Raw genomic sequence first — 72,089 nt, forward strand, 5'->3', positions numbered from 1 at the left:
GAACATGGAACATTTTTCCATTTCTTTGTGTCTTCCTAAATTTCTTCCATGAATGTTCAGTAGTTTTCTGAGTACAGATCTTTTGCTTTTTTTTTTTTTTTTTTTTTTAAGATTTTATTTATTTGACACAGAGAAAGATGGTGAAAGCAGGAACATAAGCAGGGGGTGTGGGAGAAGGAGAAGCAGGCTTCCCATGAACCAGGGAGCCCAATGTAGAGCTCAATCCCAGAAACCTGGGATCATCACCTGAGCCGAAGGGAGATGCTTAATGATTGAGCCACCCAGGTGACCCAGATCCTTTGCTTCTTTGGTTAGGTTTATACCTGGGTATCTTATGCTTTTGTGTGCAGTTGTAAATGAGATCAATTCCTTAATTTCTCTTTTTTCTGTCTCGTTGTTAGTGTATAGAAATGCAACTGATTTCTGTGCATTGATTTTATATCCTGCAACTTTGCCAAATTCCTGTATGAGTTCTAGCAGTTTTGGAGTGCAGTCTTTTGGGTTTTCCACATACAGTATCATGTCATCTCTAAAGAGTAAGAGTTTGACTTCTTTACCAAAACAGATGAATTTTATCTCTTTTTATTGTCTGATTGCTAAGGCTTTGAGTTCTAACACTATGTTGAACAACAGTGGTAATAGTGGACACCCCTGCCATATTCCTGACCTTAGGGTAAAATATCTCAGTTTTTCCCCACTGAAAATGATATTCACTGTGGGCTTTTAGTAGATGGCTTTTATGATATTGAGGTATGTACCCTCTATCCCTACACTTTAAAGAGTTTTAATCAAGAATGGACACTGTACTTTGTCAAATGCTTCTTCTGCATCTATTGAGAGGATCATATGGTTCTTGTCCTTTCTTTTATTAATTTATTGTATCACATTGATTGATTTGTAGATGTTGAATCACCACTGCACCCCAGGAATAAATCCCACTTGGTCATGGTGAATAATCCTTTTAATGTACTTTTGGGTCCTATTCACTAGCGCTTGGTGATTATTTTGGCAACCACGTTCATCAGGGTTTTTGGTCCATAATTTTCCGTTTGATGGGGACTTTGTCTGGTTTGGGGGTTAGGGTAATGCTGGTGTCATACAAAGAGTTTGGAAGTTTTTCTTCCATTTCTATTTTTGAAACAACTTCAGAAGAATAGGAATTGATTCTTTAAATATTTGGTAGAATTCCTCTGGGAAGCCATCTGGCCCTGGGCTCTTGTTTGTTGGGAGAGTTTTGATGACTCCTTCAATTTCCTTGTGGGTTATGGGTCTGTTCAGCTTTTCTATTTCTTCCTGTTTCAGTTTTGGTAGCTCATACATCTCTAGGAATGCATCCCATTTCTTCCAAATTGCCTAATTTGTTGGCATATAATTGTTTATAATGTGTTCTTATAATTGTTTGTAGTTCTTCAGTGTTGGGTGTAATCTCTCCTCTTTCATTCATGATTTTATTTATTTGTGTCCTGTCCCTTTTATTTTTGATAAGTTTAGCTAGAAGATTATAAATCTTATTAATTCTTTCAAAGAATGAGCTCCTAGTTTTGTTGATCTGTTATACTGTTCTTTTGGTTCCTATTTCATTGATTTCTACTCTAATCTTTATTATTTCTCTCCTCCTGGCTGGGTCTAGGCTTTATTTGCTGTTCTTTCTCCAGCTCCTTTAGGTGTAAGTTTAGGTTGTGTATTTGAGAACTTTCTTGTTTCTTGAGGAAAAACTTGTATTGCTATATACTTTCCTCTTAGGACCACCTTTGCTGCATCCCAAAGATTTTGAAAGTTGTTTCACTTTCATTTGTTTCAATGATTTTTAAAAAATTCTTCTTAAATTTCCCTGTTGACCCTATCATTCTTTAGTAAGATATTCTTTAGCCTACATATTTGGGTTTTTTCCAAATATGGAAATTTCTTACCAAATTTTTTCTTGTGACTGAGTTCTAGTTTCAAAGCATTGTGGTCTGAAAATATGCAAAGAATGATCCCAATCTTTTGGTATTGGTTGAGATCTGATTTGTGACCCAGTATGTAATCTATTCTGGAGAATGTTTCATGTGTACTTAAGAAGAATTTGCATTCTGTTGCTTTAGGATGGAAGATTCTGAATATATTTGTGAGGTTTATCTGGTCCATCTGTTCTTCTGCTTAAATGATCAGTCCATTGCAGTGAGTGGGGTGTTAAAGTCCCCTATATTATTATATTATTAACAATGTGTGTCTTTAATGTTGCTATTAATTGTCTTGTATAATTGGCTTATTCCATGTTAGGGGCATAAATATTTACAATTGTTATATCTTCTTGTTGGATAGACCCTTTAATTGAGATATAGTGCCCTTTCTCATCTCTTATTGTAGACTTTTGTTTAAAATCTATTTTGTATGATATAAAGATTGGCATCCCATCTTTCCTTTGATGTCCATTAGCATGATAAATGGTTTTCTGCACCCTCAGTTTAAATCTCAAAGTATCTTTGAGCCTAAAGTGAGTCTCTTGCAGACAGCATATTGTTGGGCTTTGCTCTTTTATCCAATCTGATACCCTGTGTTTTTTGACTGGGACACTTAGCCCATTTATATTCAGAGTGATTATTGAAAGATATGAAATTAGTGCCATTGTATTACCTATAAATTCACTGTGCCTATTGAATGTCTCTTCTCCTTTCTGATCTGTGTTACTTCGGGGCTCTCTCTTTGCTTACAGAATCCCCTTTAATATTTCTTGCAGGGATGATATAGTAATCACAAATTCTTTTAGTGATTTTGTCTTGGAAACTCTTTTTCTCTCCTTCTATTTTGAATTGCATCCTTGCTGGATAAAGTATTCTTGGCTGCATATTTTTTTCTCATTTAGCAGCTTGAATATATCATGCCAGTCCTTTCTGGCCTGCCAGGTCTCTGTGGATAAGTCTGTTGCCAGTCTAGTGTTTCTACCCTTGTAGTCTATGGACCTCTTGTCCCAAGCTACTTGCAAGGTTTTCTCTTTGCCTCTGATATTTATAGGTTTCACTATTATATGTTGAGGTGGTGACATTTTTTTTTTTTTTTGAAGGAGGTTGTCTGTGTCTCCTGGACTTGAATGTAAGTTTCCTTCCCCAGCTTAGGGAAGTTTTTCACTATAATTTGCTTCAATATACCTTCTGCCCTCCTCTTTCCACTTCTTCTGAGATGCCTATTATTCTAATATTGTTTTGCTTTATGGTATGACTTATCTCTCAATGTCTCCCCTCATGATCCAGTAGATGTTTATTTCTCTTGTTCTCAGCTTCTTTATTCTCTATCATTTCATCTTCTATAGCACTAATTTTCTCTTCTGCCTCATTTATCCAAACAGTTAGACCCTCCATTTTTTATTATATTTCATTAATAGTCTTTTTTATTTTAACTTGACTGGATTTTAGTTCCTTTATTTCTAATAGTTCATTAGAGAAGACATTCTCTAATGTCTTCTATGGCTTTTTCCAAGCCCTACTAGTATCTTTATGTATATTTTTAAAATTATTTTATTAATTTAAAAAAAATTTTTTATAAACATATAATGTATTTTTATCCCCAGGGGTACAGGTCTATGAATCGCCATGTTTGCACACTTCACAGCACTTACCATAGCACATACCCTCCCCAATGTCCATAACCCCACCTCCCTCTCCCAACTCCCCTTCCCCCAGCAACCTTCAGTTTGTTTTGTGAGATAAAGAGTCACTTATGGTTTGTCTCCCTTCCAATCCCAACTTGTTTCATTTATTCTTTTCCTACCACCCAAACACCCCATGTTGCATCTCCACTTCCTCATATCAGGGAGATCATATGATAATTGTCTTTCTCCGATTGACTTATTTCACTAAGCATAATACCCTCTAGTTCCATCCACATCGTCGGAAATGGCAAGATTTCATTTCTTTGATGGCTGTATAGTATTCCACTGTGTATATATACCACTTCTTCTTTATCCATTCATCTGTTGATGGATATCTAGGTCGTTTCCATAGTTTAGCTATTGTGGACATTGCTACTATAAACATTTGGGTGCACATGCCCCTTCGGATCAGTACAATTGTATCTTTAGGGTAAATACCCAGTAGTGCAATTGCTGGGTCATAGGGCAGCTCTATTTTCAGTTTTTTGAAGAACCTCTACACTATTTTCCAGAGTGGTTGCACCAGTTTCATTCAGTGTAGGTGGGTTCCCCTTTCTCTACATCCACACCAGTATCTGTCACTTCCTAACTTTTGTTAATCTTAGCCATTCTGACTGGTGTGAGGTGGTATCTCATTGAGGTTTTGATTTGTATTTTTCTGATGTTGAGTGATGTTGGAGCACTTTTTCATGTGTCTGTTGGCCATCTGGAAGTCTTCTTTGCAGAAATGTCTGTTTATGTCCTCTGCCCATTTCTTGATTGGATTATTTGTTCTTTGGGTGTTGAGTTTGATAAGCTCTTTATAGATTTTGGATATTAGCCCTTTATCTGATATGTCATTTGCAAATACCTTCTCCCATTCTCTCAGTAGTAGTCTTTTGGTTTTGTTAACTGTTTCCTTTGCTGTGCAAAAGCTTTTGATCTTGATGAAATCCCAATAGTTCATTTTTGCCTTTGCTTCCCTTGCCTTTGGCAATGTTCCCAGGAAGAAGTTGCTATGGCTAAGGTCAAAAAAGTTGCTGCCTCTGTTCTCCTCAAGGATTTGGATAGATTCCTTTCTCACATTGATGTCCTTCATTCATTTTGAGTCTATTTTCATGTGTGGTGTAAGGAAATGGTCCAGTTTCATTTTTCTACAAGTGACTGTCCAATTTTCCCAACACCATTTGTTGAAGAGGCTGTCTTTTTTCATTGGACATTCTTTCCTGCTTTGTCAAAGACTAGTTGACCATAGAGTTGAGGGTCTATTTCTGGGCTCTCCTCTGTTCCATTGATCTATGTGTCTGTTTTTGTGCCAGTACCATACTGTATTGATGATGACAGCTTTGTAATAGAGCTTGAAGTCCAGAACGGTGATGCCACCAATTTTGGCTTTCTTTTTCAATATTCCTTTGGCTATTTGAGGTCTTTTCTGGTTCCATATGAATTTTAAGATTATTTGTACCATTTCTTTGAAAAAAAAATGGATGGGATTTTGATAGGGATTTCATTAAATGTGTAGATTGCTTTAGGCAGCATAGACATTTTTATAATATTTGTTCTGCCAATCCAGGAGCATGGAACATTTTTCCATTTCTTTGTGTCTTCCTCAATTTCTTTCATGAGTACTTTATAGTTTTCTGAGTATAGATTATTAACCTCATTGGTTAGGTTTATTCCTAGGTATCTTATGGTTTTGGGTGCAACTGTAAATGGGATTGACTCCTTAATTTCTCTTTCTTCTGTCTTGTTGTTGGTGTAGAAAAATGCAACTTATTTCTGTGCATTGATTTTATATCCTGACACTTTACTGAATTCCTGTACAAGTTCTAGCAGTTTTGGAGTGGAGCCTTTTGGGTTTTCCACATATAGTATCATATCATCTGTGAAGAGTGATAGTTTGACTTCTTTGTTGATTTGGAAGCCTTTAACTTCCTTTTGTTGTCTTATTGCTGAGGCTAGGACTTCTAGTACTATGTTGAATAGCTGTGGTGATAATGGACAACCCTGACGTGTTCCTGACCTTAGCAGAAAAGCTTTCAGTTTTTCTCCATTGTGAATGATATTCATTGTCGGACTCCGGTAGGTTTTGTGGGCCAACAGGCACGAGGAGAGCGTCCGGGCCAGCCGGTAGCTCCCCTTGGGGCTGAGCGGGATGGCGAGTGTCCCGAGTCCAGGCACATTAACGAACCACACCAGACTCGGGGGATCTGTCGAAGCAGGATCTCACTTTATTGTGCGGGGGCACACCTTATATAGAGCAGCAGAAGGGAAGTGAGGACAGAGGGGGAAGAGCCAATAAGATTATGCCAAGTAGCAGTTGCTGGGTAAGGCGTGTCGGGCGAGAGGAGGAAGTGCCATCGGTTTCAGGAACCGAAACTGTGAAATTGGCGCCTTGTTGGCTGGAAGAGACAGCAAGCCGGCGCGATCTTTATTCTGGGCCGCACCCTGTGGCCTTACAATTCATGGTTGGTTTTTCATATGGCTTTGATGATATTGAGGTATGTGCCCTCTATCCTTGCACTTTGAAGAGTTTTGATCAGGAAAGGATGCTGTACTTTGTCAAATGTTTTTTTCAGCATCTATTGAGAGTATCATATGGTTCTTATTCTTTCTTTTATTAATGTATTGTATCAAATTGATTGTTTTGCAAGTGTTGAACCAACCTTGCAGCCCTGGAATAAATCCCACTTGGTCATGTGAATAATCCTTTTAATGTACTGTTGGATAACTAAAATTGGTTAGTATTTTGGTGAGAATTTTCGCATCTGTGTTCATCAAGGATATTGGTCTGTAGTTCTCTTTTTGGATGGGATCCTTGTCTGGTTTTGGGATCAAGGTGATGCTGGCCTCATAAAATGAGTTGGGAAGTTTTCCTTCTATTTCTATATTTTAGACCATTTTCAGGAGAGTAGGTATTAATTCATCTTTAAATGTTTTATAGAATTCCCCTGGGAAGCTGTCTGGCACTGGGCTCTTGTTTCTTGGGAGATTTTTGATGACTGCTTCAATCTCCTTACTGGTTATAGGTCTGTTCAGGTTTTCTATTTCTTCATAGTTCAGTTGTAGTAGTTTATGTCTCTAGGAATGCATCCATTTCTTCCAGATTGTCAAATTTGTTGGATATAGAGTTGTTCATAATATGTTCTTAAAATTGTTTGTATTTCTTTGGTGTTGGTTGTGATCTCTCCTCTTTCATTCATGATTTTATTTATTTTGGTTCTTTCTCTTTTCTTTATGATAAGTCTGGCCAGGGGTTTATCAATCTTATTAATTCTTTCGAAGAACCAGCTCCTAGTTTCGTTGATTTGTTCTAGTGTTTGTTTTTTTGTTTTGTTATTTTGTTTCTATTTCATTGATTTCTGCTCTGATCTTTATTATTTCTTGTCTCCTGCTGGGTTTAGGCTTTCTTTGTTGTTCTTTCTCTATCTCCTTTAGGTGTAGTGTTAGGTTGTGTACCTGAGACCTTTCTTGTTTCTTGAGAAAGGCTTGTACCACTATATATTTTCCTCTCAGGACTGCCTTTGTTGTGTTCCAAAGATTTTGAATCCTTGTGTTTTCATTATCATTTGTTTCCATGAATTTTTTCATTTCTTCTTTAATTTCCTGGTTGATCCATTCATTCTTTAGAAGGATGCTGTTTAGTCTCCATGTATTTGGGTTCTTTCCAAATTTCCTTTTGTGATTGAGTTCTAGCTTGAGAACATTGTGGTCTGAAAACATGCAGGGAATGATCCCAGGCTTTTGATACTAGTTGATACCTGATTTATGACGCAGGATGTGATCTACTCTGGAGAATGTTCCATGTGCACTAGAGAAGAATGTGTACTGTGTTGCTTTGGGATGAAATGTTCTGAATATATCTGTCATGTCCATCTGGTCCAGTGTGTCATTTAAGGCCTTTATTTCCTTGTTGATCTTTTGCTTGGATGATCTGTCCATTTCAGTGAGGGGAGTGTTAAAGTCCCCTACTATTATTGTATTATTGTTGATGTGTTTCTTTGATTTTGTTACTAATTGGTTTATATAGTTGGCTGCTCCTATGTTAGTGGCATAGATATTTTAAATTGTTAGATCTTCTTGCTGTACAGACCCTTTGAGTATGATATAATGTCCTTCCTCACTTCTTGTTTTAGTCTTTGGCTTCAAGTCTCATTGATATGATATAAGGATTGCCACCCCAGCCTTCTTCTAATGTCCGTTAGCATGGAACATTGTTTTCCACCCCCTCACTTTAACTCTGGAGGAGTCTTCGGGTCTAAAATGAGTTTCTTGTAGGCAGTAAATTCATGGGTTTTGGTTTTTTATCCATTCTGATACCCTGTGTCTTTTGATTGGGGCATTTACCCCATTAATAGTCAGGGTAACTATGGAGAGATATGAATTTAGTACCATTGTATTGCCTATAAGGTGATTGTTACTGTATTTTGTCTCTGTTCCTTTCTGATCTACTACTTTTAGGCTCTCTCTTTGCTTAGAGGATCCCTTTCAATATTTCCTGTAGAGCTGGTTTGGTGCTTGCAAATTCTTTCAATTTTTGTTTGTCCTGGAAGCTTTTTATCTCTCCTTCTATTTTCAATGATAGCCTAGCTGGATATAGTATTCTTGGCTGCATATTTGTCTCATTTAGTGCTCTGAATATATCATGGGGATAAAAATAAGTTCCAAAAAAAAATTAAAAAAAGAGTAAACAAATAAAGAAAAAATATAAAAAAAGAAAAAAAAATATATATGTATTAGACTGGTGACTAGAACAGGGTCACCCACTTAATTTTGGGAGTATTTTGTTATCTTAGAAGAAACTACATCCCAAAATTTTAAAGAATGAAAAACACAATGAAGGGATGGAATATGCCTATAAAGATGAAAAAAAATTTTAATTTCTATAAAAGGAGTTAATAAAGTAAGTTGGTTGGGAGAATAAAGAAAAAGAAAGTGGAGGGATTTTGCTCAGGCTAGAGACTAGAACAAGCCTGGAGCTAGATTTATGGTATATTTTGATCTATTAGAAGAAGTTGTACCCCCAATTTTTTAGAAGAATAAACCCTATGTGTATACAAAAAATAAAGTTAGATACAATGAAGAATAAAATATGACTATAATAATGACGGTTCAAAAAAGATTTTTTTTAATGAAAGGTATTTTTAAGATAAACTAGTTAAAAAATGTTAAAAGAGGAAAGGGTAAAAGTTTAAAAAATTAAAAGAAGAAAAAAATGAAGTTAAAAAAAATTAAATTAACTGCAAGACTTAAGAATCATGGGGAAAAGCCAGGAATTCTATGCTTTGCTTTCTCCTTCTCTGGAATTCCACTGTTCTCCTTGGTAAGTGAACTTGGTCTTGGCTCGATTTCTTGTTGATCTTGGGGGAGGGGCCTGTTGTAGTGATTCTCAAGTGTCTTTACCCCAGGCATCATTGCACCACCCTTACTAGGGGCTGGTCTAAGTAATCTGCTCGGGTTCATTTTGGGAGCTTTTGTTCCCTGAACACTTTCCGTAGAGTTCCAGAGGATGGGAATGATAATGGTGGCCTCCCATCTCTGGCCTGGAGGAGCCAAGAGTTTGGGGCCCCACTCCTCAGTGCACCCTCAGAGAAAAGTGCTCAATCACTCCCATCTCCCTGGCTTCTGGCTGTGCTCCCAGTTCACCCAGCCTGTGACAGGTTCAAGGTAATCCCAAGCTGAGAGCTCACTCCTTGGCTGTGTCTCTGTAGCTGGTTTCTTCCCTCTAATACCTGCGAGCTCTGCGACACTCAGACACCCCTGAACCATCTGTGACCCTGTGGGACCTGGGGCCATGCTGACCCCACGTGGGCTTCACCCCAGTTTAGTCTCTGGAGCGATGTCCCTCAGTGGAGCAGACTTTTAAAAGTCCTGATATTGTGTTCCGTTGCTCCGCCGCTTGCCAGGTGACGGCACCTCCCCCCGCAGTGTATCTTCCCGTCACTTTGGATTCACTTCTCTGCCATCCTACCTTTCAGAATGTGGTCAATTTTCTGTTTCTAGAATTGTTGCTCTTCTTCTCTTCAGTCTCCTTGGATTTGTCGGTGTTCACAATGGATTGATAAGCTATCTAGCTGATCTCCTGTCCCAGCCTGCTACTGATTGGATTCCTAGCAGTCAGTATTGCATCTTGTTCTCTTTTTTGAGGTGAGTTCTTCTGTCTTGCCATTCTGTCCAGGAAGAATAGGTGAAAAAGAGTCAAAATACTAAGATGTCAACAGCAACACAAGCAAATCAGAAGAGACCCAAAACTGAAAAAAAATTTTTTTGAAAAAAAAGAAAGGGAATACAATCAGACAGATGAATAGGATATAACAATACACAAGATCTTATGTGTATTTTGGTCTGTTTGTTAGAAAACTAGATCATAAAATTGTAAAGAAAAACTTATACATATATGAAAATTAAACTAAACACCTTGAAAGGATAGAATGTAAGTGTAAAAATAAAAATTAAAAGACAAAGAGGGAAAAAAAATAAAGAAGGAGTATAAACACACAGGAAGAGAACAGAGCAATACACTATGTCCTGAGTCTATTTTGGTCTGCTTTTTAGAAGACACTATATCCCAAAATTGTAATGAAAGAAAAACTTATGTATATATGCAAAAATAAAATTAATTACATTGAAGGATAGAATGAAACTGTAAAGATGCAAATTTAAAAATACTTTAACACACACACAAAAAAAGAGAGAGAGAATATGGCCAGACAGGTGAAAAGAACAGAGCAATACACTCAATTCTGGGAGTATTTTGGTTGGTTTGTTTGAATAAACTGCATCCTAAAATTGTAAAGAAAGAAAAACTATATGAAAGGGTAGAATGTAAGTATAAAAAGAAAATTTAAAAAACATTTAAAAAAAGATTTGATAAAATAAGAAATTGATTTAAAAAGGAAAGATAAAAAATTTAAAATTGAAATACTAAGGAATCGTGGGGAGAAAAACACAAACACACACACACATACACACCATGAATTCTATATACTATTTTCCCCCAGAGGAGTTTTGCAGTTCTTTGTGATTTGTAAATTTGGTCTTTGGTCAGATGTTTTCACTGATCTATAGGAGAGGCCTGTTTTGCTGATTCTCAGGTGTCTTTGCCTTGGGCAGAATTGTTACACCCTTGCCATGGGGCCAGGTTAAATAATCTGCTCCAGTTTTCTCTACTAGGCTTTTGTTCTTTGAAGGCTTTCCATGCATCATTAGAGGATAAGAATGAAGATGATGGCCTCTGAATTCCCAGTCCTGGAGCCAAAAGCTTAGGGTCCCAGTCCTTGATGAGCCTCAGAGAAAAACAGTCAATCATTCCCATCTCCTTGGTATCTGGCCACACTCCATGCTCAACCAGGCTCTGACTGAGCATTTCTATCTCAGGCACATGACCCCATTCTAAGTCTTCAAATCCTGAAGACTTCTGGGGCTCACACCCACACTGCTTCTTGGTGTAGGAGGTGGTTCTTGTGGTTCTGCCACTTGCTGGACCCTTGCTTGGAGAGTGGTCATTGGACCATGGCACAGTTCACAGTTTATGGCAACACCACACTGATAGCCAACTCCTAGGCTTGCTGATTGCAACTGGCCTCCTTGGTCAGATGCCTGGAACTCTGCTGCATTCAAGCACCCCTGGTATTCTGTGACCCTGGGCATCCTGAAACCACAGTGTCTTACTTAGGATTCCATCCTGCTTTGTCACCTGAACATCTTTTTGGCAAGGATGTCCCTCAGCAGAGCAGACTTAAAAGTTCCAGTTTTGTAATCCACTGCTGTATCACTTTCCAGTACTGACTAATGAAGGATCCCCCCCACCAATAGTCTATCTTCCCATATATCTCCTTAGATTCACTTATACACATGTCCTACTTTGCAGAAAGTGGTTACCTTTTTTTTTTTTTTTTTTTTGTAGAGTTGCAGCTATTCTTTTTTAGATCTCCAGTTGAGTTCATAGATGTTCAGAATGATTTAATAGCTATCTAGCTGAATTCCTGGGACCAGATGAAACAAAGGTTCTTACTCCTCTGCCATCTTGGACTCAGATAATTTATTTTTAATGTCTTTATGAAAGTCCCCATAGCTCTAGGTTCTTAGCCTTGCTTCTTTACCTTCAAATCTGTCTCACTTCATAAAATATTTTCTACCATTTTAATTTTCTCCACTTTTTGAGACATCTTTCATCCTTACATGGATGGAAATCTCTGGAGGATCTCTACTTTTCTCAGTAACACATTTTACCAATCTTGGGTAGTTCAGTCCAGAATAACAGTAACTGCAGCCTGTACAATCCCCAACCTCTCACACCAAATATCTCCTTCCTTTCACACCAAGTGTTTCCTGCATAAATTTTATTTTATGCTGTGTAGGTTTTGTCTGCACAGCATAAAAGGAAGCAAACAAGAATACGCAAATAAAATTTTATTTTAAAACATTGTAAAAGTAATTGAGAGCAGAGATTCTTAATATGAATTTTATGGGATTTTATAAGAGTATATTAGAAACAGTATAATCTAAATGTTTGGAGGACTAACATTGTCATTTGTCTTAATTTCTGCAATTTTAGTTGTGATGACACATCAAAAGGTTTGTGGCTATTATAGAACCATTTTATTTAGAATTTCCTCATCTTGACTGTGAGAAAATAGTGTTTGCCTTTACCCAAGACCAAGTGAAATTTTTAGAAAAATGTTATTCTTTCACTAAAATATGGTAGTGGAAGTTAGGTTTATGATTCTTGGCTTAAGCAGTCTTTAGGGTTGAGGAGGAAGATGTTCTTTTTTAGTAAAAGTTAAAATGAAATTTCTCTCTAGAACAATACCTTGACCCTTCAGAATACTCCTTGTTCAGAAGTATCTTATTTTATTTTCCTCAACCTTCCAAAAGAATTTGAAAGAAAAGAAAAGGAAAAAAAATTGATTCAGAGTTTTTGATTCATTGGGAGGCACAACATTTTTCATTAACTCTCTTTTCCACTCACTGATGAGCATTGCAATCCCTGGAAAATATTGTATCAAATTATCTTTGAAACAGTTATGAAGTATTCACTTTTCTAATAAATGGGGGATGCAGAAGGTGGGGAAAGAGAGACTTTCTTTGTGGGCTTCTCCACAAAGGACAACATAATGTCATCCTTATACCAGCATTGGCCAAACATGTGGTTCTTGACATTTGCTCAGGGATTTGCCTATATGGTACAAAATGAATTAGACAGGAATAAACAACTAAAATTTTATTTTAAAAATTATAAAGATGAGTTAGTACAGAAATTTTCAATCTGATGTTTATGGAATTCAGACTATGTGTGGGACTTCCTGATAAACCCCTTACATTTTTCTTTGTAGAGGGTCTATGTATTTTATTAGATATTCGAGTGCAGTTCAAGAGTCTCAAAGTGTTAATATGTATTGATGATATGTATCACAATTTATTCATACAAAATTAAGTGGGTTATTAGGAAATATACATTTTACCTGCTCTGTGTAGTGTATTCTCTCTTTGGTAACTGTCTTCATTTGGGATTCACAAATGGAGAGCCTACGAAGATGACTTGAGTAAATGTGTATTGTTTTGAAAGGTGATCACAGAAGTAGGTGAGGGAATTGGGGGAGTGAGATAGGAAGGACGAAAAGTCAAATGAAAGGTTTATTGTCAAGGTCACTTTATGGGTAACACATAAGTGCTTGACTCTGTAAGAACTTATAGAGAAATTAAAAAAAAAAATCTTTTTCTGCATTGTTCATCCTAAGAATAGAGACTACAACATTTGACTATTGATTTCCATCATCCCTAAAAATTGAAAATTGTCCTCAGAGGTGTTAAATTCATCTACCATACTGCCTTTCCAGGTTGTAGCCACTGGAAGGATGAAGGCTTATCTTCAGAGAAAGCCTCAATGCAGAAAAGCAGTGAGCCACAGAGTATGCTGTGATGAGGTATTGTTCACATGTTCAGAATTGTCTGCTACCCCTGTAGTTGAAGTACAAGGTGGACCAAAGAGCATGTGACATGGGGAACAAAAAATATCACCTCAATAATCAAATGGATATATCTGATTATTAAGATATTAATAAAATGTGTAATAAAACATAGAAATACTGGAGATTACATATTAGAAACATCTATGGTGTGGATATGTGCACTTCAAATTAACTTTCTCCATTCCCTGGAGACAACTTATGTGAGATGACCATGTGCTTTTATCTCTAGTTAGTCCTACAACCAACAAGTTTTTTTATGAAGATTGTGGACGATAGTGCTGAAAGGTATAGGTAGGTATGTTCAACAATAGAATGAAAAATTAGAATAAAATATTTCAGTTTGCCATATTCCCAGATTTATAATATATGTTATTTATTTAATCTATCTGTATCAATATCTAACTATCTATCTATCTATTGAGAGAGAGAGAGAGAGAGAGAGAGAAAGAATACAGATATCCTACAAAGACAGGTGGAATTTTTTCCTGTCCAATTCAATTTGCTTATTCTTTCATCCCAAATGGAGTGATGTTAAGAAAACATAAACCAGTCTTGATTGTAAGCAGAATCTTGGTTTAATACTGGTGAATTAAAACAATATAACTTTGGTGACTGTTTCTATGATGAATGAGAGAGAATATAATCCTATAGAAATATGTGGCAGTTGTCCACATAACACACAGAGGCATAAGCACATTGTTCTTTAGGCCTTTCTTCTGGCAGATGAAATATGCTATGTACAGCATAGGAAACATGTTTTTCAGTATCTGTGCCTACTCTAACAGGAAGAAAGTCAGATTTTGTTTACCATCTTGTCTGTATGTAACGCCAGTGCAGCTGCATGTCTTAAATTTGTTTATTCTGAAGTTTGGGAGGAAAAGAGTGTCTAGACAAAGGAATGGTGTGTTAGCTTCTTGCCATTGTCAGTCAAAAGCAGCATGTGCTTTGTGCCATGTGCTGCTGTTAGCTACATCCCCCTCAGATTATAGTGTCATTGTTAAAGTTGTAGATACACTTAGTTCACTCAATGAGAAAAAATAGACATTCTGCCCTGTAACAAGAAAGCAAAAAACAAGAACAGTTATAGCTTTAAACATATAAGAATGCGGATCAAATTATTTTTTTCCCCTTTCTCTTACTGGCAGGGACACAAATGTGTAGATAAGTCCAAGAAAAATACAAAATATCCAAATATTATGAACATAAGTCATGTTAGTCTCAAAATCCCTATAAGATACATCATACATAACAGTTGGCTCACGTGTCCTTGAGATGAAAACTAAAATGTTGAACAGCTATTCATATTCTATGAAAAAGATTATCCAAAGGTGTTGAGTAGTATTTAAAAATAATAATTTGGGTGTTTTGTTCTGTTAGAATTCAACTGGAAGTTTTCCTGTACCTCCCTTCCCAGCTTTTTGAGGGCTCAGGTTTTTGTTTTTATTTTTTAAATAGATTTCAGATTATAGTTTTATATTCAGATACTCTTTTTAAGAATAACACGTGAAAACAAAACTGCTTTATAAATTCTGGGCAACAACGTTCTTCAAAAATAAGTTTGTTCCATGTAACATGTGCCATAGCAAATGATGATGATTACCTGTTTTTACATTTTATCCATTTGTAAGTTTCTCCATATGATAGTGAATGTAGGCAATGTATATATAGGAGAGATATAATTTTTAATTCCACTGTTTATTGTTGTATCTATGAACTTACTTCCTTAAATGTTAGGAAAATGTTTCTCAAAATAATCTAAAGGTTAACTTACCTATTATTGTTTGAATGTATGGTAAGAAATTCATATCCAAGAATCACTTTGGGAAAGGGGTGTAACCAAAGTATTAGGATTCACAGGAATTAATATATGATAAATAGAATGGTGAATAGGCAATTCCTCTTTATGTTAATATGACTGAAAAAATATGAAAAACAGGATGGATGGTTAGAATGTCTCCCTAAGGGAAATTGCGCCACAGATGGTGAGACAGACTGCTACAAAGTCTCCGTACCTAGAGATCTTTTGGGAGCCACCTCAGAAATATACACTGAATTTATTTACTTCCTTCCATCTTGGCCTGCCTTCTTTAAAGTTCAAACTACTCTGGTTACCACTTTGAACTACTTGAAATTGTCTCACAGCTTTTACTGATGCAACCCTACAGTCCAAGCAGTCAACATGTGCTTTTAAAAATTACATTACTTATGTGTTGAAAGAGCAGAAGTCCATAGGGTGCTTGTGAATAAAACACATAAACAGTTTTTTTTCCCTGTTCTAAACATATGTGTACATAAGACATCTCCCAACACACACAGTACACCCCAAGATACCTGGTTCTTTAAATTCTTCTTCAACTTAGATCTGTCCTATATCTTGAATCAAGTTTAGATTAGGTTTCATATTTTTTGGTCACAATTAGATGAAAGAATGTCAATTTTAATTATAAGAATTATTAAGTGTGGTTATCAAAATAGCCAAAACTGTATTTTTAAAAAGACTCCTTTCTCTCTCATCCTTGGTTTGCTTCATGCAACAAGCAGCAGCATGGGGCATGGAAGGGATCTTCTCTGTCTTGCCTTCTGTGGCTCTACTTCCTCTCCTCTCCCCATCCCAAGCTAGACTATCTTTTGATCCTCTAGCTTTATAACGAGGTAAGGAAGAGAAGCAGTAAGTAGGAGAGACCTGACTTCACTGACAACATTGTAACTTAATATAGCTACTTTCCTTGTAGGATTTAGATCTTACCCTTTAGTAGAGCACTTTGGAAGTTTCTCAGAAATGTCCTCACTGAAAAAATCTGATTATAAGTTTTCTGACATGAGTAATTATATTTTTCCTTCCATTTGTTCCTTAGGAATCATAACCTTAAGATCTGGGCAAACTGGCACTGATTTACCTTATTTGGTTCTTATCACACGTCTAGCTTAATAATTTTTAAAACAATAGTAGACTGGCTATTCTTCCAAGAAACAGTCACACATATTTTGCTCCCCTGTCTGTGGAAGGACAGAACAATTTTCATCCACCAGGAAGCATTAGTCACTTAGCAGCAAGAACAATTACTGACAACAGAATCTAAACAAATTCTTTCTTTTTCTTATCTTTTTAACATCAATCCATTTGTTTCCCTAAATGTGTGTTGGCTTTGAGAGGTAAAACTGTTTTTTATCATTTCTTCCAAGTCCCAGATAAGTGGAAAAACACCCAATTTTCAAAGAAGGAGTTCCTTGGAGATATATCATTCTTGACTTAAGGTTTCATTCAAACTATGGCATTTTACTATCCTGGTAGACATAGAAATCATACACTTGAAAAAAAATCGTTTAAGAATAGGTCTGCAGGGGGGCACCTGGGTGGCTCAGTGGGTTAAAACCTCTGCCAGGTCATGATCCCAGGGTCCTGGGATCGAGTCCCACATCGGGCTCTCTGCTCAGCAGGGAGCTTGCTTCCTCCTCTCTCTCTGCCTGCCTCTCTGTCTACCTGTGATCTCTGTCAAATAAATAAATAAAAATCTTAAAAAAAAAAAAAAAAGAATAGGTCTGCAGGGGTGCCTGGGTGGCTCCCAGGGTCCTGGGATCAAGCCCCACATCAGGCTCTCTGCTCAGCAGGGAGCCTGCTTCCCTTCCTCTCCACCTGCCTCTCTGTCTAGTTGTGATCTGTCTGTCAAATAAATAATAAATAAAATCTTTAAAAAAAAAAGATTAGATCTGCATTTGAGTAAAAAAGGCTCATGATATCTGTAGCCTAAATAAGAAAGGATTTTGTTTTTATCTCAGGTAGTAGTAGAAAGGTAAGGTCAAAGCTAATTATGACTCTGCTCTCACAAGGCCCTCTATACCTTCCTTTGTTCTGTCTTATTATAAAGTGGATGACTTCCAAATCTCAGATCACTGTGTTGAAGTTCTAGAACATAGGTGAGGTTCGGTGGGGTGAGGTCCAGAACCGATGACCAAGAGAAAATGCTTGAGACATCTTTGGTGCAAATTGGTGGTTTATTAAAGCATGGGGACAGGACCCAGGGGCAGGGAGAGCTGCTGCCCCAGGTTGTGAGGGATGGCAGGTTATGTACCATGCAGTTGGGGGAAGGTAAAGGAAAGGGAGGTTTCAACAGAACTTTCATATGCTAAAGAGGGCCTATAAGGTACTGGATACCAGAGATCTTGCAGAGTTGATCAAGGTTGTCTTTCCCTTTTAGCAAGCCATTAACATCCAGATAGTTGGGAGATTCCTAAAGAATGTCACATTTGTCCTACACAGGAGTGGTTGGGGTGAGGGGGAGATTGGGAGGTGTCAGCCTTTTGCTTGGGGTGAGAAGGAGATTGAGAGGTGTCAGCTTTTGCTTTGTGCTCAGCCAGCCTTCTGCTCCTTCATCAACTGCATGGTGAAAGATGGTTTCTACAGCTCTAGTTATTACATTCACATTCCAGGGAGCAGGAGAGAAAATGAAACTGAAAAATCAAAAGGCGCAGCAGACATGAAACATCTATTTTTTTAAGGAAGTTACTTAAATGACCAGTTGATGCAGTAGTTTATAATCCCATTGGTGCAAACTTATTTGCCAAATACAGCCAATTCTATTGGCTATATTTAGCTGCCAGAGAGACTGATATATCTATATCCTTAATCTTTGGGTGGTTATGTATTCTCTCACTATGAAGTATAAAAGTACACAGGTGGCATTTAGGGAGTCTCTTCCCAACTTCCTATAGCTTATAGAACCTGCCAACCTTTTCAATTTCATTGGATTTTTCACCTTTTTACTGTGCTTCAGTAATGTAGTAATTTTTTTTTTTTTAATGTAGCAATATTTTTGTTTCTTGAACATTCCAGGCTCATCTCTAACTCCCATTTTGGCGTTTGTGCTTCTTTTAACCCAGAACTTTTTTTTCTCAGAATTTCTCTTTGATAACTCTATTCACTTACATCCTCAATAATGCTTTCTCCAATGAGTTTATAAGTCAGGAAGTACTTTCTCCCTACACAATCATTCCTTTTTAATATGTCTTCTTGTATGCAGAGAAGGTATGTCATTGTCTGAAATTATTTATTTACTTCTTACCTGTCTCTATATAATAACTGCAGAGGGTGGTGTCTTCTTATCATTTAATCTTCAGTCCCTACATCTCTTCCAGGCATATAGTAGGTGCTCAATCTTTATTGAATAAATGCATGCATATGCTAACGTTTTTAATGTTTCTTTTTTCTCAAATGTAAAGCAGCTGCAAACGCAGGTGATTGTGTCTGAATGCTTTATAAAAATGTTTCTTGGTAGTGCTTATGATTGTTTTTATTCATCCATTACCTCAAAAAACCCTTCTTTGGGGTGCCTTGTGTTAAGCTCCCAACTCTTGGGTTAGGCTCAGGTCATAATCTCAGGGTCATGAGATGGAACCCCACATTGTGCTCTGCATGGGGTGTGGCGTCTGCTTAAGTTTCTCTCTCCCTCTTACTCTGACCCTCCTTGCTGCGCTCTCTCTCTCTAAAATAAACAAATCCTAAAAAAAAGCCCCCTTCCTTACCAGCTTATTTTTTTTTTTTTTTTTTATTTTTTATTTTTTATAAACATATATTTTTTATATACATATATTTTTATCCCCAGGTCTGTGAATCACCAGGTTTACACACTTCACAGCACTCACCAAATCACATACCCTCCCCAATGTCCATAATCCCACCCCCTTCTCCCCAACCCCCTCCCCCCGGCAACCCACCAGCTTATTTTTTAATTAAAGGCAATCCTAGCATTTGTTAAAATAATTCTTGAAACTAAAATAGTGTTCAAGGAATAAAAGCTACTATAGTTTACTTTCTTTAAGAAAAGGACTATATCACCCTGGGAACATTCAGTAATTCTAATTTCCTGCCTTTTTTTTTTTTAATGGTATCTGAGCCATAAAATTAATATTCCCATTTAGATAAACCACAGAGAATTGAAATGTCCTAATTTTTGTCCCTATTCAGTTAAACTGTAATATTTCAAACATAGGTTTAGTTTTATCCTGGTATTACCTAATAGGTAAAAATAGTTCTCTATAGATAATTGTTTAAACTATGATGTCTTATTATTCTTAAAAACATAATCTCTTTTCCCTGAAAACTCCTGAAGTCACAGAATGCCTGGATATATTAGCTAACCCTAAGGGTATTACTTTCCTCCTTTTCAGTAGACCTTCACACAATCTTAGAACAAGAACTGATTATGATCTTTCAATGCCATATTTTGAAGCTCGGACAAGAACAAATCATTTTCCCATTGTGTATCATTCTCCAACTTTTATTTTCTGAAGATAATCACATAAAACTAAATCAAGACAATCTTAGATATACAACTACTGACTCTTGGAGCTTTTAATCACCTGAACTGCATTTGCACACTGATTTGCTGAGGATGATTTCTCCAGCTTTCTCTTTTAATATGTTTATAGAAGGGACAGCATTGATTTATATTTTCTGAAATTAGATATTAGGTATTTTTTTAAAAGATTTTATTTATTTATTCGACAGAAAGAGATAACAAGTAGGCAGAGAGACAGGCAGAAAGAGTGGGGGTGGGGGAAGCGTGCTCCCTGTTGAGCAGAGAGCCCGATGTGGGGCTCGATCCCAGGACCCTGGGGTCATGACCTGAGTTGAAGGCAGAGGCTTTAACCCACTGAGCCACCCAGGTGCCCCAGATATTAGGTATTTTAATGCATGTTTTATAGACTATATATTGAGAAAATATCTCGAAACAATTTGAATCATCAGATCATCTCCATGTGTGTTCATGTTTATATGTATCTAAAATTAATGTATATGTAATGAATTTATGCAGTAACATTTATGCACTAACATTTGAGATCAACTTTGCTTTGCTTAATTCACACATGCTACCATTTTATTTTCTTTTTCTTTTCTTTCTTAAACGGTACTTTTTTTTTTTTTAAGATTTTATTTATTTATGTGACAGAGGGAGAGATCACAAGTAGGCAGAGACAGGAGGAAGCAGGCTCTCCACTGAGCAGAGAGCCCGATGCGGGGTTCGATCCCAGGACCCTGAGATCATGACCTGAGCTGAAAGCAGAGGCTTAACCCACTGAGCCACCCAGGCATCCCATGATTTTTTTCTTTTTCTATCGAAAAGGTTTACATAAAACTTTCCAGACAGAAATTATAACTTTTATTTTTTTTGCATCTTTAGTAATTACCTCCTGCATGTTCTCCTTATCCTTGCCTTGTTGATGCTGTGTTTCTGCACTTAGAACTAATCTGTACATGAAGAGTTTCTTATTGTGCTTTCCAGCTCTGTACTACCTTAGCCTTCTGTACCATGTTTAACTTTTTTTTTTAATCTTAAGTTGTGCATTTGTGAGGATAAGTGTATATGTGTATAAAAAACTAGTGGGGCATTATTTTAAGATGCTGATTTTTTCTACTTATGTGTCTTCATAACCCTGTTAGATTACAAATATTTGATAAATATAACCACATTTTATTTGCTTTTTATCTGGAAAAATGCCAAATAACTTCATTTGCCTTCAATAAAAATTTGGTAGTACCCATCTGAATATATGTGAAAACTATTTTCCATGAAATTCTTCAGGGTCTGAAAAAGCTATTGTGAGTTCTGTTCCAGACCATTGCAAAAAAGCAAGTCAACTGAATTTTTTGGTTTCCCAGTTCATATAAAAATTATATTTATACTATATTGTAGTCTATTAAATGTATAATGGCTTTATGTCTAAAAAAACCAGTATACCTACTTTCATTTAAAAATACCTTATTGCTAAAAAATGATAACCATCATTTGAGCTCCTAGTGAGTCATAATCACTGATTACAGATATAACAATAATGAATACAACAATATGTAAGATTAGTGAACTATGTAATATATACTATAATAATGAAATAAAATATAATACTAAACTTTTAAATTTTGAAATATTGCTAGAATTACTAAAATGTGACACAGACATGAAGTGAGCAAATGCTGTTGGGAAATGGACCTGAAAGGTGCTTGATGCAGAGATGTCACAAATCTTCAACTTATTAAGAAATATCATATCTTCAGAGTGCAATAAAGTAAAGCACAATAAAGCAAGGTATGCCTGTATTATCCAAATCATCATTTCGATAAAGACCACCCTAGTTAAGTCAATTTCTTCCATCATCCCACTTCTTTGCTATCACATTAACCTATTTTATATTCTTCAAAATAGATATCTTTACCCACATTTTGAAATTTAATGTATATATGAATAAAATAAATAAAATATATGAATATATATATTCATATATATGAATAAAATAAATAAAAAACACTTTATACTTTTAAGCATAGTATTTATTACCTGTTTTATAACTAAGAATACCAAGAAGCTCACTCAAGTGAAAAGGTAGTTGAGTGTAGGACCTTACAACTGTAGAAAATAGGGAAACCACTGTGGGTCTGGAAATTCCTCTTTGAAGAAGAATATGATACTCAAAGTGTTGTAAACTAAAGAAAACAACTGATATTAGGAATCTCACTAGTCATACGAAGAACATACCAACACCAGTAGAGGTAGAGCATCCAAAAAAAAAGGAAATATTTCAAAATCCACATACAGGGAGGTGATCAATATCAGAAAATTTTGTCAGCAGTTAGCAGGAACCATCAAAGTGGATTACCAGATGCTTAGAGCTATGACATTAATCAAGTAACCCAGACATCAGCTCGATTATAATAAATGAAATAAAAATCAACCAACCAAACAAAAATATGCTGCTATTCCTAAGGCAAGAGGTAAGAATTGAGGTTGCAGGAATAAGTTAAACATTGATTTCTTAGACTAAATTATCAGGGGAATAGTGGAAAAGTAGCTAGAGTCCAGATACAGAGATCTCAGAATTAGTCTGGAATACCTATGAATTACGGGCTGGGGATTATAATAGATCCTATTGTCCCAAATAACTCACTTAAGAAGATAAAACTGAAGGGGGTGCCTGGTGTCTCAATCAGTTAAGCATCTGCCTTTGGCTCAGGTTATGATCCCAGGGTCCCAAGACCTAGTCCCAAGTCTGGCTCCCAGCTCAGCAGGGAGCCTGCTTCTCTCTCTGTCTGCTTCTCCCACTACTTGTTTTCTCTCTTTCTGAGAAATAAATAAAATAAAATAAAATAAAATAAAATAAAATAAAGTAAAATAAAATAAAAAGCTAAAGCTGAGGAGAAAAAGCAATAAGATTTGAAAAACTGGCAAAGGCTAACATAATTAAAAATATATTTACTAAGATATTTTGTACATTATTTGAATCATGAACTATCTTGTAAATATATAACCAAAGAAATTAATATACTATCTAAGCTTAAAACATTGTCCTATCTCTTTATTGATTTTTTTCTATATCTGAGTAGCTCTACTTTATTTTAAACTGAATATATTTAAAACTTTAAATAGTTTTACCTAAAAATTTATAACAGTAAGTGAAAAATCTATAAGACATATGATCAATTAAATGTAGCTGTACAGTAGTTCTATTTCTAATTTTTTGAGGACCCTCCATACTGTTTTCCACAGTGAATGTACCAGTTTGCACTCCCAGCAACATTGCAACTCCTGTATGATCCTGTAATTATACTACTAGGTATTTACTCAAAGAATACAAAAGTACAAATTCAAAGGGATATACCCACCCTGATGTTTATAGGAGCGCTATCCATGATAGTCAAGATATGGAAGCAGCCTAAGTGTCCCCTGTCAATGAATGGATAAAGAAAATGTGGTGTGTGTATTTATGTATATGTATATTCCTCAAAATAGGTATCTGTACCTACATTTTGAAATTTGATATAGTGTGAATATATATTAATAAAGTAAATAAGAAAATAGTTTATCTTTTAAGCAGAGTATTTATTGCATACATATATGCATAGTATTTATTGCATATATTGCATAAATGGAATACTACTTAGCCATATAAAAGAATGAAATTTTGCCATTTGCAATGACATAGGTGAAGGTAGAGAGTATTATGCCAGACAAAGTAAGTCAGTTATGGGAAAAAAAATGCTATATGATTTCACTCATATTAGAACAAAGCAAAAGAAGAAGAAAAAGAGGCAAACCAAGAAACAGACTCAAATATAAACACCCTGATGATTACCAGAAGGAAGGTTGAAGGAGAAGGGTTAAATAGATGATGGAGCACTTGTTGTCATGATTACTGGGTATGGTATAGAAGTGTTGAGTCAGACTGTACATTTTGTATCTGAAACTAAGATTACACTGTATGCTAACTGGAATTTAAATGGAAATTTAAAAAAAAAACAAAGCAGCTGTGGAAATAAATAAAAATAAAAATATACAGTATCATTGAATTTTAAATAGTTTAATTTTCTCATCAACATTATAACTTTTGCAGCCTCTTGGTGTTCTGTTAAAAGAGTAGATTAGACATGCTTAGAGGGATACTAATGAGTTTCCCCATTATATAATCAGAAGGATTAAAAGTAAATAATTTCATAGCTCTGTGGTTCTAAGTTATTTAAGTACAATGATTCTGCATCTCCTAAGATCTTCTCCAGAATCACCAGAACCCACTTTTGGCAGGACATCCATGGAGCAAAGATGCCTCAGTGCATGCAAATTGTAATCACTCTAGGTTCAAGGAAAAATGAACAGACAAAGAGAAAAATCCTAACCACAAATTTTCTACTCAACATTAAAAAAAAATATTAGCTAGATTCTTTCCAATAGTTAATATTCAAGGTTATTATCTTTAACTATAGCATAAAAAACTCTTATGTTAGCAAATACATTTAAATACTTGGGTTTTTCAAGTTTGAATAATGAGATTATATGTTTATAAAAATTTTTCCACCGAATCTTTCCTTCTCTTTTTCTCTTTTCCTCTCACTCACTCTCTCAAACATGCATTTTTTCCTCTTCTTAATTATACTAGTTTAAAATCTCAATTACTTACATACTTGAAATGTATACTTGAAATTAAATTTATATTAAATTTATATTTAATATATAAATTTAATATAATATATAATATATAATATAATATAAATTTATATTTATTATATAAATTTATATTAAATTTATATTTATATTAATAAATACTTCATGTATACTTGAAATTAAATTTTAAAATTTAATGTAATATATATTATGCCACACATTTTAATACCTCATGTTTCCTAAATATAAATCCAGTGCCTATAAATAATTACTTTATAAAATGTTGTACCAAATTAGAAGTTTGAAAGGTAAGTCATAACTTCTTATTCTGAAGATATATGGACTCAGTGTCATGAAAATATGTGGGAAAATAGATATCCTCTTTGAAATATAAAGTTTAGAATCATTTTTGTTGGTCTCTCATTTTCTGTTAAATTTAACTTGGAGATTCCTCCAACTTTGGTCAGGAGACAAAGCTTTCACCATTTATCAAAGGTTTTTCTTTGGAGATGTAAATAAATGATTTCCAATTGGAATGAAGCTCATTTCTGCTGTGGTAGGCACCTGTCTATGGTAACAAGACTAAGCCCACCACTTCATTATTCACATTCCACATGGCAGATGGCAGATGACAGTGACCTTTAGTCATTTTGTCCAGTGAGAGATTAAACTTAGCTCATAAATTGCCAATCTGCTGAGCCATCTGGTCTTTCACGGTGGATTTTCTTTAAGTCATTCACTAAGCTTAGGAAAATAATTTATTGACCACCTATGGTCTATATATTAAGGACTGTCTTACAATTATAACCTGTAAACATTATGGGATAAACAGCATTCTATAAATGCTTCAAGTGAAATATGTACAGTATAATGTGTACATGTGTATTTTTAGAATATTTAAATTCCTTTCACATCAGATGTTTAACATCTGATATGTGTTCTGCTATGGAAGTGAGATAGGGTAGAGTGTAAATATGCTCAGTGTGAACTCAAATAGTGAAGAACTTTCACTTAGAACTATTGATAAAATTTATAGATAAGTGGATGGTTTATTTTGTTGTGACACTTATTTTGCCATTATCCTTGTTTTAAAATGAAATTGGAAGAATTTACAACGAATTTAAGATCCAGTGCTTAACCTTGTAATGTAACAAAAGATTCCAATGAATTGTCAGTCTGACCTTGATCTCAAGCAGGTAGTTTCCAACTTCACATATTCTGAATATGAGGGGCTCTGAAAAGAACAGATCACCCATACACTATTGGTAATTATGAAAGCTTGGGACATTTTATGGTTGTGAACATCCAAAATGGATGTTAACATTTTTGGAATTTAGAGATTTTTTCAGTTAACAACTTCACAATGAAAACTAATTTATATGTCAATTATCCTTAATATAAATGTGGTGCTTTGAGACATATACTACTATAATCCTTAGTAAATCCTAAAATTAATAGCAAAGCAATTATTTTCTCAAAGTACAAGTGAAAGTAATTATTACAGGAAGGGACAGCCAACACTTTAACTGAGCCAACTGTTTCCTTGGCAAGTGAATGATAGCAACTATTTAGTTTTTTAAATGGATGATTACTATTAAAATCAATGTTACTTAATAAAATAGTCATCATAGGAACAATGACATTTTTCTCTCCCTTTTTTCCTCCCCCTTTTTTCTCCTAATTCTGTGACTGCTAAATTGGTGATGGTCTCTGACTTCAGGGAGCTTGCCAAATGAGATAAGTATATGCATGGTCCTTGACTACTGTATTTCCTGGCATTCCTTCTGGAGACCACTATTCATGATGAGTATAGCAATCCAAGAAGATTCCATCCAATCCATCTCTTGGCCCCAGGGTAGATGTTGCATTTGTCATTGTTAAAGCAGAAGACAATGGGATACACTAAAGATAAGTATACAAAATCTAGGATAGAGGGTTAAATAAAACTATAAGATGATATTTGACAGAAAATGTGAATGTTTAGTAAGTCTTTAAGGCCCTTTACTGATCGTTACTTTCCCCCTTGCACTGTGTGTAAGGCAGCAGGTTAGCCTGACTTGAAGTCAGGTGACTGCTTCATTTCCACTCCTTTCACATGTACATGTACAACTTTGCTACCACTTACTAGTTGCCTTTAAGTTGACTTGCTTGAGACCTGGTAATTGCATGCTTTCCTAGCAAAAAGAATACTAATATCAATATCCACAAATATAGCTAAAAATAAATATGATAAAAATGAAATAAATATAAAAGTTCTTATAGATACCTTTGCCTACCCAAAGCTCTAGCATGAGGTCTTCTATTTCTTTCCCAGAAAGAATTATCAAGTATTAGAGAGATATCTAAAGCAAGGTATTTTCATACTACAGCTCCTTCCTTGACTAATACAGAAGAATATAAAAAGATGTAAAAGGCAAATAATTTTCAGGTTCTGAGTCAATGTCATTAGAGTATGTGTCTATGTACCACCTAAAATCATTTCTCCATATCATGTTTTGGTAATCCTGGAATAGGTGTTATTCTTTAATTTCAGAACTTCTACATTTTAATCTGATTTCTGCCATTTTCCAACTTTGTGTCTTTAGGGATTCACAATGACCTGGTACACACACAACCCTGTTTCTTATTTTATAAACCTTGGGACAGTACTTATTTTAGAAGGAAGCAGTGAAGACTGGATGAGGATATATGTAAAAATTTATCCTGTAGCTAAAATGTACAGTTTCTGCAACAATTAGTAGTTGTCATGATTTTTGAAGGGGGAACATCAAATGAAAATATAAAATAACTAGTCAAGGCATGTGAATGCCCAGGAAGTCTGTTGGTATTCTTGACTTTTGAAACATAAATTTCATCATAACATGTCTGTGGTTCTTTGACATATTCTTTTTTCTACTTGTTTTTTTTTAATTCTTCTTGGATTACTTTTAGATCAAAGTAAAATATTTCATAAATTGACATCATTTTTTTTTAATTTTTTATTTTTTATAAACATATATTTTTATCTCAGGGGTACAGGTCTGTGAATCGCCAGGTTTACACACTTCACAGCACTCACCAAAGCACATACCCTCCCCAATGTCCATAACCCCACCCCCCTTCTCCCAACCTCCCTCCCCCCAGCAACCCTCAGTTTGTTTTGTGAGATTAAGAGTCAGTTATGGTTTGTCTCCCTCCCAATCCCATCTTGTTTCATTGATTCTTCTCCTACCCACTTAAGCCCCCATGTTGCATCACCACTTCCTCATATCAGGGAGATCATATGATAGTTGTCTTTCTCCGCTTGACTTATTTCATGCTTAGTGAAATAAGTCAAGCGAAGAACCAATTTTTAATAAAGTCGGATTTTCCAAAGATAACTTGCCATCCCACATGCTCTTCTTATTATGTGAGGTTGACAGTCAGAACTCAGTGGGTTTTTGTGACTATTTCCACCACAACAGTATAGAGGGAATGCTGTGAGATGAATTCTGAATGCAAGTCATAAAAGAACATGCATCTACCACATTGTTCATCAGCATACTTGCACTAGAGCCCTCCCTGTGTTGCCATGTGAAGAGTGTGATTGGTCCTGAGGCTTGTGATATGAAAAAATCCAAACCAACCCCCACAGAGAAGGATTGCATGGAGAAGTTCTGAGATCTCTGGATGAGAAAGAGGGTCCTGTGAAGATCCTTTTCTTCCACATCCCCCTTTACTGTCCCAGCTCCAGCTGCCATCTGACAGATACCATGTGAGAGAACCTAAGCCAGAGATTTCAGCCAAGCCCATTCAACAGAAACCATGAGAGAAAATAAAAGAACATTCATTGTTTTAAGTCTCAAAATTTTGGAATCGTTCATTGTATAACAATAACTAACCAGAACAATATTCAACATGATACAATTCTTCATGTTTTTATACGTACTGCCGTATATTACAAGTGCTTTTCTTGTTTTTCCTCTTTTCCCAATGGCAGTAGGCTACTGTTCTGTCTGAAAACATTATTTTCCTAAATGTTACCTTCTGGTAATCCCAGGAACTGTTCTATTTTGCTGCATTTCTTTTCTAGCAGTGTTATTTTTTATATGTTTTATTTTCCTTCTATGATAAAATATCAGAAAATATTAGGCAATTTTAAGTAAATAATTTATAACATTTATAAATCATTATCTATGTTTTTAAATTGGGATGGATTTGAGGGGGATTAAAGTTTCTCATTAAAAAAAGAAATGTCAGAAAATGTTGATGTTAAAAGAAGACCATAAAGATAATGCATACTATATTGAATAAAGACTTTCCCAGTCTCTAGTTAGAGGATATTTGGATTACTCAAATTTTTCTTTTCTTTTTCTGAAGACCAGAGGAAACAAAAGATGGCAATAATTAATTATAGAGTTTTTAAAGAAAAAATATTTTAGGAAATATGATTAGTTGAATAATTTTTGGTGTTCATAAATAGCTGAGAAAATGCCCCCATAATATGACAGAATGATCAATAGTAAAAGAAAGAAAAGGAATGACTCAGAAAAAAAAAATTGTCATTATCTTGGAGGAAAAAAAAAGTGGTTAAATTATTTTTGGCGAAGTGTCTAGAGCTATAACAAAAGTTCAGCTTTCTTGAGGTCTAGTTTCTCCAGTCAACCTCTCTCTCTAAATGGCTACCAATTTTATAACCAGTAGGAACAATATCACAAGGTTACCTGGTCTTTTTGCTCTGATATTTTTCAACCAATGCATTAATGTAAAAAGCAATTTTATTGGGAAGTTTTATGTGCTTCTATTTAATACTGATAACAGCAACAACAAATAGCATTTTGGTTCTTTGTTTGTCTTTGTTTTGAATGATAGACCCTAAATTGTCAACAAAGACTGAAGATTCGTTGTATGAGAATAATAGTCAAATCCAATATGAATCCATTTTGGTATCTTCTGACTACCAAAGGAGTAGTGAATTCTACTTTCATTGTTTTTGTCTGCTTTCTTAATTTTACAAGTGATGTTTATAATAGGTTACCACCCAGGTTAAGCCTAGCATCAATGTCTTCTGATCTTGTGTATTATATTTTGCTTTACTCCCTTAGTGGCATGTATACCCTATTTTCCCCCACAGAACTTTGGAAGTTTTGCCCTTTAATAAATACCTTTAGAATGGGGCCCTTCCTTCTTTTGTTAAAACTCTCTTTGCCTTCAAGTTATGAGCTTGTATGTGTCTATAGCACATACATACACTGACTCAGATGTATACAAGAGAGGGAGATAAAAAGGGAGACAGGAAGAGAGGGATGTAGATTTTTTTCTTTGTTTCAAATCACTTATACTATCTCTGTCAATTAGGACATTAGGGTCAGGATGTTAAGATTTTGTAAATATTACTTCAGATAATTACAGTAATATTTTATCTGAAACTGAGTAAAGACTATAATGACAGATCTATTCATTTAAAAAGGAATATATAATAATGTCATGTAAATGTTAATTTAAAAATGATCTTCTCTTATTAGGGGAAGATATTCCAAACATATTGCTTTTCTTGAGCAACTACACACACATGTATTTAATGGCACTGATTTTTGTCATTCTTGTTTCACATCTCACTTATACTTGAAACAGAAAAGAAAGCACATTTCTAATTCTAGCAGGAAGATGATTAAAATACTCACTACATATTTTCTTTTTCCCCTCCTTGAAACACCATTGTATACACTTGTGGCTCAGAAAGGTCTACAGAAATATCTTCCAAGAGAAGTTACTAGAAGGAAAATGTATATTGTCTAGACAGACTTTGATGGTTCATGTTAAGAAGCTAAATTTCTTCACCAGATTTATTATGAGGTCCATCATGACTACTTTCACTATTTGCTTTTAATTGTTTTCCCTCCAAATCACCTGAAATTCTCAGGAAAAGCTATTTATAAGAGTACTGCATAATGACATTGCCATGAAACTTTTAAAAAATGAGTATTCATAAATTTCCCCAAATTAGTCCATCTGAGTTAAATTCAGTTTGAATTTGAAAATTCAGTTTGAATTGGCCTTGTGGTATACACATTTTGTCTAAAGTTCTAAAACGTTTATTATTAAGTGTCAAAAATGACATATTAACGTAATCTTTAGTTGAAGACAGGTTTAAAGTAATCACGACAGTTCTTTATTATGCTCACAAAAATAAAGAGTTTTAATTGCTGAGCAGAGTACTCAGTAAGTGCTAATAAAGTGCTCTATAAAGAACACAAAGGTTTGCTTCACTAGAAAATATTTTGAAGTAATTTGCCTTTTTATATTATGCTATGATGGGATGGGGCATTGCCTACTCTCAGGATTCAAATAAAACACATAATTTAAAGTTAACCTAAATTTGAGCCATATAAACATTTAATTAAGAATGAATGAAATATTGTACTTAAGCAAAATATAAATAAAAAGCATCTGTTGGGCAATTTCTGAAAGGCAAGTGATATTTTATTCTGTTATAGGCATTCTTAAAAGAAATGTATAACATAATTTAAAATGGCAGACATTTTTCTTTATAAATACTTCCAACTAGTTTTATAGACAGTGTTATTTGAGAATACTACCCACATCCTGCCAAAGTACATACCAAATAATCTTTTTTTCCCCTGAAAAAAAAAGACTGACTCTGCCCATCCTGCAGAATTTGATATTGTTAGGTTGGGGCACATGAGATGACATTACCTACACTGATTAATTGTGTAGGTAATTAATTAATTAGGTAATTGATTAATTTCACTTCCTGCAACTATTTTTATTTTACTGTTTTTAATCTAAACATGATACTTTTAAATAGTATCCTTAAAAATGATGAGAACACAGCTACACCTAAATGGAGAATATATTTTGTTAAATTACTTTATGAAATTTATAGACAACACTTTAAAAGTCCCTAAGAATTTAATTTAAAAAATCTTTTTATTTTAATTGGCTAGTTCAAACTGGAATCTTTTCTTGTTCTTTTCTATGTGAAATTTGAGAACAACTCTTTAAAGTTCATTTTTGTTTGTTTTTTAAATTCACTTTATTAAGGTACTATCTACATACAATCAAATTTGCCATTTTAAATCTATATGACTCAAAGAGTTTTGATGGGTATGCTGCTGTGTAACTACTACAGGACCAATACATGGGACATTTTTATCACTCTATGATAGTTCTATCATGTCCCCCTAGAGTGAGTCTACTCTCCTAAACCTCTGTGGCAACCACTTTTCTGATTTCTAATTATAATCTTGCCTTTTCCAGAATGCCATATAAATGAAATCATACAGTATGTAAACTTTCGTGTCTTATTTCTCTGAATATAATGTGTTTGAGATTCATCAAGACTGTTGCATGTATTCACAGTATATTCCTTTTAATTGCTGTGTAGTAACTCACAGCAGTTTTTTATTCATTCACTTGTTGATTGCTAATTTTTTTAGCTAATTTAAATAATGTGGCTTTGAATATTGGAATACATATCTTGTGTATTGGTCAGGGTTCTTTAGAGAAACAAAAAATACAAAATTTATATCTATATCTATATTGATCTATATCTCAATAACTTAGTGGCTCATGCTTAAACATTTTGTCTACCAAGGTTTAGTATAAGGCCAAAGGCTGTTTTTCAAAAGGAGAATAGTTATTAGCAGAGGATGGCAGGGCTTTGCTCCAAAATCCTAGGGTCCTATACGTTAATTCACCTACGGGCCTTCCAAAGGCTCCGAACAGTGTTCCTAACAGGAAATGACACTTGAAGTCCCATTGGTCTTCTGAATCATGTGGTCCAAGAGGCAGGGTAGCTTGCATAGCAGCCTGAACCTGTTGTTCAACCTTCTCTTGTAAGCATCACTCAAAACTAGCATCTTTTTGGGGTCACTCAGTAGATGGGCCTGGCCGATACATCCAAATGAGAGTGTTTGTTCCCCAAATTCAAAGAAGACTGCTAGGTGTTGTGTCTCTTTCTTGGTGGTAAGAAGAGCCAGATGTAAAAATTTATCCTTTACCTTAGAAGGTGTATCTCAAAATGTCCCATGCTACTAGATTCCATTGAGGTAGAAGGTCCCTGAAGTTTTGTCAAATGTATTGCTTATTCTCTGACACACAGATGTCTTACCCATAAGTCTGGAGTAGGTGCTACTTGTTCTCTAGGTTCAGTCGGCATAATGCCATCAATGTAATGGGCCTGTGGGATATCTTGTGGAAATGAAAGGCAATAATGATTTCAGCAAATTAAATTATAATGGATGTCCCTGGTGAAATACTGTGAAGGTATATTGCTGACCGGATCAATAGCTACATACTAGGAACTAGAGGGTGTGTTAATTTGGCCAAACAATAAAATCACACCTGATACATACTTACCATTGGTGTCACCAGCTGGTTAGGCTTATGATAATTCATGCTGATTCTCTAAGATCCACCTGTCTTCTACAAAGCCAGATAGGTATGGTTATTAGAGATGCAGTGGAAATCACCATCCTTTAAATCCTTGTTGATGGAATTAATTTCTGTAATCCCTCCTGCACTGGATATTTCTTTTAGTTTACATTTTCCTAGGTAGAGAGAGTTCTAATGGCTTCTACTTGGCCTTTCCCACCATGATAGCCCTCACTCAAGAGCCTGGGGAAATAATATGGGGATTCTGCCAGCTGACTATATCTATTCCAATTATGCATTCTGAAAGTGGGAAAATAATCACAGAATGGGTTCAGGAACTCACTTGGCCCACTGTGAGGTGATCCTAAACTAAAACTCCATGCATCATCTGGAATTCATTAGCCCCGACTCTGTCTGGTGGCCCATAGTGACATTTTTGGTTTCATACAGTTAGTGTCAGTTCAGAGCTGTGCCCACTAATCCCCTAAAATTATGATTTTTTTCCTCTGATACAATTATCCTGATAAAGGAGTACAGGCTCCTTTACAGAAATCTAGGAGAATGATTAGCCATATACATTTTTAGCAGTGTTCCAGGGTCTTTTCTCAAAGAGGTACAGACTCCATAATTCAAGAGGTTTGGGTCAGTAAAATTGGCTCAAATCTGGTAACTGATGAAAGAGACATGACTCTCTGTCGTTATGATTTAGGTTAGACTTTTATTTATTTGACCTAAAACTTTTCTACTTGTACAGATCAAGGAAGAATTTAGTAGACTTCCTATGTATTTTGCTTCTAAGAACACCATAACCAACTACCCAGTGCCATAAGTTTGTGTGAATAAGATTATTTTTATTGATGCTTTGACTCTGCTGTCTATTACAGAAACCATGTCCATCTTGTATTTAGTCTTTATTCCATTGTATATAGGTTTCCCAATTCAGTAACTGCAATTCTCACTGTAAGGTCTGGAGTATACAGAAAAGCAATCAAAGACCAATTCAAGGATTCTATGGCTCCCCTTACAAATTTATTAGAATATTGGTAAAAGGCATATCTTCTAGACCCTCTCAATCTAAAATGACAAATAAACTCTAACATTTTACTTTTACTAAGCCACTGAATCCCTTCCTCTACATTAAACCAAGGTATGTCCAGCATCTACAATTTGCTTTTTTGGGGGCTTTCTTTTGTTAAGTGTTCCAACCAACCAAATATTCTGTTATGTCCTCTCTTTCTCCCCAGGGTGAAGCATTCAATACAAAATCTCTACTTATTAAAACTATATTAATAAATTTAGCCTTATTCACTTTATTTTCTTCCACCATTATCCCATATGGTTGATTTGCATTTTCAGACATAGTCCCTAGATTTCTGTCTGTTTCAATTTCTCAAGTCTTTTGGAGTATAGTGTACCTCTGATGGGTCACATTTTGTGCCTTATTTTTAGAGGCTATTGAGACTTGAGGCTACTTATAGGTCTAGAGTGATAGCGGGGGTGTTTCCTAAGGAAACTCAACATTACTTTGAATGCACTGCCTCATGGGAGGCCTTTATGATTTTCTTGGGCAATCCAGAGTTAATGACATCAGGTAGGGGTGGTGATGCCACTCCTACTGGGAGCAGGAAGGCCTCTTCCCCTGCCAAAACTGACTCACCAGAATTTAGGGGCTCAGTAGACCTAGCTTCATCAGGATCTCTCCATATGTCCCTATTCCAACTTTAAGGACCTTATATCTTCCCAGTCAGTGCTCTCACGTTAACACTAGATTCCCTATGAGATTAGGAGTTCAATTTAGGCTGCTTTTTTGGATAATCACAGAATGGGATTGAGTCTGACTTTTAGCAATCTCAGCTCTGTGGCTGCAGGTGACAGAAGTCTCTTTCAGAGCACATACAGAGCTTTCAGATCATTTATGCTGCACTTGAGCTGGAAATCTGAGCTTATGAATTAAACTTTTTCTCACTTTGCAGTAACATTAGGAGCAACCAGGTAATTTTGTTATAGTCATTAGGTTTTCAAAAATGTTTGTTCCAGCGAGGGCTGGGTAGCTTAGTCGGTTAAGCATCTGCCTTCACCTCAGGTCATGATCCAGAGTCCTGGGATCAAGTCTCGCACTGGGCTCCCTGCTCAGCAGGGAACCTGCTTCTCCCTCTCCCTCTGGCTGCTGCTTCCCTGCTTATGCTTGTTCACTCACTTTCTCTGACAATTAATAAATAAAATATTTTAAAAAAATGTTTGTTTGAAGGTTTTATATACATCATCATCCAGCTCCTTGCTTCTTATAAGTATTTGGTTAGGTGTATTAATGGCAATATTTTGTGTATCTCTATTGCCAGATCATGCCATGTACTATCACTGTTCTCATTACTACTCTAAGTAGAGTCATCAGTGCCTTTAAATCTAATCAGAACCAATTATAGAAACTCCCAAAACTAATTCAGAAGACTCATTCTTGAAATTCCATTCTTCTAAAACCACTCTTTGGCACCAAATCTATATTGGTCAAGATTCTCTAAAACAGTAACACCTGTAGGATATATATGAAAATACACACACACACACACACACACACACACACAGGATTTAATGAGAGAAAGAAAGAGAAAGAGAGGTTGTAAAGAATTGCTCACATAAAGAATTGGGAGGCTGAGAAATCCCAAAATGTGAGGCCAAAAAACCTGGACACCAAGGAAAGCCAGCAGTGTAAGTCAAAGTCTGAGTCCAAAGGCCTTGGAACCAGGAGAGTCAATAGTATAATAACTTTTTTCACTTGGCAGAATTATTTTGAGATTTATTCATGTTACTCAAAGAATACAAAAGTATTATTTATTCAATGGTCCATTCTCTTTTTTTACTAGGTAGTATTTGATTATCTGGTAAACCACAGTTTGTGTACTTATTCACCCGTTTATGGATATTTGGGTTATTTCCCTTTGTGAACTAAAGCAAATAAATTCACTCTAAGTTTTTATGTATAAATTTTTGTATAGACACACGTCCTTTTGTCTTGAGTAAATACCTGAGTGCTGATTGTTTGTATCCCGTAGAATATATGTATTTAACATCTTAAGAGATTTTAGAAAAACTATGAATTCTAGAGGAGGTGAAAGCAAAGCACAGAACTCATGGCTTTTTCCCTGTGATTTTTTTTAGTCTTGCGGTTAATTTAATTTTTTTCTTTTTCATTTTTTGTTTTTTTTTCTCGCCTTCGGGTAAATTTTTTTTTTTAACTGTTACCTTTTTCTTTTTAAACGAATTTTTACTAGTTTATCTAATATATATATATTTTTTCTTTTTTATATTTTTCTTAGGTGTTTTCTTTTTTTTTTTTAAATTCTTTTCTTTTTTTTTCTGTTTTCTTTTTTTTTTCTTTCTTCCTTTTTGAACCTCTTTTTATCCCCTTTCTCCCCCCTCACGATTTTGGATCTCTTCTAATTTGGTTAAAGCATATTTTCCTGGGGTTGTTGCCACCCTTTTAGTATTTTACTTGCCCCTTCATATACTCTTCTCTGGACAAAATGACAAGACGGAAAAATTCAACACAAAAAAAAGAAGAAGAGGCAGTACTGAAGGCTAGGGACCTAATCAATACAGACATTGGTAATATGTCAGATCTAGAGTTCAGAATGACAATTCTCAAGGTTCTAGCCGGGCTCGAAAAAGGCATGGAAGATATTAGAGAAACCCTCTCAAGAGATATAAAAGCCCTTTCTGGAGAAATAAAAGAACTAAAATCTAACCAAGTTGAAATCAAAAAAGCTATTAATGAGATGCAATAAAAAATGGAGGCTCTCACTGCTAGGATAAATGAGGCAGAAGAAAGAATTAGTGCTATAGAAGACCAAATGACAGAGAATAAAGAAGCTGAGCAAAAGAGGGACAAACAGCTACTGGACCATGAGGGGAGAATTCGAGAGATAAGTGACACCATAAGACGAAACAACATTAGAATAATTGGGATTCAGGAAGAAGAAGAAAGAGAGAGGGGAGCAGAAGGTATACTGGAGAGAATTATTGGGGAGAATTTCCCCAATATGTCAAAGGGAACGAGCATCAAAATTCAGGAGGTTCAGAGAACGCCCCTCAAAATCAATAAGAATAGGCCCACACCCCGTCACCTAATAGTAAAATTTACAAGTCTCAGTGACAAAGAGAAAATCCTTAAAGCAGCCCGGGAAAAGAGGTCTGTAAGATACAATGGTAAAAATATTAGATTGGCAGCTGACTTATCCACAGAGACCTGGCAGGCCAGAAAGACCTGGCATGATATTTTCAGAGCACTAAATGAGAAAAACATGCAGCCCAGAATATTATATCCAGCTAGGCTATCATTGAAAATAGAAGGAGAGATTAAAAGCTTCCAGGACAAACAACAACTGAAAGAATTTGCAAACACCAAACCAGCTCTACAGGAAATATTGAAAGGGGTCCTCTAAGCAAAGAGAGAGCCTACAAGTGGTAGATCAGAAAGGAACAGAGACCATATACAGTAACAGTCACCTTACAGGCAAAACAATGGCACTAAATTCATATCTCTCAATAGTTACCCTGAATGTTAATGGGCTAAATGCCCCTGTCAAAAGACACAGGGTATCAGAATGGATAAAAAAACAAAACCCATCTATATGTTGCCTCTAAGAAACTCATTTTAAGCCCGAAGACACCTCCAGATTTAAAGTGAGGGGTGGAAAAGAATTTACCATGCTAATGGACATCAGAAAAACTAATGAAATTGATTTTAGAAAACATAAACTATTATTTTAGTTTATTAGCCAATTTTATAATTAATTGAATATAATCAATACATGTTATGTGGAGATGTGGGAATTTACAGAATATAATTTAAATTTACATTAAAAATATTATTTACAGTATCACCCAAGTGTTGTCCCTTGTATATGTAAAGGGTATGTAGCTCTATGTGTAGGCAATGTTCTGGGAAACTATAAAACAAAGTAAACAATGGGTTTACTTATTTATTTCTGGAAAAGGGGAATAGAACTAGGTAATGGAGGTTGAGTGGGATTTCTAACTTCAAGGTTTATGTAAAAATTTTTTTTTTAGTACATAGAGTGTTATTTGAATATTTGATCCAAGAATGGAGCCATTTATTGCTTGAAAATGAAAAGTAGGATTTGACACATGATTGAATACTATATGCATTTGCTATCCCATTTTTAATTTTTTTATCTTTTAGTTTTTGCCTTACACTTTAAAGCAAAATAAAAATTAAATTAAATTATACAATAAACCTAGCTATTTCTGCAAGGCTCAATTGCTAGAACTCCCTACTGGGTATCTGCTCTTACTCTAAGACCTAAGTTTAACCATTATAAAATAACAATAATAAAAGCAGCACAGGAAACCTTTCCCCCAAAGAAAATTTAATTATCATTGATAATGTCAATACACTTATTGAAAACATCTGTGCATGGGTTAAAGATTTATACTTTCTTTTCATTTTTCTAACCAAACATTCCAGTGAACTTCAAAATCAAATGTGGACAACTCCATACTTGCCCACATTTCAGGGAAAATTTTGAAAAAGTAAACATCGCACATTTATTTCTAGGAACAATTAAATTTGTGCTAGTATACATGAACATGGAAGATATAGTTTTGCATTTGTGACAGTTCTTATAATCTAATTTTTAAAGATAGTTTATTTTAGATGGTACACTCCTAGGGTAATTTTCTAGGAATTTATAAATTCTTAAGATTTAAATTTATGTTTGGATAAAGAAAGTTGAAAATTTCAGAAATGAAGAGGCTGTCTTTTTTCCATTGGACATTCTTTCCTGCTTTGTCGAAGATGAGTTGACCATAGAGTTGAGGGTCTATTTCTGGGCTCTCTATTCTGTTCCATTGATCTATGTGTCTGTTTTTGTGCCAGTACCATGCTGTCTTGATGATGACAGCTTTGTAATAGAGCTTGAAGTCCGGAATTGTGATGCCACCAACGTTGGCTTTCTTTTTCAATATCCCTTTGGCTATTCAAGGTCTTTTCTGGTTCCATATAAATTTTAGAATTATTTGTTCCATTTCTTTGAAAAAGATGGATGGTACTTTGATAGGAATTGCATTAAATGTGTAGATTGCTTTAGGTAGCATAGACATTTTCACAGTATTTATTCTTCCAATCCAGGAACATGGAACATTTTTCCATTTCTTTGTGTCTTCCTCAATTTCTTTCATGAGTACTTTATAGTTTTCTGAGTATAGATTCTGTGTCTCTTTGGTTAGGTTTGTTCCTAGATATCTTATGGTTTTGGGTGCAATTGTAAATGGGATTGACTCCTTAATTTCCCTTTCTTCTGTCTTGCTGTTGGTGTAGAGAAATGCAACTGATTTCTGTGCATTGATTTTATATCCTGAAAATTTCAGAAATGAAACTTGCCCCTTCTAAACATACTTAACTCTTATCCATTATTCTTTATTTGCCATTTTATTTCTGGTGTACCAGATAATCTTATGAAAAAATACTAACTCTGGAAAAGGAGATATTAGAGAGGAAATAATAATTTAAATCAAATCATATGACTTATTTTACTGAATCTTCTTCAATGGTTAATATCTCCTATAAGCTTCCAATTCTAATTATGCTAACCATATCTGCATATTTTCAAATTTGTCATTTTTCAGTAGTATTGACTATTATTGCTTATAGAATTGAATCCAATAATATTGAAACAGATGAATATTTCTCAATAGCAAGAGAGAATATCATAACTTTCTAGACTAACTAGAAAATATTTGAATATGTGTAGGCATGATTACACTGGGAGGTTTAATGAAGAAGACACATACTTGTACCTTCCCCCTGAACCAGAAACTAGGGCAAATGGGACAGACACTGAAACAGACTAATGCAAATTTGAGTTTGGTGATGCAGATACCTTTGAATTGGTGATGTGATTTTCCCAAAATAGAAAAATAATTCTTGATACATTTTTCAAACCAAATGAAATTTTCTACTGATTTAATAGTTACCATCTGTACAGAGTAAATTGTGAAAAATACTTTGCATTTTTATGTGACACAGAGTTAGCATTTAAGCTAAATGTATCAATAAATGCATTTCCCATCTAGGTGAATGTCCAGCAGCATACTTATAACTCAGATAGCTTTTGTTTTGCAAGACTGTTGTGTGCATTTGAGCATGTCAACTGTCCCTAGCCTCTTTCTACGAAACACCAGTATATGTCTGCCTCCCCTCTATAGATTTAAAAATACCCCAGTGAGAATGACTTCTATGGCAATAACTAACTTCATCTTTTAGTAATTCCCTGAAAAATCTTTTTTTACTCTGCTGTAAGTTGGCCTTTGAAGATCTCTAAAATAAAACGATGTTCAGTTCATTCTTCCAGTTGCTCTAAGGCTACTGCTGTTCAGTTAGTGCCCTCCTATGTGCGGCCCCATATAATTGTATTTTGTATTGGTTGCCAAGAAACTCAGAATTGAATATAAAATAGAACTATAACACTCATTTGAGGCCCTTCACCCACAACTTTAAAAATAAATCTGACTTTATTTCAAAGCTACTATTTTGATATTTGGTCTGAGATTTTTGTTTTTTTCTGTTTTGTTTCTTTCTGTTTATGTGTGTTTTATTTATTTATTTTATTATTTTTTATTTTTTTTTTAAAGATTTTATTTATTTATTTGACAGACAGAGATCACAAGCAGGCAGAGAGGCAGGCAGAGAGAGACGGGAGGAAGCAGGCTCTCTAGAGAGCCTGATGCGAGGCTCGATCCCAGGACCCTGGGATCATGACCTGAGCTGAAGGCAGAGGCTTTAACCCACTGAGCCACCCAGGCACCCCTATGTGTGTGTTTTGTAAGCTGCCTAGATTCCTCTTTAAAACAAGGTTAGATACAGTGAAGTACTGAGATAGAAAATACAGTATACACAACATGTATCAAGTTCTTAGTGTCATGGGTTTTACCTGTATTGAATTACCTACAAAGTTGAAGTGTTCCCCGGAGATTTTAGAATCTGGAAAAAAAGTGTTGAGTAGTATTTGGAATTTAAGATGATAAACCGAATGAATGATTTATATAATTTATAATAAATTCAATGAAAAGGATTGATATAAAATTATTTTGTTACATAAATTTTTATCTCTATGTCAAACTTCATTTGAGTATTTGTCTCAACAATAAAGAACTATGACACGAATATTCAAAAGCATGTTTTCTTAGAATGATAGAAGACTAAGGTAAGCAGAATATACATGATATAGAAACATATAAGGCATGGATAAATTTCACTGGCTTATTCTGTCAATTTTTGGTAAAACCATTTTCTCATAAGTAGGGGAAAATCAGGTAGGTAGACTTACTGAACAATTTAACAATTGACATCAGAGGTTTCAAAGCAAGAACTTCGGAAAAAAAAGCACAGTTTTATATGTGATAGATTATGAAAAGATATTCTTGGGATATGATAGGCTATATGTAAGGCACAATAATGCACACAGAGATAGGTGCATTTATATGACTAGATTTTCATATAGACTTATGTAAAATGATCACTGTGAAAATATATAAGCATTATATTTTGCCAGAGCTAGCTAGTTGTCTTAGAACACTATGATGTATGACAAAATTTAGTTTTCCCTATGAGTATTACTGAATACTTGTTTTTGTCATAGAGACAGAATTCTTTACTTATGTGATAAAATATGTTATATATGACAATAATTAATAAGGTAAAACAGGCATTAAAGATTTTTCATAGAAATCTTTTTATTGTATTCATATAAATATAAAAGACCTTGGAAATCTATAAAAAAAAACCTTATCATATTAGATTAAATCATTTATGCTTTTTTTCCTCTGTTTTTTATCACTCTCTATTTCATTGTAGAACTCTGGCTTATTACAAGCATTTATGGGAAATGTGTGTGCATGTGTGCACACGCACAGACACATACAGAACCAGACTGAAATGTCTACAGTTGACTAGGACCAAAAGACTCTTTAGCTTATTGCTATAAAGTTACCTTAAATAAATAATTTTATTCTTAATTTTTTTATCAATAAAAACAAATAGAATGATACTTGTTTTTTATGTTTGGTAATATCTTTTTAGGATATAAAAAGACAGTATAGTGCAGTAGACAAGATCATGGGCTCTGGGATCAGATTGCATAGATTCAACCCGAATCCCTCAATTTGGCAGCTTGATGACCTTGGTACTGCTCATATGTTGTTTACAAGAATTTAAACAAAATTAAAATGTTTAGGAAAAGTTTTTGGTTTAAAGTGTGAAACAATATTAAACTTATTAGTGTATATTGACTTACTTTTTGACATAGTAAAGGCAAAAGAGAGTCTCTTACCTCTTTTAAAACAACACTATAAAAAAAGAATAAATAATAAAACAACACTATCTCCCAGAATAATGGAGAATAGACATGCAATATAATCACTATGCTCTTTTTGATTACTGGTTGAATTAAAGCTTAGATTTCCATTCACTTTCTGCATGAACACTACTGAATATATATCACTTGTTTTCTCTTTCTCTCTCTCTCATGCACACACACACACATACATACAATGACAAATCATAATTTAAACATAATAATGCTTGCTATATTTTGGACTCTGTTAAATGTTTATTTCTTTGGAAGAAAAAGGGAAACAATTATATCTATGTTAGTATTTTAAGATATATATTTTCCCAGCAAGTTCATTGATATTTGCAAAATAATCAAATCAACTGGAGATAATTAAACAGCAAAGAATATTTAATTTCAAACATCAAGAGTGTTTGATGTACCATACCATATAATATGCTGTCCTTTATGACAATGCTTCATTTCATATTTCTCACTACCCTCCACACCCAGAACAGACAACAACAGCAGTTCATAAAAAGAGGATAATTTATTCATCCATTAAGAATTCCTAAATTCTCGGGATAAAAATATATGTTTATAAAAAATAAAAAATTTAAAAAAAAAAGAATTCCTAAATTCATGGGGTACCTGGGTGGCTCAGTGCGTTAAGCCTCTGCCTTTGGCTCAGGTCATGATCTCAGGGTCCTGGAATGGAGCCCCACATCAGGCTCTCTGCTTAGTGGGGAGCCTGCTTCCCCTGCTCTCTGCCTGTTGCTCTGGCTACTTGTGATCTCCTTCTGCCAAATAAATAAATAAAATCTTTAAAAAAAGAATTCCTAAGTTCATTCAATCAATATTGCACACCAAAAGGCCAGCACTAATCTTTAAGGGATAATGCACTTTCCAATAAAGAAGGAAGGAAGGACATTTAAGAGCCATGCCCAAGTCTTCAATGAGAGACCTGTGTCTATGAGACGACTATGAGATTTACAGGAAGAAAATTTTTAAAAATTACTATAACTTAACTTTTACCATTAGGACTAGTGAAAATCCTTTCATCAATTTATTTATTACATGGATTACTTATTATATCTGATTTTGTACTAAGTAATAGACATCTGAGAATTTACTAGTAAATAAAAGTTTATATTACCACAGAAGGGCATAAAAATATCCAAAATAAATTAATAACATAATATTTCCTAAATTATAAGTACTGTATAAAAAATATAAAAGCAAAGGTTATTAAGGAAGGTCAGAGGTGATATAAGTATATTTAACATTTTATTTTATTTTATTTATTTTTTTAAGATTTTATTTATTTATTTGACAGAGGGAGATCACAAGTAGGCAGAGAGGCAGGCAGAGAGAGAGGGGGAAGCAGGGTCCCTACTGAGCAGAGAGCCCGATGCGGGACTCGATCCCAGTACCCTGAGATCATGACTTGAGTTGAAGGCAGCGGCTTAACCCACTGAGCCACCCAGGCACCCAGTATATTTAACATTTTAAATGGGTGGGCAGGAAAGACCTCACTGAGAAGGTGATAGTTGAACAAATACTTATAGGACCTCTGGGCCTTGCGACTATCTACAATGTTAGGGATTCCAGGCAGAGGAGAGAATGCTATAAAATGTAAAGTAGAGGGCTACCTCCCATGGTTAATGAGTAAAATTGCAAAAAAAAAAAAAAAAAAAAAAAAATTTTAAGGAGGAAAACATAGAAAAGTCTTTGGAATCTTTGGCTAAGGATGATTCTTTGACTTCACACTAAAAGCATGATTTACAAAAGGAAAAGTTGATAAGATGGGCTTTATCAAAATTAAAATCTTTTGATCTGTGATGAACAATGAAAAAATGAGCTTTTTTGGGAGCTCTGGGAGAAAATATTTGTGAATCACATATCTGACAAAGGACTATTATCTAGAATATATAAAACAGCTCTCAAAACTCAAATGCATTAAAACAACCAAATATTCCCATTAGAAAATAGACAAAGCATGAAGAAAACTTTCACAGCAGAGGATATATATATGGGAAATAAGCATACATTAAGTTGATCAACATCATTAGCTATTAGAGAAAGTAAAACCACCATAAGTTATCACTATTTTACTGTATAAACCTAATAGAATGGCTGAGTTTAAAAATAGTGACAACTCCAAATTCTGGTGAGGATGCAGAGAAAATTGCTGGTAAAAATATAAAACATTGCAATCATTCTGGAAAACTATTTGGTAGTTTCTTTAAGGAACCTAACCATGCATCCATCATATGGCCCAATATTTGAAATCTGAGGCACTCATTCCTAAGAAATGAAAACTTATATTCATACAAAACTTATACATGAATGTTTATAGCACTTTTATTCATAATATTCCCAAACTGTAAATAGCCTAAAGGTCCTTTAATGGACTAAGTGATAAAAAAAATGAAATTTAGTTTTAAAGAAATCTAGAAAAATATAATGAGCAAAACAGGCCAAGATAATCTTATAAGAGAATATTGAAAGAGATACTTCTATCATTAAATATTAAAACATATAAATATAATTGGCAAATTATGTATTACTATCACAAATATTAAAAGGTACACCAATAAAACAGAACAAAATGGCCCCCAGAAAATAAATACTGTGTTGTGTGAGTTATACATGTGCATATGATATTGTATATTGTGTAAAAAGATACAAATACTTATAAATGAGGACTTGACAATATCCATGAAAAGAAATGAAAGGAGTCAAGACTATTCAACCTCACAAATATTCATAGTAATGAGAATTATATCAATAAATATTTTCTCTATAATTTTGTAGAAATTTAAAACAATTATGCTTGGAATAATGGTATAAATATTTCATATATTACTATTAGAAATTTAACTATTAAAATTTTTAAAAATCACATCAAAAATTAATTTATTTACTTCTAGTATCCCACTTTAAGGATATAATTCAAAAAGTGGTCAAAATATTTTTCACAATATGACTATTCTGCAAAAGTTTATATGATAAAATATTACTTACAATATTTAATAACTGGGAAAGAAAAAAGAAAAATGGTTAAGTAAAATATTGGACATATGGTTTGTAGGCATTAAAAATTATTTTTTAAATAATACATAGTATAATATATTCCATATAATATATTTAATATGAAAAAGTTACAAATAGTTGTCCCATACATATTTATACCTTTTATTTAAATGTAATATACTTATAGAAAATCATATAAATATATGTATTGTATCATATATATGCATATTTACATAGATTAAAATCTAAAAGATGGATGCCTGGGTGGCTCAGTGGGTTAAGCCGATGCCTTTGGCTCAGGTCATGATCCCAGGGTCCTGGGATTGAGCCCCATATCGGGCTCTCTGCTCAGCGGGAAGCCTGCTTTCCCCCTTTCTCTCTGCCTCGCTCTCTGCCTACTTGTGAGATCTCTCTGTCAAATAAATAAATACAATATTAAAAAAAAAACAACAACTAAAAGATGTTTTACAAACATATTAATGGAGTTTATCTCTGGAGTAACATAATAATTATTTTCCCAAATGTAGTACCCAGGATTTCTAAACTAATCAAAGGAAACTAGAAATGAAGTAGCACTCCTGATTATCACCAAGTGTAGAGGTTGAATTACATAAAGGTATCTATTGATCAAAAGGAATGGATCTCCTGAGAGGCAACTGACCTGGACAATTCCTTCAATAATCTGTTCTAGCAGGTTTCATTTCTCCACACTCCCTCTTATCCACTCCCATTAGATCATTCTAAAGATGTTAAATAACAGACATCCCAACCCAGATGCCAAAAGGCATTTGGTGATGGGTTCGATCTGCCAAGCGATCACTGCTATTTATCAGTAAAATTAGATGTCCATATGAATGTATGTATAGAAGGAAATGTTAGTGTTTACTCTAACTGTATATGGCTCTCTGTTGCCATATAACGCTCACTTCCTTGATATTTACTGTCAGACATCATTCACAGATATTTCACAAACAGATGGTTTCTTTCACTGGGTGAGGAGCCACTTCAAAGTGTTTTGATTCCTGACCAAGTTGAATATCATACTTCTTTAGGAAGATTTTCTTCCCAGATGCAGCCTTGCAAATAAAATCAAGAATAATCAGAAAACTGCACAACCCTTTCAGCTTAACTACCTTCAAAGAGCAGACAGCAAAGGACTCCTCACCATAGCAACATATTGGAAATTAACTAATACTTGACATTTCTTCAAAGGCAAAGTTAACATTATGGGAGATGCTCTTATTAAGACAACTGACAGAAATGTGATGTGAAAATTCACAGAGATTTATGTTTGTCATTAACATTACTTTCAAGCTAAAATCAAAGGTGTTGAATATACTGCTTTTCTTCTTAATTTGCATTCATCCAGCCTATACAGCCCTAAATTCTTTCAGCACTAGAAATTTTTTCTCTGCTTGATCAGAATCTAGGAGTTTTAAGATATCTTTAATTTTTTTATAATCAGAGTTTAAGGTTGGGAATAAATTTTCTAGACAAAACCATTTTCACTGATTAAAAAGCTTAAGTTTATAGGAACATAAACATTTGTAACAACAAAACTCAGTATAAGATAAATGTTAATGGAAATCATTGTAACAATAAACACAAAACAATAATTTCAAATTTTCAATTCTCGTAGCATCTTCTATCTCACTTCCTTTAGCATTCCTGTTTATTCAGATGAGATTATATCTATTACATATATTTAGGGACTAACTCTCACATCTAGATCTAGGGAGGCTGACTTTGAAAGCATCTTTTCTGTGCATGTAGTCGGCAATTCTGATAAATTTTAGGTATCAGAGACCTCAGAGAGGCAATTTTTACATTGGTGACTATAGTAGAAACTCAAATAATATTTCAATAATTTAATAATTAAAAGATCAGAGTGGGGCACCTGGGTGGCTCAGTGGGTTAAAGCCTCTGCCTTCAGCTCAGGTCATGATCCCAGAGTCCTGGAATCGAGCCCCGCATCCGGCTCTCTGCTCAGGGGGAAGCCTGCTTCCCTTCCTTTCTTTCTGCATGCCTCTCTGCCTACTTGTGATCTCTGTCTGTAAAATAAATAAATAAAAATCTTCAAAAAATCAGAGCTAAGGGGAACAAAAAAATCAAGTTATGATTAGAACATTAAAATAATTTCACATCTTATTTAAATTTTATCATGATAAAAAGAAAATATTGGCCTAAAATCTTTGTTCATTAAAAAATTAAAATTTTAAATAATTTTACTTATCTAATTTTTTCCAAGTGGGAAATGAGGTGAGATCAACGGAAGAGACAAATTTCTTTAATGGAATAACATTTGTTCATCCTATTTTTGTCTGCTTGGTATACTCTTTCAATACCCACCACCAAGACTTGCATTAAACATCCTTTGGCCATTGTTTAATTCTTATGAACACCTTCAGTAATGTCAATAACTTGAATTTAGCCAACTTTGAAAATTATATTGTTTCAATTTTTACCACTTTCTCTGTTTTCATGAACTCATTCTTATATCCCCATGTCTACAATTAACCACCCTGAGAATCAAATATTTTCACAATCTAATAGCTACTCTCAAACTTGCCCTTCTTTGCTTTCTAACCAATAACTAATAGGCTCTTATGCTACAGTTTATAATAATTATAAAGAAAAATCACACATATATGGAAAGATCTGGTTTCTCACTCCTAATTGGTGATATATCTGAGTCTCTAGAATTTTTCATTCCAATATGGTGTCACACCATTTTTTTTTTTTTGTTCTCCTCTTACATTTAATGACTAGGAATATCTATTTCTCTCAGTACTTCCTCAATATCTTCCTCTGTTATTCACAAAATGATTCTTTCTTTTCTCTCTTTCTTGTGACATTGTCTAGTGCTTCCAGAAGTGTTGGTTTAGATTCTTTGTTCTCTTCTCCATTACTTGTCTCATTAGTTATTTGGAATGAAAATAAAAATTTAAAGGCTAATACTGTAAATATAGTATTTGTAAAAATACTAAAATAACTTGTAATTCTATGATACTTTTTAAACAATCATGTTTCAGCCTCTTTATACAACAATAATCTTAAATTTCTTTAAGAATAGAAAAATAATTTCTTTTAAAATTGTTATCATTGGCATTTTGAAAATTTTCTTCTTTAAAATTTGTTGTTGATAATGTCATGTAAATTTTTATGATCCAAGTTTGGGAAAACTTTTACTAAATTTAAGTTGCTAAAATTCAGAATATATATCATACAATGTATAGTCCTGATTTTTATAACAAGATGATGGGTGAATTGGCATGGTGAAGGGGAAGTACATTCTTTGCAGTCATTATTGTTGCATAATAGTTTGCAGGAATATAACTACACATGAATTAACTGTGAACCACAAAAGTGTATCCCACGTAACTAAAACTAAGTGTATTTCCAACCCAACTTCCTATTACCAGATTCCCCCAAAATGTCTGTGGCCACTGCCATGCTACCTTAGATAAAAGGATGTGTGTCTGAGGGAAGTCTGACTGAGAAAAGACAGTGATCTTTACATTTGTGGTAAAGTATCTTACTTCTGCACACTTTACAAAAACATATGACCATGCAAACAGATTTCTAGAACCCCTTTCAGGGCTTTGGAATGGACTTATGTAAATGAGAAGTCCTTTATCTTGAGCTTGATTAGCTTCATTGTAAATATCCTTATGAATATTCTTACTATATTTTCACATATATTTCCACACTTTTCTCACTTATTCTCCTTGTCTTCTCATACACTAATCCTTGTTTTCTCGATGATCCTGTGGATAGGGAAAGTGTACCACCTCATCATGTATCTGCCGTATCTGTTAAAGTAACTATCACAGAGATAATTGAAACATAAAGAAAAAAATTACTATTTATTTAATTTAAAAAGAATGGTATACTGTTAAATTAAAAATCTGTATGTAAAATAACTAAAATAAATTGGAAATATAGTTAAGAACCACCATAGAAGATCAGGTGAGAAAAATGGCAGCTTGGACAATGCAAGGAATTTGGGGGGCAGAGGATGCTTCAAGATTTATGATTTACTAGGTTTGGCAAAACTTGTTGATGGCTTGGAACTAATAAAGTGAGAGTGAGCAGTAGGAGAACATTGAGTGTTTAGCTTGACCAAGTATATAGAATAAAACTAAAATGGGAAAGACTGAATAAACATCAAGTTCCAGTTGGAAACTGAGGACTTAAAATTTTGACATATTAAGTTTTGGTGCTTATGAGATATTCAGGATAAGATATCAAGTAGGAAATTCAAAGTGGTTTACAGCAGAAAAGACCAAAGAGCCTCATGATATCAGGGAGTAGAGGCAATGGCTTTGCCAAGCAGCCTTTAATAATCTGCTATAGTCATGGGGGCAGAGACAAGGAGAACAAGTGGTTAGTACTAGAGAATGAGAACTAGATGAAGCAGTGATGTAAAGTAGGAGTCTATTGTGGGAAAGAACTACATGACTTAGTAGTTAGTGATTACCTAAATTAGAAGCATTCATGTGCTTGATGACAACTCATAATCTGAGAGAACTCCTAATGCCAAAGACCCACCAGGCACAAGCTTGTACTCAGACAAACTCAGATTTATTGACTCAGTGCAAAGAAGGAGGGCGTTCCAAGGGAACCATGGAATAGCACTCAACTAAAGGAAGGAGGAAAACATCTTTTGTACTATTTGGATTCCCTCTGAGAGATTATAGGGAGGACAATAAAGGAGTGTAGGTTAGTTGTTTCTGTGACAGGATCTGAAGAAGAGGGGTGAAATAGAAATGGCTGCCTTGAGGGGAGGGTAGTTTAACAATTGGGTATTTCCAGTGACGGGTATGACAAGTGGGTCTTTGAGCGTTACTGGTAATAAAGCAGTTAGTTACTCAGCGACAGTTGTTTTGCCATTTTATAGTTGCTACATGACCTTGGGAGAAACAATGTCTCCTATCAACTCTGCAGCTGACATTGTAAATGTCTACTCTCCCAGCATAGTTAATAGTAATATTACTTTTAAAATTTTCAGTCTCAGCTGATTTTTAGTTTTTCAGCCACAACTAGGCTTTAACTCTTTTAGTAGCAGTGGAGTGGCCATGTTAAAGATATGGCTGCTCTAGGAAGGGAGCCAGCAAAGGTGGTCCAGTGGCAGATACCAGAAAGTACAATGGTGAGGAGAACCTAGAAGCAAGTGTCTGACAGGCATCTTTATTTCTTTAACAACAAGAAGACTTATGATCATAATGCCATTCATTTCTCTATACTCTCTTCTCCATACTCTATACTCATTTCTATACCAGAAATTCTACTTTTAGAAATCTACCCCAGGAAATAATATACAGATGCACATATAGTTTTATGCAAAGATGCTCATCACTACATTGTTTATGACACCCAGATGCCAGTTAAATTCATTCTATATTTTGAGATTCAAAAGAGATTAACTCAATCTCCTTCTTTTGGGGGTTCTTACATTTCAATATAATTGGTTTGCCTCAACCAATTTTTTGTTTTCCTTTTTTTTTTTTAACTTACTTTCCATGTGGAACTGAGTTTCTTTCTCTAATGGAGTTTTAATTTTAAGTGTATATAATGTCCCAAGTCTTTCCCCTCTGAATAAAACATCTCATTTTATTTCATTTCTGTCTCCTAAAATACAGTTGGCCCTTCAACAATGTGGGGATTACGGACACCAAGTCATAGTTGAAAATCCACATATGATTTTTTACTTCCCTGAAACTTACCTACTAATAGCCTACTGTTGACTGGAATAGTTATCAATAACATAAACAGTCAATTAACATGTATTTTGTATGTGATATGTATTATGTACTGTATTCTTACAATAAAGTAAGCTAGAAAAAAGGAAATTTTATCAAGAAAATCATAAGCAAGAGAAAATACATTTACAGTATGATAATGTATTTATTGATACTGTAAATTTATTTTGAAAAACAAATTCATATTTATTTACAGGTATAACAATTCATGTATTGATAGTGGAAAAGCAGTAACATGATTGCTTTATAGTAGCCTAGTGTAATTGATAGGATTGCTTCATGGAAACCTAAACTATACACTAATGAATAAGTCATTATAAAATTTTTTTGACATAGGGTATTACAATAATATTATTAATACATGATTAGAAACACTGTTGCATATTTTAAAAAGCCACTCACCTGTGATGTTAGGCTGATATACAATTTTTCCATTTATGAGAGAGGGGCATAATGTATGGTGATGTAATTCCTTGAAAGCAAAGTTAGAAGATAGTAAGAAAGTTAATACATTATTAATTTTATATTAAATATCACTGACCTTATGCCTATGTAAGGATAGACCATCTCCTTCCATACAGAACCTGCACATGAAGCTCTACATTATGAATACTTAGTTGATGATGATGATGCCTTAATTCTTGTTGTACAGTTATTAAATTTTCACACACATGCATGAGATTACTTTTTTAACTGTATGTCATGATGATTATTTTCTATTCATTATGTGAAAGTGGATCATTGTAAGGGTCTTAATTCCCATCATCTTCACACTGAATGGGCTGAGGAGGATGGGGGGTGCTGGTCTTGCTATTTGAAGAGTAGCAGAGGTGGAAGATAAAGAGGTGGTTGAAGGTGAAGCAGGAGAGGTGGGGACACTCTGTGTAACTATGAAAATACAAAAATTTTTTTCCTGAGTTTTCTGCTTTGTCATTGTTCCAAAACTGTGCCTATACAGAACCAATCCTTCTTCTCCCATTTGCTTTAGTATCAGTGCCAAATTATAGAAGATCCCATGCCATAAAGAAGTCAAAAGCTGTCTTGAATAATCAGAACACTTCTGTCAGATTGTCTCATCTCAGTTTGTTTTCTGGCAATACTTCTTCTATACCTTTTTCCTCATTGTCTGGTACTGGTTGAGAAGCACTCATCTCCATTAAGTTGTCGTCTGTTAATTCCTTTCGTGTGGTGTTTATTAACTCTTGAATTTCTTCTGATTCATATAGTGAAATTCTTCACCCTCCAACTTTTCTTTTTTTTTTTTTTGGCCATATCCACACACTCTTTCATGCCTTTGATTGGCTTTGTCATAAGTCTTGTGAAGTCATGCAAAACATCTGGACATTTTTCTCCAGCAAGAATTTATTGTTTTGGGCTTGATGGCTTTCACAGTGTGTGTGTGCGTGCACACGTGTATGTGTTTAACAACAGTGGCATCTTTAATGCCAGGTTTTCATGATGTTCTATCAGCGTTCTCTTCCATACAATCCTTTCTGTAGAGTATCATATGTAATGAATCTCAAAGGTCATTGTGAATGCTGATGTAGAGGATAAATTAGAAATATTGGGTTTCAGGGGAAGTAGACCATTTTGACATTTTCTGTGTTGAACTCCTAGTGTGGCCAGAAGCATTGTCCATTATCAACACAACTCAAAGTTCAGCATTTAGCAGCTTATAGATAAGGGCAGTCCTGATCCTAAACTAGACTGCATTTACACAAAACAGTAGAGTTAGCCTATCCCTTCTTGCCTTAATACCCATTTCTTCTCTTCCTAATAATTGTCCTGTGTGACATTTTTCTCCAGAAAAGAATACTTTCATCTGCATTAAAAACCTGTTCAAGGGGGTGCCTGGGTGGCTCAGTGGGTTAAGCCGCTGCCTTCGGCTCAGGTCATGATCTCAGGGTCCTGGGATCAAGTCCCGCATCGGGCTCTCTGCTCAGCAGGGAGCCTGCTTCCTCCTCTCTCTCTCTCTGCCTGCCTCTCTGCCTATTTGTGATCTCTCTCTGTCAAATAAATAAATAAAATCTTTTAAAAAAAAACAAAAACAAAAACAAAAAACCTGTTCAGGCAGATATTCTTTCTCCTCACTGATATCTGTACTGGCATTTGGGAAGTTGTATACTGCTTTTTGATGGGAAGAAACTGATTTTTCTGTTATCTTGACACTTTACAAGCTAAACCTCTTTCTAAAATTATCAAACTATCTTTTGCTCTAGTTTTAGGTTCTTCATCTTCCTTTTGCAATAAGTTATCATATTATCATTCCATTTTTTTCTCAAATCATATTAAAGTATATAAATATCCCTTTCTTATAGCAATCCTGCACCCACATAAAATCTACATTTTCAAGATAAAAGGGTATTTTGCAAAAATGTAAGGTTTTCTTTCTTGTTAGAGTAGCTATGGGGTTGACTTCATGAATTTCCTTTTTTTTTTTTTACAATTATCCCTACACTGGTTTCATTTATCTTAAAATGGCAAGAGACCACTGCTGCCGACCTTAATCTATTGTACATACCAAGCAGTTCTTTTTCTTGTACTGTTACGACATTTTTCTGTTTCTTGGGAGTACTTTCAACATCCTTATATGGGTCCCATTGTGTTATTCAATATGCATGCAATTGTATTAAGCATAATGAAAAATATGCAAGAATCACAAGATATCACTTTTTACTGTAATACATAATTTACTAGAGTGATGAATTGTTCACATGGAGCTGATTAGTGTCACATGGTGTTTTAAGCTGACACTTGCAACATTTGAGTTTCCTGCAATAGCAACTGAAGGTAGCTATGAAATTATTCCAATAAAGTGTGTACTACAGTTAATTTTATGTAATTATGATTTAATACTGAATCTTTACATTTACATTTCTCTCAACTGTAAATGGTACCATGTACAGTCTGTGTCTGCATATGTAAGTTTTAATAAATTTTAACTTTTGTAATAGATTTGTGTATATTTTATTGTAGTAAGTTATAAAATAGACTAGAATCTACATATATTTTATGCATTCGTGACATACCTTTTTCTTAGTTTTTGACATTTCTAGACTATGTGATTCATGTGCAAGCTTTTTCAAATTGTTACAAATCTCCAAACAATGTATCAATATATATATTGAAAAAGAACACACGCATAAGGGGACCCATGCTGTTCAAATCCATGTTGTTCAAAGGTGAACTATTCATTTATGTACGCTCCACCAATCTTCAGTTTGTTCTCTATAGTTGAGAGTTCCTTATGGTTTGCTTCTGTCTAATTTTAAATTTCCTTCCCCTATGTTCTGTTTTGTTTCTTTAATTCCATATATGAGTGACATCATGCAGTATTAGTCTCTGACTGACTTGGTCACTTAACATAATACATTCTAGCTCCACCCATGATACTGCAAATGGTAAAATTTCATTCTTTTTGATTACTGAGTGATATTCTATTGTATATATATATACCACATCTTTATCCATTCATCTGTAGATTAAGGTCTGGGTTCTTTCCATAGTTTGGCTATTGTGGACATTGTTCCTATAAACATTGGGGTGCATGTGCTCCTTTGAATCAATATTTTTGTATCCTTTGGGTAAATCTTAGTAATGCAATTGCTGCATCATAGAGTAATTTTATTTTTAACTTTTTGAAGAAAATCCATACTGTTTCTCAGAGTGGCTGTACCAGCTTGCATCCACACAACAGTGCAAGAGGATTCCCCTTTCTCCACATCCTTGCCAACATCTGTTGTTTCCTGAGTTGTTAATTTTAGCCATTCTGACTGGTGTGAAGTGGTAGCTCATTGTAGTTTCGATTTGTATTTCCATGACTATCAGTGATATTGAGTATCTTTTCATATGTTAGTTAGTCATCTATATATCTTCTTTGGAGAAATGTCTGTTCATATCTTCTCCCCATTTCTTGACAGGATTTTTATTTTTGTTTTTGTTTTATGAGTGTTAAATTGGATAAGTTCTTTATAGATTTTGAATACTAGCCCTTTTTCTGATGTGTCTTTTGTGAATATCTTCTCCCATTCTGTAGGATGCCTTTTAGTTTTGTTGATCATTTCCTTTGCTGTACAAAAGCTTTTTATTCTGATGAAGCCCTAGTTATTCATTTTTACTTTTGCTTCCCTTGCCTTTGGAGATGTGTCTAGCAAGATGTTGTAGTGACCAAGCTTAAAAAGGTTGCTGCCTGTGTTCTCCTCTAGGATTTTGGTTGATTCCTATCTCACATTTAGGTCTTTCATGCATTTTGAGTTTATTTTCGTGTATGGTGTAAGAAAGTGGTCAAGTTTCATTCTTCTGCATGTTGCTGTCCACTTTTCCAAAAACCATTTGTTGAAGAGACTGTCTTTGATTCCATTAGATATTCTTTCCTGCTTTGTTAAAGATTAGTTGACCATACAGTTGAAGTTCTATTTCCGGGTTTTCTATTATGTTCCATTGATCTGTGTTCCAGTACTGAAATGTCTTATTGATTATGGCTTTGTAATATGGCCTCAAGTCCAGAACTGTAATGGTTCCAATTTTGGTTTTCTTTTTCAAGATTGCCTTGGCTATTAGGATCTTTTTTTGTTCCATACAAATTTTGGGAATGTTTCTTCCAGCTCTATGAAAAATACTAATGGTATTTTGATAGGGATTGCTTTGAATGTGTAGATTGCTTTGGGTAACATAGACATTTTAACAATATTTTTTCTTCTGATCCATGAGCATGGAATGTTTTTACATTTCTTTGTGTCTTCCCCAATTTCTTTCATGAGTCTTCTATAGTTTTCTGAGTACAGATCTTTTATCTGTTTGATTAGGTTTATTCCTAGGTATATTAAGGTTTTTGGTGTAATTATAAATGGGGTCAATTACTTGATTTTTTTTTCTGCTGCTTCATTGTTAGTTTGTAAAAATGCAACAGACTTCTGTGCCTTGATTTTCCATCCTGTGACTTTGCTGAATTCTTATATCAGTTCTAGCAATGTTTTGGTGTAGTCTTTTGGGTTTTCTACCTAAAGTATCAGGTTGTCTGCAAAGAGTGAAAGCTTGATTTCTTCTTTGCCACTTTAGGTGTTACTTATTTCTTTTTTGTTGTTTGATGGCTGAGGTTAGGACTTCTAGTACTACATTGAAAAGTGGTGAGAGAGGGCACCACTGTCCTATTTCTGACTTTAGGGGAAATACTATCAAATTTTCCTCTGTTGAGGATGATATTCACTGTGGGTCTTTTGTGTGTCTTCTGTGATGTTAAAGTATGTTCCCTCTATCCCTACAAGGTGGAGGATTTTCATGAAGAAAGGATAAGTTATTTTGTCAAATGCTTTTTCTGCATCTACAGAAGGGATCATATGGCTCTTATCCTTTCTTTTAATGTGGTGTATCACATTGATGTATTTGCAGATGTTGAACCACTCCTGCAGCCCAGGAATAAATCTCACTTAGTCATGATGAGTAATCAATTCAATGTACTATTGGATCCCATTAGCTAGTATCTTAGTGAGAATTTTGGGGTCCATGCTCATTAGGGATACTGGTCAACAGAATAATTATCCTTTTTAACGTGGTCAAGGTAATGCTGACCTCATAGAATGATTTTGGAAGTTTTCCTTACATTTCTATTTTTTGGAGCAGATTCAGAAGAGTAGGTATTAATTTTTCTTTAAATGTTTGGTAGAATTCCATAGAAAGCCATCCAGCCCTGGAATCCTCTTTGTTTGGAGATTTTGATTACTGATTCAGTATTTTTGCTGGTTGTGGTCTGTTCAGGTTTTCTATTTCTTCCTGTTTCATTTGGTAGTTTGTATTTTCTAGGAGTTCATCCATTTCTTACATATTGCCTAATTTGTTGGCATATAAGAGCTCATAATATTCTCTTATAATTTTTATGTTTCTTTTGTGTTGTTGTTATTTCTTCTCTTTGATTCATGATTTTATTTGTTTGGGTCATTTTTCTTTTTGATAAGTTTGACTAGGAGTTTAGCAATCTTATTAATTCTTACAAAGAACCAACTCCTAGTTTTGTTGATCTGTTCTACTGCTTATTTTTTATTTATTATTTCTATATCATCGATTTCTTCTTTCTTTCTTTTTCTCTCCTGCTGCTGGATTTAGGCTTTATTTGCCATTCTTTTTCCAGCTCCTTTAGGTGAAAAGTTAGGTTGTATACTTGAGAAGTTTCTTGCTTCTTGAGGAAGGTCTATATTGCTAGATATATTTCATTTTCATTGTTTCCATGTATTTTTTAAAATTCTTCTGTAGTTTCTTGGTTTACCCATTTATTTTTTAGCAGAATGTTCTTTAACCACCATGTATTTGTGTGACTCCCAAATTTCTTCTCTTGTTTGATTTCAAGTTTCACAACATTGCAGGCTTAAAATATGTATGGTATGATCTCAATTTTTTGTACCATTTGAGACCTGATTTGTGACCCAGTATATGATTTATTCTGGAGAATGTTCTATGTGTACTCAAAAAGAATGTGTATTCTGCTGCCATAGAATGAAATGCTTTGAATGTATCAGTTAAGTCCATCTAGTCCAGTATGCCATTCAACACTCTTATTTCCTTGTTGAGTTTATGTTTAGATGATCTGTCTAGTGCTGTGAGTGGGATGTTGAAGTCACCTACTATTATTATATTATAATCGTTGAGTTTCTATAGTTTTGTTGTTAATTGGTTTATATATTTGGCTGCTCCCATGTTAGAGGTATAAATATTTACAATTGTTAGATGTTTTTGTTATTTTGCTTTACAGAATCAGTGATTTTCCTGTCTACCTTCATGATCTAATAGTTTTCTTTCCTTCTTATTTACAGCTTCCTTATTTTCTATCATTTTAACTTCTATATCACTGATTTGCTCTCCTACTTCATTCTTCCTCATTTTTATGGCCTCCACTTGGGACTGTATCTCAGGAATAGCATGTTAGGTCTTTTGTCTCTACAGTAAGGGATTCTCTAGTGTCTTGTCTCCTTTGTTCAAGCCCAGCTAGTATGTTTAGAGTCATTGTTGTAAATTCTAATTCACACATCTTACTTATATTTGTATTGATTAAATACCTAGCAGTGAATACTACCTTCTGTTCTTTCTTTTGGTTGCATTTCTCCATTTCATCATTTTGTTTCAAAGGTAAAGAAGAAACAAAGAGGAAAAAAAATCAATAATAACCACAGGAAAAAACAAACAAACAGATAGATCCTGTTTTGGTCTGCTTATTAAAAGAAACTAGACCCTAAAGTAAGAAAGTAATTTAAAAAAATACATAATACAATGAAAGGAAACAAACAAACAAAAATATATATAAAATAAAGAATTGAAAAAATAATACTAAGAACTAAAGAATAAAAATATACAAAGAATGCTGTATACTATTTTCCTCAAGAGCTTTGCAGCCCTCTGTGATCAGTAAGTTTGGTGAGAGTGAGCTGTTTGTGCTGGTCTTCAGCAGGAAGGACCTGTTGCATTGATTCTCCATTGTGTTTGCCCCAGTGAAAATGCACCTCCAGTGCAGAGGCAGGCTTGGTGTAAGCAGCTCTGGGCACCACTAGGTGGTGCTGTTTTGTTCCTTGAAGTGGGATGAATATGGCTGTGCCCCACTTTCTAGCCCTGGAGATGAAAATTCACTCCCCTACTTTTCAGTAAACCATCATAGAAAAGCAATCAATCACTCTGGTCTCCCCAGTTTCCATCAGAACTCTATGTTCATTCCGCCTGTGACCAAGTTTTTTTTAACTCAGGCACACTACTAAGTTTCAAAACTCCAAATTTTATGGACTCCCACAACTGGACCTGTGCTATTCCTCCTGGGGTGGGAGTCTCTCCAGGGTTCTGCCTTTTGCTGGGCCTCTCCCAGGGAAGCAGTTGCACAACCTGCAGTAGTTTGCAGTTTATGGCAACAAAGAGCAGAGAGCAGACACTAGACTCACTATTCTCAGACAGCTTATCTGCTCCCATGCCTAAGAACTCTGCTGCACTCAGGTACCCCCCATTCTTCTTGCGACCCTGGAGAACCTGAGAACTTGCCATCACACCTGGGAATCTGCTTCACTTCACCACCTGATCATCTGTAAGCCAGGCTTATCCCCCACTCTAGCAGATTTCTTAAGGTTCCAATTTTGCATTCCGCTGTTTCTAATACTCTGTGGTTAAGTGGTATCCCTCTCCTCTGCCATATTCTCAGCTATCTCATACTGGATTTAAGACTCCATACCTTCTACCTTCCAAATCGTGTTCACTTTTCTACTTGTAGACTTTAAGTATTTGAGACTCAGCTCTCAGATTGATCTCTTGGGTGTTCAGAATGATTTGGTACATATCTAGTTGTGTTCAAGGGAAAAGACAAACTTAGGGTCCCCCTACTCACCTTAACTGCTCCCTCAAAATTGTGGTTTTAATTGGACCCATCACCATATTTACTTATTTAAAGCATAAAGTATAAAGTCCATCCATTTCAACATGATTGTTTTTTCTTATACTCGTGTCTATTTTTTTGTATTAGTGTAAATGCAGTATTATGAGATCTATGTGTGATAACTATGAGATTCTTTGGTATTGGGCAGGTAATATACCTATAGGTAGAGATTGGGGTTTCCCAAGCAGAAAGTGGACTTTCATAAAGCCACTCATTATGGGAAGAAATTGATCATAGTAAAGAAAATATGAATTGTAGAAATAAGATAACATCTTTTTTAAAAAGAGTTTACCTATTTATTTGACAGACAGAGATCACAAGTAGGCAGAGAGGCAAACAGAGAGAGGGGAGGAAGCAGGCTCCCCGCTGTGCAGAGAGCCTAATGCAGGGCTCGATCCCAGGACCCTGGGATCATGACCTGAACTGAAGGCAGAGGCTTTAACCCACGGAGCCACTCAGGCGTCCGAGCCTGAGGATTCTTGTTAGAGGTTATGGCATGGTTGGAGTCCAGGACCAAACCAGGCCCTAACTTTTGTCTCCTTCAAAGTCTGGACACCCTGATAAGGTTAAGGACGAAAAAGTGGAGTGCACTGAGAAAAGGGTCTGTGCTATGTGTCGTGCGCTCACCTATGTGACTTCCCACACACTCCCCCTACAGAAGGGATCAATGTGGTCAAGATCCTGAATTCTTAGTTAGTCCTTGTCGTTCTGTACCTCCCATAACCCACTCTCTGATTGTCTTGCTAATGGCTTTAGCGGAAACTACCTGGCGTCAGGAGGTTTGCTTGTAGTAAATGTAAACTTGTTATAGAAACTTGTGGTCATCTGACTATGTACTGCCTTATAAATGATTGTAAGATGTTGGATAAAATTGGCCCTGTTGGACATCATACTCAGTGTCCCTCCTGCCCCCATCTCTTTGTCTCTTAATTTCTTTTCACCATCTTCTTAGCCCTCATGGTTTTCCTGGTCAATTCATCGTGCTGGCCGTAACAGATTCTTAAGTTAGATCTCAGCCAGCAGGTTATTGGAGGAGTGTAAACCACCAGTCTCTATAAATTGCACGTTATTTGTATATCACTGTAGTAATCCGCATTTCCTGAATGACCAGAGGCTACCAGAACCACTATGTCTTATCTCTCTTAAATTTAGATAATTAAAAGAAGATTTAAAAAAATTGGTATTTTTATGGTTTAGCATGTAATCCATATATAATCAAAATGTAATTTAAAGAAAATCTAGAATTTTCAGATATTAACTATTAAAATTTAATAAGAACTATGAAACAATGTTAAATATAAATAAATATATAATTCATTCTAGTGGAAGCAAAGCTTTTCTTCCAAGAGAAATTAGACAAATTATTTTCTCCTATCCCCTAAGATGTATCCAAATTTATAACATCACTTCAAACTTATTTATTTACCTAGTGTTGACCTTGAGGATTTATTTAGCATCTCTAATCTCCAGTTTATCCATATGTAACATTTGGATAATGTGATGGTTAATTTCTTATATCAACATGACTGACCTAAGAGATACTAAAAAGTTGGTAAAATAGTATGTTAGGATGTATCTGTGAGCATGTCTCCAGAAGATATTAGCCTTTGAATCAGTATATTGAGGAAAGATGTCCTTTACGAATGCAAGATGCAGGTGAGCATCATCCAATGGGCGGAGAGCCTGAATAGAACAAATAAGCATAGGAATGGTTAATTTGTTCTCTCTGCTTGAGGTGAGACATCCATTGTCTACTGCTGTCTACTACCCTTGAACTTCATTGCTTCTAGATCTTGGGCTTTCAGACTCAAACCAGGACTTAAAACATCTACCCTCTTTTCTCCCATTCTCAAACCTTTGAACCTGGACTGAATTAGACAACAGGCTTTCTTGGTTCTCCAGCTTGTGGAAGGCAGATCACAGGACTTTTCATTGTCCATAACCACATGAGTCCATTTTTAACAAGTCTCCTATTACATGCATACATATTCTATAAATATTCTATTGGTTCTGTTTCTTGGAGGACCATAAGTAATAAGGAAAATAATAATACTTAGCTTATAGAGCTCTGGTGATGATAGATGTGTTAATACAGGTAAAGAATACAAAAAGGTTCCTGGCATACATGTGATTAAACACTCGACATTTTAGTTGCTCTTATAATTGTTGTTGCTGCTGTCATTGTTTTACTCAGCCTTTTGAAAACCTATGGTACATACATAAGAGTTCACATTTTGGCTTTCCTCTCCTGGCACATTTGTTGATCTTACATGGCACAAAGAACATGTGATTCTTGGCACCCATATTTAAAGGTAATTATGCATTCCACAGTAGATTTAGCTACATAATGAACCAAATTTCAACAAAAATTCCTTGTGTTTCTTGTTAAACACTGCTGAATTCCTGATATATAACACAATACATAGGAGAGAAGTAGTTATGAACCATTTCAGCTTACTCTCAGTTTATTGTCTGCAGTCACGAGGTCTTTAATATATGCTCAAATTTTAATTTTCCCTAATGGTATCCTGAATACTTAAACTGAAACTGAGCTGTCTCATTCTGTATTAAAGCTAGCTGTTGATGTGAATTGAAAGTGTGTAAGACTTTCACTGATAATTCAAACTTTGTGAAGAGCTGTTTAGGTCCTTCACCAGCCAAGGTTGCCACGGACTTAGGACCCTGAAAGCAAAAGCAAGATTGGAATGCTTAGTGTGCCAGGACTTTTAAAACCTTTCTTTTGTGACCCACAAGAGAAGTGGAATATGGTATGTCTTCTTCAATGTAAGATCAAATTCTGTAATACCCTTAGGTTTGTTTGTTATTATTAACAATTCCATTTATTGAATGTCTGGAAAATGCCGTTATACAGTGAGGTACTTTACATAAATTTAATTTAAATATTTAAAAAGTTCAAAAACAAAAGGGCCTTAAAATTTATACATGTTCACTATATCATACAGCTAGAACGTGTCAGAGTTGGATTCAGAATGAGTTTTTTCTGACTATGAAAGTATATATTCAACATATTTGAATATTATATTCCTGTATATAAAAATTCCAAAAAGTAATTAAGGAGTAGTAGACACTAAGCTATATAGTACAAATGCAGAAATGAGTTAGAAGCCATCTGACCCCATATAGAAATTGAAATCCATAGACATATCCAAAAAGTCTATGGATTAAAAAAAACTAAAGCCTCCCACGCCATTATACCAGAAAAAATGTGACATCTTGGGCTCTTCAAAGAAGGGATTTATGTACTATTGGAGAGAGCAATTAAATGATAGCAAATGTTAACAAATTTGTTGAATAAACATTGATCTATTTACCACATGTGAGCCCTTTACATACATGTTAAAGTACTATGTAGGGACTTACTTGCTTTTTGGTATTGCCACTGCTTATTTCTTAATGCGATCTCTGGTCAACATAATATATTTTTAATGCGAGTACTCTTTTCTTAAATGTCTGTCTTTTATTCATTCTCCATTTTTTTTTATTTCTTCTGAAGGATTGGAACTCAGTTCTTTGCATCTACTGCCATGTCCTAAAATTATAATTCTTGGTTCTTTCAACCTGCCACTTCCAATAACCACAGGGGGGTAAAAAGTGCTATGCAAGCCAGTTGGCTCTATTTAGTATCATAAGGAAAAACTACATCTGCTTTTTGGATTAAACTATGCTTATAAAACCATGCCTATTTAGTTGACAGGGAGAAAAAAAGTATAAATTACATGTTTTAGTTATTCTTGTTTTAGTACACTTCAGAGCTTTAATTTACCCTAGGTTTGCCCTTGAAAAAAAATACTGAGAATTTCAATTTGTTGGTTCTTAGCCAGCTGTTTTCTTTTAGACTGGCAGCATATTTGCCAGAGTTACAATCACTTATGCCAATGCCTATTAGAGACTAAATACTGTTTGCCCCACGTATTTATTCTTCTGACGTTAAATTAGTTGCAATAAACACTCAGCAAAACTATAAGTTAATTCACAAAGTATTTTTTAAGTACTTGTTCTGTGCATTGTTAAGTGCTGGTGCTGTGACAAAGTATGATGAAATTTACCACACGGCCTATGGCCTTTAGGAGCTTCCTATTTCATAGTAGAAGGAAAATAGGGTGACGAAGCACATAAAATTTTTGCACAATAGTTATGGAATAAGTTCAGGGGAATCTGAAAATCAAAAGACATGAAGATTTTATTGTGAAATGAGTTAAAATTGAGGAGAAAAATTGTGTGTGGTTTATGTTCATGATCAAATAAGGTTTCATGGAGAAGGTACAAAATGAGTAGAAAATACATAGATGCAAAGGAGACCTCTTCTCTTATAAAAATGATAATAAAATTGTTCATTTAAAGAAGAAAATAGTTCACTGCTATGAAGACATAAAGTATATAATATGAGAAAAATATTTCATTACTTTTAGTCCCTGGAATAGTAAATTCCTTAATTATTTAACCAGGATTCAACATTTACCTAAAAAAAAAAAAAAAAATGCTTCTTTAGATAGAAAAATTGAATGAATTGCTACCTCGTACAGTAAAAAAACTTGTTTACATGATTGATATTTAAAGTCATATCTCAAAAAAATTTACATAGATTTCATTCTGAGTGCTACATGTCTCAACGTTCAGAAGGTCTAAATAAATTATAATATTTTTAATCTTCATTTTATTTACATTGTGACTTTGAGAATAATTTGGAAGAATAAAGAATAGCATATACTGAGAGAGACTCATGTCTAAGCCAATATTGCTCTTACATAGGTTTTAGAAGATTTTTCAATGGTCCAACAAATTTTCAGTGCTAAAATGCACTTGGGACCAGAATTTAGTACATGCCTTCCAATGACTTTTTGTATGTCACTGTCATTTGATGTTTCATTATATCAAGAAAGATAGTAAATCTAGGAGGATAAAAATGAAGGAAAACATTGTAATTTTGTTTTTTAAATGTGGAACACCACTTTTTTAGTTTTGAGTGAGCAGTCATCAATAGTCATTAAAGGATTTGTTATCTTAAAAAACTAAATTATCTGGTACTATGAAGTTTATACTTAAACCTTGGTGAAACTAATGTTGGATATAGAGGAATTTTTAAACTTTGATTGAAGAACACTTAGTTTTGTTTTTTTGTTGTTGTTTGCTTTAGGGTAAAGTTAAATATTGATTTTTTTAAAAAAATCAATTAAATTGTTCTGAGTTTATCAAATTAATTATTTAGATAGTTACTTTAGTATTGCTCATAGCCTTGGCATAAAAAATTTTAAATAATTATAATATCACTACTAAAAGTTAAAAATTTAAGATGAAACTTTGTCACTAGAACATTTTTCAGCTCAAGATAACTGATGATAACTTTCTCATGTTTATTCTATTAACACTTGATAGCAGTATCTTAAATGAGTTGAATATAATGTAATAACTTTGCTAAAAATAGATACAAAATTGAAATGACTTATCCTGAAACAAGTGCCAACAAATAGCAGTTAAAGTTTTTATCAACAGATGGCTCTTGAAAATACAAATTTTTTACCATCTGTAAATGCTATGATGAATTTTTTAAAAACATCAGTTTTCTAGGTTATTAAGAAAATCATTATTTCTTTGTGAACATTTTCAGAGAAGTTTTCTATATTGGTAATTTGTGATTTTGGCCTAGAAATTAAAACAAATATATTTGTTAAAAAACTAATTTATTAGACTTAATAATTTGAGCTGAGGGAAAGGTTTCTAGATAAAACCTTATTTTTTGTGGTATTATATAGATAAAAAGTTTTCTGTGTTTTAGAATATGTTTTGACTATTATTTGTATCTGTACTCATAGCTCATAGGATTATAGCATTATTCAAATGTCCCTTTAAAATAATTTTGTGGTTCACATTAAAGGAAAAAAATGCTCATATTTTACAGGGTGAATATGTATATTACAGAGGAAAGTTGTAGATGGTGTTTATCTCTTGGGCCATCATTTTAAATAAACAATTGGAAAGAGTTTTGTGACTGGAAATTTTGCTATGAAGTATATTAATTTACAAGTGAAACACCAGATCTTGGACTTTTAAATTAGAATCCCCAATCCAGTCATTTGCTGTTATGTTTATTTAATAAACACTGGAGACATAAAAATGAATCTGGTTTTCTCTATACACAAGACCCCAAGGTACCATAAGAGAGATAGCCAAATAAACAGATAATGTAAGATATTTTAGGATTAAGACAGATGTGTACTTTTCAAAAAATAATTTAGAGGTGAAAATATGACAGTTAGATGCTTAATTTTATTAACGGGGTCAGGAAAAGAAAGTCATCAAAATACTAGGAAGTCCAGTCCTGGAAACAGGACATAAAAATTCTAATTAAAGTTAACAATAGGTTTCCCAATTAAAATGTAAAGAAGAAACATATTTCCTGACTGTATAACACTGAGTGTATAAATCCCGATTGTATAACACTACTTTGGATTCAGAACAACACATTTTCAAAGAGCACTGATAAGCCAAATCATATAAGACAATAATGATAATAGAAACTACTTTACATGAGAAATGTTTGAGAAAATGGGGTAAACAAACTTGATATATGACACTTTTTTAAAGGCATCTGAAATAGGATTATTGCAAGGGGAGTGTGTTTCCATCAAGAGGAAAAAAATTAAAAAATAGATAAAAATTAATGGGGGACAGATTTTAGTTTAACACTATGAAGAAAAATATTACAAAACCCCTGAGCCATTTAACATCACATATTTTGGTGTAGCTAAATTAAACCCATGATTTTTGATGTTCAAACAGATGTCCAGTGCAAGTAGCAGTGCCAGCGGTGGTAAAATTAGTAATGCTAATAATAGAATAGTAATACTATATTAGTAGACTATATAAGTGTATTAATAATACCATAAGTGACTCTTAATCTCACAAAACAAACTGAGGGTTGCCGGGGGGAGGGGGTTGGGGAGAAGGGGGTGGGATTATGGACATTGGGGAGGGTATGTGATTTGGTGAGTGCTGTGAAGTGTGTAAACCTGGTGATTCACAGACCTGGGGATAAAAATATATGTATATAAAAAATATATGTTTATAAAAAATAAAAAATTAAAAAAAAAAAATAATACTATATTTAGTAGAATAGTAATACTATTAACATATTAAGCAATATAAATGAAGGCAATTTTTTGAAAGATTGCTATGGACCTCACTATTTTCACACATTTTTCTGGTTAGACATTAATTTCTTATCTCCAAGAGTGGGCAAATAAAGCAAAAATATTAAGCAATGACTAAAGCTCCATATCTGGTAAGTGCTTTGTGGGTTCAAAATGTGAGTTCAGGGGTGCCTGAGTAGCTTAGTCTGTTAAGTGTCTGACTCTGGATTTTGGTACACACATCTATGTATACATAAAAGAATTGGGAGTACTCCAGGTAAATATGCTGTTAAGATATACTGAGTCTGAGTTTGTTTCATATTGTTTTATTTTATTTTCGATGTAAATTACAACTCAAGATAATATGCAATAGGTAACACGAAAAATTTTGTTGAATATCAGGCTCTTGAGCTTTGATTATGCTACTGTTTTGTATTCTGAAGGTAACATTGACATGTCTGATTTAGAAGTTATAAAATGTTTTAGAGACCTCACTGGCAAGGATAAAAATTAAAAGGGCTATCTGTGCTCATGCTTCAGAGCTTCAGTTGGTTTCCAGATGGTTTTAAGAAAAATTTATCCCATAGTGTAGTAGTGTAGTATTTGTAGTGTAGTATTAGGTACATTAACTAGGTTTTAAGCCTTTTTCTTTGATGCTTGGCAATGACAATTTTAAAATAAAAACTCATATAACCCTCAATGTCTTGTGCTTTGCCAATTCTAAGAGACAATTTTCAGTTTGTATAACAATAGAATTTAATTATAATTAACATTTCTGTAACTTTTCTAAAGCATATGAAATTTTTTCTATTGTGTGAAGTACTGAACAATATTTCCTTTTCCAATATCATTTTAATAGGTAATTATCATGATTATTTATAAAATTTCATGCGATAATAATTGTTTACCCTTTTAATTTTAAGCATTGATGTATTCTGTTAAGTGCAAAAGTGCAAAAATTTAAAGTTGTAGCTTTTGCAATATTGCTTAGACTTCAATGACCACATTTTATTCAGAATTAGTACACCAGGAAGCCAAAGTCTTTTAAGTTAAAACTGAGTACAAAGATGAGTCTCTCTTCCCACACTTTGGCATGCATCACCTGAAACTTTTTTTTTTTTTTTTCACCTGGAAGCTTCTTAAAAATGGGACACCTTGGTCTTTCCCATATCCTTGGAGTCATTAATATTTAATATTTACTGTAAGATTAAGCTTTTAATCCTCTACATTGCTATAAGTAACTGTGATTTGAATTTGCACAATACTCCAACAATATACAATTTGTATTAAATTTTGTATTATAGAACACTAAGTTTTTTGAGTTAAAATTTTATCACAGTTTAGATTGTATTGTATTTTTAGATAAATTTAAAGAGAATTAACATTTTAATGGTACTAATTACATAATAGATGAATACTGTATATTTTGCAACATAGTTAAGTCTTTTAGTTTCTCTCAGAAGTTTTATAGTTTAGCAGTGTAGTTTTTTCCACGACTTATAATTCTTAATCATTGTATATTTTAAGTAATTTTATTTTTTTTAAGATTTATTTGTTAATTTCAGAAAAGTGCTCAAGAGAGAAAGAACACTAGTGGGGGCGGGGGGAAACCAGTGGAGACAGAGAAGCAGAATCCCCACTGAGCAGGGAGCCCGATGCAGGGCTCTATCCAAGGACCCTAGGATCATGATCCTAGCCAAAGACAGAGGCTTAACTAACTGAGCCACCCAGGTGCACCTTAAGTTATTTTAAATGTGTTTTTTTTTAATTTTTAAAATCATTCTTGTCTCTCATTCTTGTCTCTCAGTTAAGTGCCTGTCTTTGGCTCAGGTCATGATCTCAGGGTCCTGGGATCGAGCCCCACGTCAGGCTTCCTGCTCAGTGGTTAGCTTGTTACTCGGTCTCCTCTCCAGTCATGCTCTCTCTTGCTATCTCAGTCGCTCTCTTGCTATCTCTGTCTCTCTCTCAAATAAATAAATAAAATCTTTAATTTTTTTTTAAAATAAGATCATTATTGACAGTAAATGGAAATATAATTAGTTTAGCTTACTTCAGAGTAAATCTTGGAAATGTATACCAGCCCGTATTTATGAGAATTTTTTTAATGGTACTCTTCACAATATCTTCAAATATGTGAAATGACAATGTGCGTTAAAGTGAATAAGTAAAACATGAATTCACTTATTGAAAATAAACCAAAACTAAGAAAAAAAAGAAAAAAAATCCACAACCACATTTAATATCTTAAATTTTAAAAAATGAGAATAAAAAGTTCTTGAGAACTACATAAGGTATGATGAAAAAAGGTATGAGAAAGAACTGTGGTGGTGCTATTTTAGTTCTTAAAATGCAGATTTTTTGTAGGAGTTGATTTTCTTATGATGACTTATGATTATATATTACATATATTACACTAGAATTATGGAATATCACATATGTTAAATAATTAAATAAATAAATTTGTTTCAGAACTATTCAGATCATTTATTAAAAATTAATTCAATAAAAATTTTTGATATTTATTATTAGTATTAGTGTTTTAGGAACTATTCTAGATTATTTTTCATACAGCCGAAGGGACAAAACTGGAAAAAAAAATCTCTCCTTTTACGGAGGAGAGATTTAGGAGAAATTAGACTTCATGTTACTGAATAAATTGGTGAGAGGGATTATTAAGAGACATAGTATAAATGACAAGAGATACAGTAACAGAGATCAAAGTTCAGAGAAGATAAAGCCAGATCTGTATTCATAGACACACTATTGTCAGGAAAATTTGAATGAATGTGATGCATAAGAGATTACAAGAGAGTAGTGTACTAGGAAATGTTTACTGAATATGTGGAGTAAATATTTAAACTCTCAGTTGTGCCTTACTGTATATGAGGTGGGAAGATCACACAAATGGCTCTTGGGAGGCTATAGGAACAAGCTCCAGCACATCATGATTGAAGATGTAGGCAGGAAAAATCTTTATTTATTATTACTTTTAAAAAGATTTTATTTATTCATTTATTTTAGAGAAAGAGTATAAGTAGGGGCAGGGAAAGGGACAAACACACTCCATCCTGAGCACAGAGTCCCACTTGGGGCTCAATCTCCTGACCCTGAGATCATGACCTGAGCCAAAATCAAGAGTCCACTGCTTAACTGGCTGAGCCATCCAGGTGCCCCAGGAAGTACTTCTAAAAATCACATAAGAAAAGAGTGAGCTGAAATTTGAGGATGAAAAATGAAAATATATAATAAATTTCAGGTCCCATTATATATATATTTGAAAAGTTATGAGAATTGGGATATTATAGATCTATGGTTGTGGTACAGAGTGGAGTGTTTAAATAGAGATAACGGTGGGGATGCACTTCCTAGAAATATGTTTTTCATATTTCATCATAAAATTGAACAGCTGAGATGAAATATAAGAAAAGAAGTCAAAGTAAGAAAGACTAGGATACTATGAGGACCTGGTTTGTCGATATTGAAATAATAACAAATTATTTCAGAAAATGTGGTGGGGGCACCTGGGTGGCTCAGTGGGTTAAACCTCTGCCTTTGGCTCAAGTCATGATCTCAGGGTCTTGGGATTGAGCCCCGTGTTAGGCTCTCTGCTTAGCAGGTAGCCTGCTTCCTCCTCTCTCTCTGCCTGCCTCCCTGCCTGCTTGTGATATCTCTCTCTGTCAAATCAATAAATAAAATCTTAAAAAAAAAGAAAAAGTGGTGAATTTAGATGATAAAATGTTCAATTAGTATTAGAAAGTGACCTATAATTACAGAAAGTTGGAGACTTTAAAGGATATGGAGAGCAAAATGTATGCAAGTGACAATGAGGATCCTGGAGTGTATATTCTCTTACCTCTAGGTTTATGGTGATAGATTTGAGGGAAAAACACCTACCCTATACACATAAGCTCCCACACATATACACTTAAAAGAGTTGCAACTTATGGATCCTAATCTTTGTACAGTGGGATCATGTTCATCAATCAGCCTACTTTGGGTAAGAAGGTGGAGAGAATACTGAGAGCGGAGATTATTAAATAGGGAATTTTTCTGATTATTAGTGGTGAGTCCTCAAGAGCACAGTAAAAGTGTTCCTGAGGTTGGAGAGGGATGTGAGATTGTGAAAGAATTAGGGATGAGAGATAGCCTGTGAGTCTTGACTTATTATGGCTGAGTTAAATAGAGATGCATGTCTTAATTAGATGATTTCTGCTTTAATCTTGTGAAGAGATGATTTAAAGTTTCTATCTGTAAACATTTTTCAGGGATTAGTCTCCTAGACAGAATATGATGAAGCAAGGAATGGTGGGGAAAAGTAAGGAGAATTTACTAGGACCATATGGAAATATGGTAGATGAACTCATAGAGGTCAAGGAAATACAGTTTTACAAAAAACATGGCCATACAAAATTGTTCTAGTCATCCATCAAAATAACATACATGGTAATTCTTTTTAGATTTATACTTATTTTAATGAAGAAATAGCACGCCTCATTGGCTCAGTTGAATAAATGTCTAACTCTTGATTTCTGTTCAGGTTATGATCTTTGAATTGTGAGGTCAAGCCCAGAGCGGGGCTCTCCCCTCAGTGTAGAGTCTGCTTACAATTCTCTTGCTCTCCCTTGGCCCCTTCCCCTCCCTTACACATTCTCTCTTTCTAAAAAAAAAAAAAAAAAAAAAGAAAGAAATAAAGAAATAAAAAGAAGATAAAATTTATCAATGTATTTAGCCATTTAGCATGGCAAAGACATTTATTTGGATTCTTACACTGAGACAGGCATTCTTCCAGGGATTGGATTTATTTTTAACATTTAGTTTTTAAATTATTATAGATTCATATACAACTGAGAGAATAATACAGAGATATTCTGTCTACTCTTCACCTAATTAACCCCAATAGTAAATTTTAAATAACTCCACTATAATATCCCTATCATGAAATTGAATTGATAAAATCCATAGACATTATGTAGATTCCTTCAATTTTACTACAGTCATTTTTTTGTGTGTTGGGGGGACACATGTATGTATATGTAGTTAGTCCTATGCAATATTATCACATCTCTAAATTTGTCAAGATACAACATTCTGCCACTACAGTGATCCCTTGTGCTCTCCTTTATACCCACAGCAACTTTCCTCTGTGTCACCTACGAAACCTGGAAACCACTAACCTGTTCTCCTTTTGTATAATTTTGTCATTTCAAGGATTTTACATACATGAAATAAAACAGTTTGTGACCTCTGGCCTTGGTTTTTCCCTTGGTACAATTCTACTGAGATTCATCCAACTTGTTGCATCCATCAGTATGCACTTGTTCCTTTCTATTATTGAGTAGAATTCTCTTGCTGAGTATTGCAACTGTGGTTATGACACTTTGTCCAACCATTAGCTAATGGTTGCCTACTATGGAAGCCATTTGAATTGTTTCAAGTTTGGGGTTATTATGAAAGCAGTTTCTATGAACATTTGTGTACAGCTCTTTTATGAATATAAATTTTCCTGTTTCTGGGATAATGTCCCAGAGTGCAGTTGTTTG

This window comes from Mustela lutreola, chromosome 1 (assembly GCF_030435805.1).
Source record: "Mustela lutreola isolate mMusLut2 chromosome 1, mMusLut2.pri, whole genome shotgun sequence".
Taxonomy (NCBI): Eukaryota; Metazoa; Chordata; class Mammalia; order Carnivora; family Mustelidae; genus Mustela; species Mustela lutreola.